This window comes from Monodelphis domestica, chromosome 2 (assembly GCF_027887165.1).
Source record: "Monodelphis domestica isolate mMonDom1 chromosome 2, mMonDom1.pri, whole genome shotgun sequence".
NCBI classification, from domain to species: Eukaryota; Metazoa; Chordata; class Mammalia; order Didelphimorphia; family Didelphidae; genus Monodelphis; species Monodelphis domestica.
In genome coordinates, this window is record NC_077228.1 from 252505917 (window position 1) to 252578005 (window position 72089).

At 37.2% G+C, this 72089-nt stretch overlaps 1 protein-coding gene across 2 annotated transcripts; it reads right to left on the bottom strand.

Moving 5' to 3' along the window:
• Positions 1–1949: 1949 nt before the first annotated feature.
• On the bottom strand, positions 1950–58393 carry LOC100020750 (ketosamine-3-kinase). 2 transcript variants are annotated; one of them, XM_007483425.3, is made up of 7 exons: positions 58196–58312; positions 40943–41079; positions 39755–39906; positions 39005–39096; positions 37331–37413; positions 4686–4808; positions 1950–4183 (listed from the first exon to the last, which is right to left on the bottom strand). In XM_007483425.3, the coding sequence occupies exons 3-7, from the start codon at positions 39895–39897 to the stop codon at positions 3845–3847; spliced, it is 780 nt and encodes a 259-aa protein (XP_007483487.1). In that variant the 5' UTR covers positions 39898–39906; positions 40943–41079; positions 58196–58312; the 3' UTR covers positions 1950–3844. The 2 variants fall into 2 exon arrangements, with proteins under 2 accessions (XP_007483487.1, XP_001368078.1); XM_001368041.4 differs by lacking the exon at positions 40943–41079 and having other exon boundaries at positions 58196–58393.
• Between the last annotated feature and the right edge of the window lie 13696 nt (positions 58394–72089).

Consider the following 72089-nt stretch of genomic DNA (forward strand, 5'->3'; position numbering starts at 1 on the left):
TAGGAAAGTGGGAAGGGTTTATAAAGCTTTAATATATATAAATAATAAAATAAACATAACACCTGCTTCTTCGCAGATTTTCACATATTGCAGGGGTCTTTGGTCTCCCATGACAGATGAAGGATCACTGTACTTCAAGTATTATTATGCATATTTTATAGAAAGCAACTGACGCTCAGAAGGTTAAATGAATTGTCATGTTCAGTGTTAATAGATATCAGGAGGGATTCAAATTTGGATCTTCCTGACTCTAAATCAAGAATTCTTATGTATTATGTTGAACTTGCTCTCTAATGCAAATACATTAAAAAGCCCAATTTCTTTTCTAAGCAAATCAGTAATCAACAAGCTCCTTCTTCTCAAAAGATCACAAGTACTTTCGTTAATGTTCACCAAATATCAGAAAAGAAGGAAGTGCAGTGGTCATACTGCATTTCTACTAAAAAAAAACAACAAAAAAAAAGACATTGCATCTAGAGTCTTCCAAGGGCTGGAACTGTTTGAAGTTTATCCTCCATTAGCAGGAAATCTTGCCCATGCAGGCTCTTGTTAACCTAGCAATTTTCTCACTCTGTCTAGTAGGGATTTAATCTATTTTAGTGGCTATTAACTTTATCACAACAATTATTAACATGAAACCACCAGCAATATCTCAGTACTAAATGCCACTATTTGTTTGATCAGTAATAATTACAGCAGTACTTCTACTGGCTTTACCAATTCTAGCCATAGGAATTACTATACTTCTCACAGATTGTAATCTAAATACTAATTTCTTTATCAAGCTGGAGGGGGCAATCTTATCCTATATCAACACTTATTTTGATTTTTTGGACAACCAGAAATCTATATTTTAATTCTACCGGGATTCAAAATTATCTCACACACTGTAACATGTTATTCAGGTAAAAAAAGAGCCACTCATTTATAAAGGAATAGTTTGAGCTATAATGTCTATTGGATTCCTAGGTTTTATTGTATGTATGTTTTATTGTATGTATATATTCACAGTAGGCTTAGATGTTGATACTCGAGTTTACATCCACAACAATAATTATTGCTATTCCCATTCGATTTAAAGTATTCAGTTGACTAGCTACTCTACACAGAGATAACAGTAAATGATCCCCTGCAATACTATGAACCCTAGGCTTCATTTTCCTATTTACAGTTGGGGGCTTAACAAGTATTGTTTTAGCCAATTTATCCTTAGATATTGTTTTACATGACACATATTATGTAGTAGCCCATTTTCACTATTTCCTATCTATAGGAGCTATATTCACAATCATGGGTGGCTTTCTCCATTGATTTCCTTTATTTATAGGTTATATATACTTAATGATATATGAGCAAAATTTCACTTCTTCATTATATTTGTAGGAGTAAATTTAACATTCTTCCCACAACACTTTCTAGGATTATCTGGTATACCATGACGATACTCAGATTTCCCAGATGCCTATACTATAAGAAATGTTTTGTCATCAGTCGGCTCATTTATCTCATTAACACACATTATTTTAATGGTTTTTTTTTATCTGATCTGAGAAGACTTCGTATCCAAATGAGAAGTTCTTAACATTGAACTCACAACAACTAATATTGAATGACTTTATGGTTGTCCACCACCATACCACAGGGGCTGGATATGTCCAAATTAGGAGACTTCTTGCTTTTGTCATTATCAATTACAAATATAAACATACATATATAGAAAAGCAAAGAATGGCAACAACAAAAAAGCAAAACTGTGACCTGAAGGGAATGACAAAATGCCCCTCCTTCCTTCTTTGCAAAGGTGGGAACACTGTCAAATTAATGTTATTTGGTGGTTTTGATAAACTCTTATCTCTCTTTTTAACAAGGAAGGGGAAGAAAGGATATATTTCATTGAGAAGGGGGTAGAGAGATACATTTGGAAATGAAAGTGATATAAAAACAAAAGATTTCAATTAAAATTTTAATAAAAGAATCAATCATAAGCAATACAAACAAGGAAACAACAAGGTCAAAATGGAACTTTTTTTTTTTAAAACCCTTACTGTGTATTGGTTCCAAGGCAGAAGTGGTAAGGGCTAGGCAATGGGGGTTAAGGGACTTGCCCAGGGTCACACAGCTAGGATGTGTCTGAGGTCACATTTGAACCCAGAACCTCCCATCTCTGGGCCTGACTCTCAATCCACTGAGTTATCTAGGTGCCCCCAAAATGGAGCTTTTAAGAAACAAGCTTTGGAGGGCAGCTGGGTGGCTTAGTGGATTGAGAGCCAGGCCTAGAGATGGGTTCAAATCTGGCCTCAGATACTCCCCAGCTGTGTGACCCTAGACAAGTCACTTAACCCCCATTGCCTAGCCCTTACCACTCTTCTGCCTTGGAACCAAAACACAGTATTGATTCCAAGACAGAAGGCAAGGGTTTAAAAAACAAAAACAAAAAAACAAACTTTGTCTATTTTATTGATATACAAGGATGTCAGAGCTGTCATTTAATTAAATAGCAAAAGTAAATACATTGTCAGATATCACTCACTGAAACAGCTTAGATCATTGAAATCCTCATGGCAAAAGGGTGATAAGCATCAATACAATCATTAAATTTACCCTATCACTAAAATACTAAGTAAAGAAAGGAAGTTTACAATTCAGTTCAAGACTCTCATGCTTAGGAAAACAAGAAGACAACATGGAATAAATTTAAAAAGTATAATACATTAAGCACTGAAAAGCCCATTTTTTCATGTGATAACAGTAGTCTATACAGCAAAGGAGGCAAGAGAAAAATGGTATCTGTCTAGCTAATCTGGAAGCCTCAATTTGCATGGTAAAATCGAGACTCAACTCAGCAACTCCATTATGATGACATTTCTGATCTGCAAATCTTGGGGGGAAAGAGTACAAATTAATAGATTCCTTCAAAAGTATTCAAAAAAACCCTTCAGATTTGAAGGTATCCTGAGAAACATAGTTCCATCTCCCAAATCCCAAATCCTGTCAAAATAGAAACACTTGACCTCTTATATTTGAAAAATAGCTATTGGATAAGTAAAGAGATTCTAGACTCTTTTGCAGGGGGAAAAAACCCAGAACACCATTATTAGAAAACACAAGAAGCTGCTGCATCTGTTTTTACTAAATTCAACAGTCTTAAATGTTCTAAAATTTCTAATTAGTGACTTTCATTTCCAGATTTAAGCCATTCTAGTTAAAAAAAGGAGAACTGACAAATTCTTATATTCTGCAATAAGGAAGATAGCTGGCAAGGTGAGGAAAACCTGTTTCACATTTCAAGAAAAGCTTCTAGAACTACAAAAGCTGAAAGGAATGTCTTTAAATAATCAAGAAAGAAATGAGGGCATTTATATATTATCAAACTTTCATGTCCATACTTCAAATAAATTCAATTACTATACTTTCTTTTTCTATCTTGGTAACATGATGGCTAAATGCTGCCGGCCATCCATTACTTCACAGTATCATTATCCTGGAGCATAGTTTAATCATACCTTCCTTTATCTGGCAAAAAGCAAAATATTTCAACCTTAAAATAAAAATATCTCTAAGCTATGGGAGTATTTTTCATGGTTTATAAATAAGCTACTGTATGTGTCTGTAGGTTCTGGATTAAGAAGCATCTTTATTGAGCCACTCTAGTTATAGGAAAAAATTAAAAGCAAAATATGAAACCCAATCCTTTTGGGGAAATGGTGGTGTTCAGGGAAAGAGAGGGCAGAAACAAGAGAAATCCTAGACTTTAGATGTTTGACTGTAATGTTACATTAGAGAAAGAGTACTATGTTTAAATCACCAAAGATGGTAGAGGCCAGAACACTAAAAGAGACAGTACTCATTTTATGAGGTTTCTCATTACATTCAGAGAAGATCCTCTATACCCTGATCCAAAATGATTCCAATGATTCAAGTAGTGAAAGAGCTGATAGAGTTTAAGTCGCTTCTCAAAACCTGAAACCTTAGGAATTTTGTTGTGGTAAGCTGAGTAAAAAGAGCTGCCAAAGCCCCCAAACATTCCAGCTATGGCAAGCTCAAACTCTGAGTGGCCATAAAAAGAAGCTGGATCAAAGATAATTGGCCCCGATGCATCCTCTGCTACATTTCCTCCCCAGAGATCTCCATGTAGTAGGGCAGGTACAATTTCCAGATCTTGGAACATGCCAGGTATCTTCAACTATAGAAAGTGAGGGGAAAAAAAGATGTTAGTGATGCTATCTTTTCCAGTTTCACTAATTAAGGTAATAATGGAATCTCAGAGTTGGAAGGAAGCTTGAAGATCCAGTCCAATCTTTGTCTGATGCATAAATTCCATTCTATCCCTAAAAGGAGGTCATTTAGCCTCTGTTTGAACACTTACAGAGATGGGAAACTAAATGGTAACAAAAGTCTTCTTTCTATTAAGTTGAACTTTTTCCAAAGGAGATTAAGAATGAAATGAAGGGGTGACATGGAACCAGTTAGCTTGGGATTCTAGCAGAGAACTATCAGATTTAACTAATTTAACTAGATTTAACTAATCACGTACTCTGGAGAACCACAGCCACAAAAGATAACCTTGATTTAACCCTTACTCTCTATAAAGGAGACAATTAAAAAGAGATCTTCTCTCAACTTCAGGCACTGTTGGAGAATACGTTTATCTAAAATGGCACACATAGTTTGTGTATAACTCTTACCTGCAGCTGAGACCAAAGTTCTCTTGTTTCTCTATCTCCAGACTCCTTCTCCACCATGTCTATCTGGGGTTGAAGTCGGTGCCTGGTATAGAATATTACCCAGTCCTTCTGCCAATCATTTACCTATTGGCATAAAATAAGAAAGGAAAAAAATCCAATTGAAAATGAGCTTTAACAGTGAATAGCAGAACCAAAGTAGAGAGTATACAGGACATCTGGCACTACTGAAAAAAGTAATATATTTTATAATCTACTCTCTCCAGGGAGTTCCAACTTTATATAGCAGATATCAGAGCCTCAGAATATCACAAGTGGGAGAGCCCTCAGAGTTCATCTAGTATAATCTGATTATTTTTTATAGATGAAAAACCAAGGGTTCAGAGACACTTCATCCAGGAAGTCTTCTCTAATACTATCAATTATGTAATCTTTCCTTTCTTACTTTATATAGCACTTTGTCCCTTATATTCTAAAATAATCATAATACAGTATTGCCCATTTATATATTTATCATACATTCCTAAGTTGTAAGTCTGACATGTGCTTTGGATTTTAGAAAATCTGATTTCAAAGAATTTAGAGGAAGGATAGTTTGCACTTCATTGGTATCAGTGTCCCAAAAACAAGAAAACAACTAAGAAAGAAATTCTGAAGATAGAATGGGAAATAATTCCAGTGAGGAGAAAAGATGGGAATTATTTGAAAGGAACACTATAGATACCGAGAGAACTCATTAACCAACTTAGATATTAAAAGAGGTATAAAACATAGCAGAAAAAAAAACCCAAAATAAAACATAGTGACAGTTTTATAATTACAAAAATTAGAAAAGTGGATGCCTATCAATTTGGGAATGGCTAAACCTTCTCTACATTGTGGAGGTGAGAGGCCTACAAATAAAGCACATTACAAGTTCTTGGATAATGTATTAATTGGTTGTATTGATTTTTGTCTTCTTTTTTCTCTGCCTTAAAAAATACTATTTGTTATATGATGGTTCTCTGGGAAGGGGGAATCTGGAGAAAACTATAATGATGTAAAAAAAGGCAGCAAAACCATGATTAATAGAGGAGTGCATGATGGGTCTTTAAAAGTAATGTCAAATAGAAGTGCTAAAGCTAAGAACGCATATAGATTGGTAAAGGATGCTAAGGTTAAATTTTTAAAGTGATATTTGGGGAAAGAGAAGAATTAAGAGATAAGGTAACTGCCTGAAAGTAGGTAGAATGATGATAGCAACAGAAAGAAAGCAGAGCCTCTCAGTCTCAATTCGCTTGTTTTCTCTGTTAAGAGGAATGCCTTTGTACTTGAAATGTCAGAATAAAAATGACTAATAAGGAGCTGATGCTCCAAGTAAATAAAGAGATAGTGATAGTGTAAGATTTAAATTAACATCCAACACTCCAAGTATTATACTTTATAAAGTTTATTAATAATCACTTAAAGTAGAGGAATAAAAAGGTAATTATCTAACAAAATATAAGGCCACATGAGTAGATTCTCCTGTCACTCACCAGAAAGTGCGAGAGGCGGGGCTACACCAAATTTATATCCTCCCTACATCAGGATGTAATGTGAAAAGGAACATGGGATGCTGGGAATTGGAGTTCTAGGGTATAGAAATTAATTACACAACAGAGCACCTGTTTGGCCTTTATAAATTCAATTCACCAGATAAACTCTATTCTCAGTTATTTCTCTCAACTGCAGTAGATGTGATTGCTAAGTCCCTGCTAGGGATATATGAAAATTCGTGGAAACAGTGAAAGGAAGTACATGATTATTATGATTTTCATAAAAGAGAAGAGAAACAACTGTGAAAACTAAAGCATAAGCAAGTGAGCTTGATCTTGATTCCTAGTAAAACTCCCAAAATACCTCATTAAAGATATAATGAAGTCAGCATGATTTTATCAAAAATATCATGCCAGATATTGGCAACAGATCATTTTCTTTATTAATTATTAAACATTGTATAGACTGATTTAGAAAAGGTTTGGATTTTAGCAAAACATTTGAGAAAGTACCTTATGCTATTCCTAGCCCTATAGAAAAAGCTGGAGAGATATGAACTGGACAATGATAGAATTAGATGGATTTAAAACTAGTTGCAGCATATGACTCAGAGAATAGATGATTCAAATTCATGTTGGAAAGAACTGTGCTTATCACTGACCTTCTCTGGGTACTGCACAGTAGTAGGGTTACAAGGGAAAAGAGGATGTATATTCTACTTATCTTATTGGTATAGTTCCAAATTATCTTCCATAATATTGAGATCAAGTCATAGTTCCATTAAATAAGAGTCTTAGTCTATGCCTATCTTTCCACAACTCCTCCAATACTGTAAAGCTATTTTTACGGTTGTGACTTAAAGATCTAGAGTTAATTGGTCACTGGGGAAAATCCCAAATAAAAAACCCAAGTCAGTCTAGAAATTTATGATAATTTAATTAATATAGAGGGAGGGAATTTAAGGAGAAGGAGGGAAGAGCATATAGGATTCTCCTGCCTGGCTTGTGCCAGGGGGAGTTTTAAAATTCCTGCCTCTAGGTCTCTGAAGAATATTAGAGGCTTCTAAGGGGATAAAGTTGGAAAAGTAAATGAGGGAAATTCAGCCAGAAACTCATCACTGAACCGGACAAAAGCTTGTAGCCATGCTAAGATGCTGAAAGGCCAGCACACTGCTATCAGCCAATTCTCCACCTCAAAGGTGCCAGAGAGAGGAAGTGATCCAAATATATAGAACTTTCACCCTTGTGTCTCCTCCTCTAAATTTTCACGTCTACCAATCACATCAAAAGCTTTTCTCCAGGACTGCCCATACTTTTAGTTCTCATCTTCTTTTGATTAGATTATATGTTTAGAGTTCATTAACACTTCTTTGTTAAGTTTACCTTTTGTGAGTTACTTGACCTTTTTGTGATTAATTTAACCTTTATGGTTACTTAACACCTTTTTGTATTATGATCTTAAAATAGACTTAACTTAAAGTTCTAGCTTTACTATAAGGTAAGAGTTAAGTACCCTTCATTGTTTAATCAGGAGATTACAACTTTATCTTCCCATAAGGTATGGTCCCAAGACATTCCTGACTTTGTTAAACTAAGTAACTTCATTGTTACAAATCAGGAAATAGCTAAATCCAATCTTCACAATACTATATATTTCTAGTTTTCTTCAAGTTCCTGGATATGAGGTGACTCCTTAAAAACTTTTCTAACTTCTATTTTTCTCACTAGTGATTTGAAACTCATTCTATGGCTTCCAAATCTTCTTTTAAGAACTAGTTATTCATATATTTTTATTCATTATAGAGGCTAACATTTTTTATTAATGACTTGAATAAAGACATGGATATGCTCTTCAAGTTTACAGATGACACAAAGTTGTGAAGGAGAGTTAATATCCTGGATAACAGAAAGAAACTTTGAAAAGTTCTTCATGGACTAGAAAACTGAGTTGAATCTAACAAGGTCTGACTCTCTATCCATTAAGCCAGCTAGCTGCCCCTAAATATATCATTTTTTAAAAATCATGATTTTGATGCACTATGAACAAAAACAAACAAAAAAAACACTATAAAAAAATTGCCTGCAATATAAGTGCCAAAACTCCCAGTTTCAAATTTAATGATGAAGTCAAGCAAGGAATAATTAACTTAAATCAGAATTTTCTGTCAACAGATGCATTTTTATTATCATAATAACCTTAACGCATACTCTTCCCAATTTAGGGACAAATAAGAGGCAGCTGTTGCACAAAAGAAAGATCACCAGAGCAAAATGACTCTCTAGAGCTTCAGAGGACTAGGGGAGATACCCTTCCTCAAACTGTGTTGCTCTTAAGCACAGGGTATCTACGCAAGCCTGTACTTGAGATGGGGCTACCTCTCTTTTTTTTTTTTTCCTCTTAGGCATCAGTGCCTTTTTAGACCTTGAAAGGCAACTGGTATTTTTCCCCCTTCTGGAGTACTAAGCAACAGGATGTTAGCATCTGGTCCATTCAGGAGCAGACTGAGAGGGAGTCACCCATGAAAAGAGAAAATGACCAAAAAGAAGCAGCTAGTGGCATAGTGCTGTTAAAGAGCTGGACCTGGAATCAGGAAGACTCATCTTCTCGAATTCAAATCTATCTTCACACACTTACCATCTGTGTGACCCTGGCAAGTCACTTAACCCTGTCTACCTTAGTTTCCTCATCTGGAAAAGGAGCTAGAAAAGGAAATAGCAAACCACTCCAATTACCTTTACCATTACCAAGAAAACCCTAAATAAGGCCACCAAGAGTCAGACATGATTGAACAAATAACTACCATAAAGAAAATAGCTCACTTGGCATTGGGAGGTGAAATGTAAAATAGCTACATACCAAAAATGAAGCGTATACACTAGACTCTCAAATGATTGTAATCATTAGTGTTCTCTTTCTATATGGGATTAAAACTTTCAAATGGATCAATTTCTTTTTAAAAAGCACTGGACTTAGGACATAGATCTAGCTTTTAATTCTCATTCTGCCACATAGTATCTATCTGTATGAGCTTGGGCAAAGAGTAATTCTACTATTAGGTGTAATATAATTAGTAATTTTACTATAGTAGTGGTCTCTCAGTGACCGAGAATGACAATTGTCTTTGTTTGTTTTCATCTACGGTGTACCCTCATATGGCTTTGAAGTCCAAAGACTGAGGCACAAAGTTTGTGGCACATGGGGCATGGGACGCCAGTTGTTACGGGAGGTGTGGTTGTGGCCTGGTGTCGGCGTTCACGCGCAGCGGCAAGACATCAACGTCGCTCATCTTCAAAGGTGGTGGCGGCATGGTTAATGTGGGTTTGCCAGTTGCTTCTGACAGAGGCAGCGAGTTCTAGTTGCTTTGGTGTAATGCCAGCCCACTTCAAGTTTGACTTTAGCTAATCCTTGAATCTTTTCTTTGGTCGACCTTGTTTCCTGAGTCCAGCTGACAGTTCACCATAGAATACCTGTCTTGGTATTCGCTGTGGGTCCATGCGGATGACGTGTCCAGACCATCGTAGCTGGGTTTTGAGGACCATTACTTCGATGCTGGTGGAGTTGGCTCTGTCGAGGACTTCCTGGTTGGTGATACGGTCCTGCCATCGGATCCTCATGATTGACTGGAGAGAGCGTTGGTGGAATTGCTCCAACTGTTTCATGTGCTTCCGGTATAGTGTCCATGTCTCACAACCATACAGGAGCGAGTTGAGGACCATTGCGTTATATACTTTGAGCTTCATCGCAGTGCTTATACCGCTCTGTTGGAGGACTTTTTGCTCAATAGGTCCTCAATAGCAGTGTTGTTCTCATCGAACCAGTCCTGGTGGTTGCATTGTATGGGGCCTAGGACTGCCTTTGATATTTCCTTCACTGGGTCTCTGAACTGGTTCAATTTCTCGGTTGAACTTCCAGTGAGTGGTCCCTTGACAGACATCTTGTTGTCCAGGCAGGACTGGAATGTTTGCAAATAAGATGGATCTCTAAGAAGACTCATGTTGTAAAATGCGTGAACTATCTGGGCACGTTTTGGATGGCGAGGCAAATTCGCATTTGAAGAATTGTACTAATAAATCAGTGGCCTATCCAGCATTCAGCTCCTCTCATGGCTCTGGTGATCTGTACATACTAGATGTCTCGCCGGCGTACAATGATGTCGTCAATGAGATGCCCCTGTTTTGATCGTGGGTGCATCCACATTGTTTTATATTTGTTTGCCATTCTGAACACAGTGTTCGTGATGGTGAGTTCGAACTCTGAGCACTTGCTGAGTAGCTGTAGGCCGTTGTTGTTCATTTTGCCCACGCCGTGTTTGCCAAGCCCTCCTTTCCATCTTTCATGGTCCTGGCCAACGCGGGCGTTGAAGTCTCCTAGTAGTATCAGCTTGTCATTTGTGGGCACTGAGTGTAGGACGGCACTCAGGTCAGAGTAGAACTGCTCGATGGTCTCCTCTGTGTGTAGGGGCATATGAGCTGATGATTGTGGCATACCAGTCTTTGCTGAGAGGCAAATAGATCTTCATGAGCCTCTCGCTGATGCCCACAGGCAAGTCTGGCAACTGTTTGAGCAAACTGGTCTTGATGGCCAGGCCAACACCATGGATTCTGTCTTCATTTGAGGCTCTACCTTTCCAGAAGAAGGTGTATCCAGTGGTGGGTTCGCTGAGTGATCCCTCTTCTAGTAAGCATGTTTCGCTTAAGGCTGTGATGTCGATGTTATATTGCACCAGTTCTTTACCAATTAGAGCTGTTCTTCTCTCAGGTCTTGGGGTATTCTCTCTATCAAGTAATGTTCTGATGTTCCATGCTCCTAGTAGGAGTTTCTTTGTATTTTGTTTTCTTTGATTTGGACCACTTAAAGGAATGACCCACCAGCCGCGGCGTGCTGACTGGGTGTTTGTAGGGCAGGAAATGTTTGGGACACCTTTTCTAGTCCCCTCCCTTGATTAGGGTGAGCAGTGCTGTCCTAGAGAGGGCTGCTCAGTCTCCCAGGATGCTGCCGAATGTCTCTGCTGCCCTACAGGGCCGAGCGACCACTGGTCTGTGGGCCGCCTACAGGCAGCATCGTGACTACAACTGCCAGTGGTCACCTCCACCTGTTGCGTTGCCATTCCCCTATCGCCGCAGGTCTTGAAGAGGGTGGATGGGGTTAGGATAGATGAGTGTGCACAAAGATACTTGTGCATGAAGGAGATTTAAGTGGAAAAGTCGGGGTGGGGTGTATGGGGTGTTCAGGGAGGGGGTAGTATCTCTGGTATAGAGGGCTTGTCGTGCCCTCCTAGGGCAACTCTCCAGCCTCTGACCCTCACCTGACACCCAGCTCTCACTTGTGGCTCCTAGTAGCTGCTAGCATGCGGCAGTGGCCACACCCCGGGCAACGGCTTCGACAGGCCGGCTAAACCTTGTGAGGGTAGCCATTGGGTCATCGACCCCTGGTGAACCAGGGCTTTGCTCACTCAGCATGTGAAGACTATTTCGGCAGAACAGGCGGAAGAAACCAACAAGAAGGTTCAACAGCTGAGATGGCGGCGCAGCAAAGCACTGTGGAGTGCTTCGGGCATGTTGGAGCACAAAAGACAACACGGCCACCCAATGCAGCTGAGGAAGTCTCCAGGTGTAACAACTTTTCATGCCACTAAGACCCAGGCTTCCAATGCCGAGAGAGTGGGACTGTCTCTGTGCAATTTTACTATAGTAATAACTAAAAGCAATTTTTCTTGAGCCTCAGTTTTTTCATTTGTTAAAAATGGATAGTTTAGACTACATCATCTCTACAATTTTCTCCAGTTCAAAAATCTATGAAAGAATGACTATGATCTCTAAGGTTGCTTTCAACCTTAAATCTATAAACTGTTCAATTAGATCTTCACCTGAAAATAGGGATAATATTTGTACTAATTCTTTCATAAGAATGTTAGGAGGATAAATGAGATAATGTATATAAAAGCTTTGTAAACTTTAAAAACACTACAAAAATGCCAGATATTTTTTCTTTGATCACAACTCTAAAAGCAGACTGGTTTTATTATCATCACTATCTTACTGATGACAAAACTTGAAGCTCTGAGAATTTAAGTGATTTGCTCAAGGTCATGCAGTTGGGAAATCTTATTGCTAAGATTAGAACCAATCTTTTGATTCCTAATACAAATTCTCCTTTAGAATATCAAAGCACTTGAAAGGTAATTTTTGAAGGAAATACTTTTTAAAAATCATATGTATCCCTGTCACTTGCTATAGTCCAGAAAAAAGATATGAAACATTGAGAATATTTAATGTATTTTATCTAAGTAATATACAAAATAATATAAGAATCAAATTAATATCCAACACTCCAAGAATTATATTTTATAGAGTTTATTAATAATCACTTGAAGTAGAAGGAATAAAAAGGCAATAAAAGTAAACAAAGACAAATTATCTAACAAAATTAAAACTACAAGAGCAAGTTCTCCTGCCTCTCACTCACCTCCACAGCACCCAAAGAGAATGAGAGGCAGAGTTACACCAAATTTATATCCTCCTTACATCAACCTGTAATATCAGGACAGTGGGGTGCTGGGGATTATAGTTTTAGGGTTCAGATTCCAATTACACAGTAAGAATAAAACAAGCTCTAAGAGTGACTAAGATGCAAGAACTTTAGTACAAGTTTTAAGGAACAGATTTAAAAATCATTTTGTCTAAGTAGAGGGCTTCTCTTTTGAAAAAATTACTATTAGTTGAGATCAATGTGACCTTCGAATCAGTGTGTTATGCGTTACTATTGCAGTATGTCAAATCAAATCTGTCAGCAGATAGGAAAGATTCCAGAACAGAATATTTAAACAACTACTGGCAAAACAACTACTTTGAGGATTGCATTTGTTCCATTCTTTTTTTAATAGTCAATAAGTTAATTGGAATTACAAATGTCTCTTTTTGATGTTTAATATCTTATTCTATTCCTTACATATTCAAAATAAAATAAAACTGACATTTCTGACTTCTAGTGGAGAAAACATTGGATTGACTTGTACCACCCATGTAAAGAATTTCCTGAATTGCTTTATTTATAAAAGTATAGAGAAAGTAGAACAATAGTCATTATTCTCAATTATTATATATAGGAGGGTTATCCACTTCTCTGTCCCCTTTTCTGGATCCTCTTCCATATCATGCCTAGGGAAAAAACCAAGAGAGAATGTGGTCCTAAATCGTGAGAAGAAAATCTTAAGGAGGAATGATGAATAGTGTTAAAGATTGCAGAGTGGTCAAGGAGATGAAGATTGAAAAAAGGCTATTGGATTTGGCAACTAACCATTAGTAATTGGAGAAATCCACTTCAATAGAATGATAAAGTCAAAAGCCAGATTATAGGGAATTAAGAAGAGAATGAGAAGAGAGAAAATAGAAGCACCCATTTTAGAGAGCCTTTTCAAGGAGTTTAATTACAAAAAGCAGAAAGGGATGGAGCAGGGGGGCAGCTGGGCAACTCAGTTACCCAGTTAACTGGATTAAGAGCCAGGCCTAGAGATGCAAAGTCCTAGGTTCAAATCTGGCCTCAGATACTTCTAAGCTGTGTGACCCTGGGCAAGTCACTTAACCCCCATTTCCTGGCCCTTACCACTCTTCTGCCTTGGAACCAATATTGTATCCAAGGGAGAAGGTAAGGGTTTAAAAAAAAAAAGCAGAAGGAATATAGGACAATATAAAGAATGGAAGTATCAAGTAAAGGTTTTCTCAGGATGGGGAGACATTGGCATGAGCCAGTCCATAGGGAGAGATTTAACATAAGTGAAAGACTGGGGATGGCAAAGGAAGCAATCTGTGGGAGATAATGGTATGGAATGGTATATAATATGACAAGTGGCTGTGTAAGGAGAAGGCCACCTCAATGTGTGTAACAGGGATGAAAGAAGAGGTAGTGGTAGAAGGCATCAAAATGGTAAGGGAAGAGAAGGAATTCATGGCAAATGGCCTCAATTTTTCATGCAAAATATGAGGTAAGGTTCTCAGTGGACTGAGTAGGTGTGGGGGAGCTATTGTAAGTTTGAGGAGGGATAAAAAATTTTGGAAGACTTACTGGTATCCAGCCTTAGCTATACTACCTGTGGCAATTCACTTAATTCTGTTTGCTTAAAAAAAAAAAGGAAGATTCACTGAGGAGAAAGTGAGATAGTAGGATTGTCTAGCAGCAGTGAGGGCTCAGTTGAGGTCACGTAAGAAATTTGTAGTGGATCATAAAGTTATTAAAGTTGGATGACTTTATTCATTTTTATTCAGTAGCACATGTGTAGCAATAATGGTGGCAAGTGGTGGGAGTGATGCAAGGCTGAGGCTTGGGGAGAATAATCAAGAGTTATGAGAATTCAAGAAAGGACAGGATAGCACTGAATTGGTTAACCAAGAGGTCAAGAAATTTGTTTTTAAGGATGATTTTCCCCATGGGAATTGCTTTGATTGAATCCTAGAAATATTGTTGTTTTTGTATGTTGTTTCATGACCATAATTTTCTTTTAAATAGTTATGATTTCTATAATTTATTCTTCAACCTACTCATTCTTCATGATTTTGTTGTTACATCTCAATTTGGGTCTATATCTTTTGATTATGATCTTTGAACCAATTTCCTTTTTCTTTCTTTCTTTTTTTTTGCATTATAGTCTACAAAGGATATTGATTTCATTGCCTAGTACACGGTCAATTTTTGTAAAAGTGCTGTATGGTAGAGAAATACATATATTCTTTTGCTAACCCATTTAGAAAACAGCTGAAATCTTTTAAATCTAGTTTCTTCAACAATTTGTTCAGTTCCAAATTTTTTCTTTTGATTATCTTCCTGTTACACTTATTAAAAAATGAGAGACAGTTAGAAGTGGAAGATGACAACTAAGTCACAAACCTGACAGTCTAAAAGGATGGTGTTGCCCTCTATAATAACAGGGATGGTGGTGGTAGTAGTCTCTCGGTAACCGAGGATGACGATTGTCTTTGTGTGTTTTTGTGCACAAAGACACTTGTGCATGAAGATTTAAGTGGAAAAGTCGATGCACAGAGACAGTCCCACTCTCTCGGCGTTGGAAGCCTGGGTCCATTGGCACGAAAAGTCGTTACACTTGGAGACTTCCTCAGCTGCATTGGGTGGCCGTGTTGTCTTTTGTGCTCCAACATGCCCGAAGCACTCCACAGTGCTTTGCTGCGCCGCCATCGCAGCCATTGAACCTTCTTGTTGGTTTCTTCCGCCTGTTCTGCCGAAATAGTCTTCACATGCTGAGTGAGCAAAGCCCTGGTTCACCAGGGGTCGATGACCCAATGGCTACCCTCACAAGGTTTGGCCAGCCTGTCGAAGCCGTTGCCCGGGGTGTGGCCACTGCCGCATGCTAGCAGCTACTAGGAGCCACAAGTGAGAGCTGGGTGTCAGATGAGGGTCAGAGGCTGGAGAGTTGCCCTAGGAGGGCACGACAAGCCCTCCATACCAAAGATATTACTCCTCCCTGAGCACCCCATACACCCCATAACATAACAGGGATGATAGATGGGTAAAAGGGATGGGGGGCGGGGAATGAGTTATTTTATAGAACTAGAAAAATGATAACAAAATCAAAAAGGTCAAAAATATCAAGGAAACTAATGAAGAAAAATGAAGGAAGGTGGCTTAGCAGTACCAGATCTCAAACTGTACAATAAAGCAACAATCATCAAAAAAATCTGGTCCTGGCTAAGAAATAGAATGGAAGATCAATGGAATGAATTAGATACACAATATAAAGGGGGGTAAGTGGCCTTAGCAACCTAGTGTTTGATAAACCCAAAGATCTCAGCTCTTGGAAAAATAACTCACTATTTTAACAAAAATTTTTGAGAAAATTAGAAAAAAACTATGGCAGAATCTAGGTATAGGTCATGATCTCACACCTTATTGGATATATGATTTAGATATAAAAAGTGATACCATAACTAAATTAGGGGAAGAAAGAATAGTTTACCTGACAGATCTGTGACGAAGGGAAGAATTTATGGCCAAAGAAGAGATAATAATGTAAGGTACAAAATGGATGATTTTGTTTATATTAAAAACCTTTTATACAAACAAAACTAATATAATCAAGATTAGATGGGAAACAACTGGGAAAAAATTTTATAACCAAATTCTCTGTTAAGGATTTAATTTCTCAAATTTATAGACAACTAAGCCAAATTTATAATAATACAAGTCATTCTCTAATTGACAAATGGTTAAAGGATATAAAAAAGTAATTTTCAGATGAAGAAATCAAACGCATCAATAATCATATGAAAAGATGTTCTAAATCACTAGATTAGAGAAATGCAAATTAAAACAGTGCTGAGGTACCACCTCATACCAATCAGATTAGCCAAATATGCCAATAAAGGAAAGTGGTAAATGTTGGAAGGAATGTGGCAAAATTGGGACACTAATGCATTGTTGGTGGAATTGTGAACTGATCCAAACATTCTGGAACTCTGCCCAAAGGGCTATAAATCTGTGCATATCCTCTGATCTAATAATAACCACCACTGGGGCTCTATTCCAAAAAGATAATAAAAAAGAGAAAAGGCCCTACTTTTACAAAAATATTCATAGCAACTCTTTCTGTAGTGGCAAAGAATTGGAAATTAAGGGTATGTCCATCAACTGGGGAATGGCTAAAGAAATTATGGTACATGTTGGTGATGGAATACTATTATATTATAAGAAATGATAAGCAAGATGATTTCAGAAGGCTGGAAAGATCTGCAGGAACTGATGCAGAGCAAAATAAGCAGAATTGGGAGAACATACATAATACATAATAATAGCAATATTGTACAATGATTATCTGTAAAAACTTGGCTACTCTCAGCAGAGTATCAAGGAGAAAGTGATCTACAATAACAAAGATTCTGTCACTACTATATTATTGCTTTTGTTTATTTCTTAAACCTTAACCTTCCACCTTAGAATCAATACTAGATTTTGGTTCCAGGGCAAAGGCTAGGCAATAGGGATTTAATCCTTGCCCAGGGTCACACAGGTAGGAAGTGTCTGATGCTGGATTTGAACCCAGGTTCTCCTGTTTCTAGGCCTGGCTCTCAATCTGCTGAGCAAATTTTTATCCTTTATGAATTTGAATATTATGGAATTTGGAGTATAGAAGGTCGTTACTGATATTGGTTTGCTATTTCTGACTCTTTAAAGCATATTATAATTTCTTTTTAATTTTTTGAATGTTTATTTTTGCTTTATCAGATTAACTGTAATTCCTGTTTTGGATTCATTTAATGCATAAATAAACTTTCTCCATTCCTTCAGCTTTATTTTGTCTGTATCTTTGTGTTTTAAATGTTTCTTATAAAAGCAACATATTGTAGGGTTTTTTCTTATCCAATCTGTCCCTTTTTGTTTATTTGTTTTAATGGATTATTTATGTAATAAGTTCACATTTAAAATTATAAGAAATAAGTACAGTTTATATTTTTTCTATCTTTAACATAAAGCAATTTGGTTCCCCTTACCCCTGCAAGTGATGAATTTTCCCCTCTTCTTCTGAAAATAGTATTTTCCTTCAGTTTTTTAAAATCTTTTCTTAAGGTATTTCTGTTCCCTCTGTCTTTCTTCTCTTTTACCTCTCATCCCTCTTCTCATGTTATTCCTGTCCCATTAGGGTTTTGTTTGTTAAATCCTCTTCTTTCTCATTTTTATCTAGATATATAACCATTGTGAACTGATCTCTCTGCCTTTCTTCCCTGCCTTTTCTTCTTCCCAGTCAAGTATATTAACACTTCCATCCCTCCACTTTACCTAATCCTGTTGATTTTTTAAAAATTGTATTTAGAATATTTTTACATGGTTACATGATTCATGATCCCCCACCCAGCTTTCTCCTCTCTGCTCCCAAAGCTGATAAGCAGCGTTCCAATGGGTTATACCTGTATCATTCTTCAAAATTTCCATGTTATTCATATTTGCAATAGCACAATTCTGCTGATAAGTTTTTTTATTTCATTTTGTGTCCCTTTCCAAAAAGGATTTCTTTTATTATCCATCCTTTCTGTCAATTCTAGACCCTTGTTCTCCAATTCATGACCTTTATAATGATCTGGGCTTTCTCTGTATTCCTTATGCAATTAAAGCTTCCAATGTGCTCCCCTCTGGGTGCTTTCTGCTACTGCCTTGTAGAATTTGTTCTATCGATTCCTTCCCCTTTTCCATTATGCTACAATCCCAGAACAATTCCAATTCTTGCAGGGCGTCACGTGCTAATTTATGCAATCTACTTTTATGCTATATCCTCCCCTGGTTGCCTTTTTATTCCCACATTTGCCTCAAATGTGCCCAAATTCTCTCACTACCCCATATACAAGTTACCCTTACATATACAACTCTTCTCCCTCCCAATATAGGGCAAATAGACTTTTCAAGCATCAAATCACCTAGATCACACTCAGTTTAAGTTCCTCTAGGCCACACCTAGTTTAAGATCCAATCTCCCTTTAGAGACAATATCTCTTCACCTATAAGGACATTCAACAGCAGAACTCACACCCACTGCCAAAGGAAGATATCCTTCTTTCAATCCTTTCCTCTTCCTCCTTGACCATTGTATAGGCTCCTCTCCTTTTGAGACCACAGTGGTGACCTCTTTGCTAACCCTTGATTTGACATCACACACTCCTCTCCCTATCCCCCTGGTTTTCCTTTCCCCTTTTATGTACTTTCTTATAATGTAACATGAAAAACATTAATTTACCTGTAGGCAGGTCACCAAGTTCTGTCCATAATACCCTCTATCCATCTCTTTATATTTTCCAGATTTCAACTCTGTTCCTTTGTATACATTTAGAAAGAAGCGTCTTACTGGTCTCTCTTTGTCACTTTGTTACTACTGCTGATCTTGCCTGCTATATATATTTATTCCTCTCACATTCCTGTTGTTTGGAGAATTCTGCTCTTCTTGTAAAAATGTTTCAAAATCTTCATTATTAAACATCCATCTTTTTTCCTATTAGATTAAACTCAGATTAGTAGAGTAGATCACCCTGTGCTTTGAAACATATTATTCCATTCCCTATATGTTTTTAGTAGGTATAGAATTATCTTGCAGTATTTAAATGTCTTTTCCTGTATAAGTGAAAGTCTTTCTCCTGATGGCTTGCAAAACTTTTGGTTTCCCTGTCAGAATTATGGGAAAGGAAGGAATTTAAGACCAAGCAAAAGATGGAGAACATTACAAAATATAAAATGAAGAATTTTGATTATTTTAAATTTAAAAATTTTGTACAAATAAAACCAGTATAACTAAAATTAGAAGGGAAGCAAAAAACTGGGAAAAACTTTTATAATAAAACTCTATGATAGGGGTCTAATTTCCCAAACATATAAGGAACTAAGTCAAATGTATGAGAAATCAAGCCATTGCCCAATTGATAAATGGCCAAAGGATATGAAGAGGCAGTTTTCAGATGAAGAAATCAAAACTATCAATAATCACATGAAAAAGTGTTCTAAATAACTCCTAATTAGAGAAATGTAAATCAGAACAACTCTGAGGTACCACTTCACACCTAGCATATTGGCCAATATGAAAGTAAAGGAAAATAATGAATGTCAGAGGGATGTGGCAAAATTGGGACACTAATATACTGCTGGTAGAGTTGTGAATGGATCTAACCATTCTGGAAGGCAATTTGGAATTATGCACAAAGGGCATACCCCCTTTAATGCAGCAATAATATCACTACTAGGTTTGTACCCCAAAGAGATAAGGAAAAATACTTGTACAAAAATATCCATAGCTGCGCTCTTTTTGGTAGCAAAAAAATTGGAAAACGAGGGAGTGTCCTTCGATTTGGGAATAGCTGAACAAACTGTGGTATATGACAGTGATGGAATATTATTATGCTATAAGGAACAATAAACTTCTTGATTTCCATATGAGCTGGAAAGACCACCACAAACTCATGCAGAGTGAAATGAGCAGAACCAGGAGAACATTGTACATAGAGACTGAAATACTATGGGACAGATCATGTAGGAATATAAGTTAGGGATAGAGTAATTTAAGGGAGAAGAAAGGAATTTGGATACAAGCCCTGGGAGGGAATTCTGAGGAGAGAAGGATTGTGGAAGATTCACTGTCAATTAACTGTAATTTGCACACTCTGCCTGGATCTTCATCAAGCTGGAAAGAGGTGTTTTTGCTCTGACAGAGTTTCCCTTGGAAACCTTAAATCTCATGGAGAAATTTGGAACTCCTTGGTTGATAGTCTGCTTTGGAGTAAACTGTTTCCCTTGAGTACAGAGACCATCTGCCAGTGATCCATCTCTAGACATCCTCTTGGCCAAGGTAATCCAAAAATTGTCATCTGGGACTTTGGGTTACTTAGTGCAGCCAACCCCAGGCTTTCCTTTTCCTCTTGTGTTAACCACTAGTGGGTGGCTAGTGGGGAGTCAGTTAGCTTTTGGGGTTTTTTAGATAAGAACAAGGAGCTGTAGGCAAGGCCCAGAGAAGAAAAAGAAGACTCTCCTATACAGGAGACGTAGAAGCTGGGTGTAGCTTAGTTTTAAGAGTGTTAGAATCTTACCTACCAGTTTTCCTTACTCTCACAAAATAAATTTTGTTCTCTTATAAGCCAAGGGTTTGTGCTTTACTGGCCCTAGGGAGTTCCTAGGTGGGTTGTATCATCTCATTGTGTAACTGGAAATCTGTTATCCTAAAAACTGCATTTCCCAGGATCCCATTGACTTCTTGTCGTTACATGGTGATATAGATATGGAGATATATTGGGTGGAGTTCCTGGTCTCACTCTCTTTGCTTCCTGGGTTGCAACTGTGATGGTAAGCTGGGTTTTTTAACAGGTAGATTAGCCATGGGCACCTGGTATTTTTTATTTTGTTACCTTTTTATTCCTTTATTTCTAGTGATCATTTATAAATCTTTTAAAATATATTTTAATTTTGTACATTAATTTAAATTTTTACAATGATAGCAACCACTGAAGTTGGAGAAAGAATTCTCAAAATTTTAAGCCTCGTTTCTTGATCCTTCTCCTCCTGCTCCTGCTCCAGCTCTTCTAACACCACCACCACTCAAGTGCAGATCCCTAATCACCTCACACCTGGATTACTAAAAAGATAACTGGTTGGTCAATTTATTGTCCCCTCAGTCTTCTTTCTAAATACAGGCCCAATCATGTCACCTCCCTAAAGTCCTGTGGCTATTACATCTAGGATCAAATATGAAATCCTCTATTAGACTTCTAAAACACTTCGTAATCTAGCCCCCTCCTACCTTTCCAATCTTCTTAGGCCTTATTCTCCTCCATATACTCTATGATCCAGTGACTGAGGCCTCCTTACTGATCTCCCCACAAAACACTCTATTACCCAATTCTACATTTTTAGTAGGTATCCTTGATGGCTGAGGGGGAGGGCGGAGGCACCTTCCATTTAAGATGATATCCAATGATGAGGGATTTGTATCTTGCATTTAGCACACCTGGAACATAGTGGGCATTTAATGCTTGTTAACTTGCAATCTTTGTTGTTGAGAGGAGTTCCAAATCCAAATTCTAGTTAAATCTCAAATCACTGACGTACTAATAAAAGATATGAGATGTGCAGCTACATTTTTACACTATACTGCTTTTCCCAAGTAGATATATTAGTGATTATTGTTCTCTACTTTTTCCTTCCTCTAGGTTTATGAAACCTGAAAGGATGATATTAAAAAATAAGTATTGTTTTAATTAGTTTAGGGATAAGAAATAAAGTGGCTGGCTTGAGTTTGAAGCAGAGCTGAGAGACTGTGTTAATTTCAGATGTGACAGTTATAGCCTAACATTGTATATATTTTTAATTCAATGTCTGGAATCTATTCTGTACTACTGATTTCTTTTCCTCCTTTGTATATCTGGGTTGTTTTAAAATATGTTTTCTGGTCTTTTGTTTTTATATCACTTCATTCCCTAATATATTCCTCCTCCTTCCTCACCCATTGACATCCATTTTAACAATGAATAAAGAAGAAGGCAGTGGAGAAAAACAGTTTGGCAAAACTAACCAACACATCAATGAAGTTCAACAGTAATATGTAGAGTTCCATTTCCACAGTATCCTCTTTACAAAAAGGAGAGATACATTTTCATATCTTTTCTTTAGGGCCAATCTTGGTCTTGGACATTTGGTTTTCTATATAATGCACTAATAGAGTGATGGAGAACCTTTTACAAACAAAGTGCCCAAAATGCAACCCTCAGGCCACGTGTGAGCCCCCTGCCTAACCCCAAAAAAGGGAGGGAGAAAGCGCTCCCATTGGGCTGCTGGGGAGAGGGGCAGGTGATGAGAAAAATATCCTCAGATGCATGGAGATAGGGAGGGGGAATAGCTCCCTCCAGCATGCGTGCTATAGGTTTCACCAACAGGGCACTAGTATTTTCATCAGCATTACAGTAAATGAGACAAGAAGTTAAGAATAGAATCAGGAAAACCTAGATTCTATTACTACTTCTGTTACATACCAGCTGTGTGACCATGGGAAAAAATCTTCTAATGGTCAAATGTATAAATCTATTTAAAATAGTAATTTTTGTTGCTGAAAACATTAGAAACAAAGTAATCACCCATTAAGTATGGAATAGCAGCAAAATTGTGGAATATGAATTAACAGAATATAAATGACTCCTAAATAATGTTCAATATGAAGAATTCAGAGAAACCTGAATGAATAGAACCAGGTGAATAATTTTCACAGTGATCACAATGATGTAAAGGAAAATAACTCAAAAAGACATCAGAACATCTATGTAATTGCCAACTTTAGAAGGATGAATATGAAGCATGCCCTTGGGACAGACAAGGTAATAGATTAGAAGTACATAAGGAGATACATTTTTATACATGGCCAATGTGCTGACTTGTTTAGTTCATTTGCATTTTTGTTACAACAGAGGAGGGATTTATTGGGTGGAGAGTGATTTGGTAGGTATTTAAAAAGATGTCCAAAAAAAAAGAGAACATCAATGAAACACTTTATAACTGATGAGGCAGATAAAAAGACTCAGAAAGGGATGTAATTTTGTTATTATGAGCAGGGTACTTTAAACACAGTAGTGGTGGTTTTATTTTTAACATAATAAACTGAATAAGCATTAAAAAAATGAACTGTAAGCACTGTTACTTCACAGAATAACTCACAATAATTTTTTGTTCTTTGTACACTGAAATATTTGTTTGTTGATTGTTAAGTTCATAATAAAAAAAAAGAAAAGCTACCTAATTTCTCTAAATTTGCAGTGGAAAAAATTCTAAAACCAAGAATTCCTTACAATGACAATAGTCACAATTGCTTTTCTTGCTTCTCTGTAGTTCCTCTCTACAAGTTATGTTATTTAAAATTTCAAAGTACCCTAATTTCTAAAATATTAATTTAAGCTCTTTCAGCAAAATGGAATCGTCCTCCAATAACTTAGATCTTCCTTAATGTCTGTCATCAGAACTGTATAATTGTCTTTATTAATAGTTATTTTTATGTCTACTAAGCTATTATATATTTTAATGTTTTGAAGCTCTAATAAATATGGCTTCTCTTTTTTTATGCTATTTTCTTGATCTTTATCATTGGCATATGAGAATCAGAATGATTTTTGAGGCTGTATCCTGAAATCTTGCCAAACTTATTTATAGTCATAATTTTGGAGTTCAACCAACTGGATTTTCTATATATATCAGCATCTCTTCTACAAATAATATTTTGACTTCCTGATTTCTAATGCTAATGTCTCTAATCTTTCCCCTGACTAATTGCAAATGACAATCTTTAAAAAAAATATACAAATGGAGATAGTACATTGTACCTGTTTTTAGTAGGAATACCTCTCATTTTGACTCTTGGTCATAGGTAGATACTTTTTATTATGTTGAAAACAAATCTATATTCACATTTGAATTTTTTTAAAATCATGAATACAAGTTTCAGTAAAACTTTTTTAATCTGTGAAAATAACTATAGCTCAGCAACTGTTGAGAAAATGAGTTGGTAAAGAGAAGTTCTATAAAGAACTTGCTAAGACCCTCCAAATTAAATCAGCTTCTCTTTTGATAACTTCCAATGCACAGTTGAAAACTGGGAAGCCTGGTCAAAAAATATCTGAAAAATATGGCTTATAAGTAAGAAAAGAAAAAGATCAAAGGTTTTTATTCCACACAAATACATTATAACTGCATAGCATAAATTTTTCTTCATGTAGAGTTAGAAGATGCTGGTCAAGTACACATCACAAAAAACAAAATAGAATCTTAATGGACAGGAAATAAATGATTAATAATTTGGGAGTCATTTACAAATGACATGTTCATATATAGTCATGTGGCTAACTTGTTAAAACAAAGATCGAACTCAAAACCAAATTAGAAGGATAAAATGAGGAAATATAGTAAACTAGAGTAAAACAACTCCAGCCTAACCAATTTGCAGACAACTAAGGTGAAATTGAATAAAAAAAAGAGACAGAGTATTACCACTGCCTATAGAAGCCTAAATATTACAAATATCTTATTCCTAGCCAACCAAGGGAAATGCCAATGTACATACAAAATAATGGAAAGAAAAAAAAGTAAAAACAAGTTTATGGAATGCTTGGCAAGAAACCTGTCTGATGTAGATCATGGGAAAAATATTTAAAGCAGATACTATAAAGACAAAAAACATGAAAATATCTGTCAAGATAATTTCAAACTTTTTTCTCAATCAAAGACAAAGAAGTCATTATAACGGGCTCTCTTCAACATGAGGTAATAGATATAACACATAAGAAAATAAAGAGAAGGGTAGCTGGACAAGAAGAAGTATACACAAATGCTATGCCAGAGGCAACAAAATTTACTAAGTTGCTAAAAGATCCAATCCTAAGGTAACTAAAAGAGAGAGAAGATACCAAAAACGTGGAAAAATCTGTAGAAGTTATAAAAGCAATTGAGGAAACATCAATAACTGTCCACCCATACTTATTTTCCCACTAAATAATCTTTATGAAAATAATTTACATACACATTAAAAGTATTAGTGATGGAGGGCGGAGTCAATATGGCAGTGTAGAGGCAGCGAAAGTTCAGACCTCTGAAAACCCTTCCTTACCGATTACAAATTAAATGATCCTAGGGGACTAAAAATCAAACCTAACAATAAGACAGAGCCAAGGAACCCCCCTGCTAGACTCAAATTAAAAGGTACACCCCCGAAAGCCTGGATTCAAGAACACTCAGGTCTCAGGGGAAGGAAGAAGCAAGGTCCCAAGACTTCTCCCCCACCTAGACTCTAAGCCTCCAGCCTCAGCTGGAAACTCTGGGTGGGCAAAGGCACTTGTGTGGAGGGAGTACCTTGCGGGCAAAGCTGTGCCAGGCTCAGAGCATCAAACAGGTGACGGAAAAACAGTTAGACAAGAAGCGCAGAGCGCAGAGCGGGCAACCTGGTTGCAGCAGTGGAGACACTCCATATTACCCCTGCCCCAAGGTTTTGGCCTCAGGGCACATCCAGCTCTGCAACTCAGCTGGGCTTAATCTCCTCAAAGCTTTCAGAGGACAGGGAAGCTCAAGCCCCAACACCCCTTCCCGATAGACTGCTGAACTTAATCCCATCAAAGCTTCCAGAGCACAAGGAAGCTCAAACTCCAACACCCCTCCCCCAGAGACAGCACTGAGAGATTTGCTGACAAAAGTCCATGGGAAAAGCCCAAACACACACACACACACACACACAAACACACACACACACACACACACACACAAATGAGAAGAGCAAAAGTGCAAGCAATGACAGGGAGTAAAGAAGGGGTAAATATGAACAAACAACAGAAAAAGAAAAAAGAAATTACAATCAACAGCTTCTATACAGACAATGAAAAAAGAGCAAACAGAATCAAGAAGGATGAAAGAACACGAAGCAAAAACACAAATTCCAGCGAACTGGATACAGGCTTTGGAAGAACTCAAAATACAATTCAAAACACAATTAAGAGAGTCTGAAGACAAATGGGAAAAGAATTTAAAAAGTAAGATAAGTCATCTGGAAACAGAAAACAGTGTCTTGAAAATGAAAATTAATCAGCTTGAAAATTAGGCAAGGGAGACAAAAGATGAGGCAAAGAAGATGAAAAATGAGGCAGAGAAGATGAAAGATGATCTCCAAAGAAAATCAAACAAGAAGAAGGATGACCAAAAAGCCAGGAAAGAAATCCAGTCTTTAATATCCAGAATACAATAACTAGAAGCAAGTGACATCACAAAGCAGCAGGACACTATAAAAGAAGGAAAAATTTGAGGAAAATATGAAGCACCTCATTCACAAAACAGAAGATTTAGAAAATCGTTCAAGGAGAGACAACTTAAGAATCATTGGTCTACTGGAAGACCATGACAAAAGAAAAATCCTGGACATAATACTAGAGGAAATTATCCAAGAAAACTGCCCCGATATTCTAGAACAAGAGGGAAAAGTGGAGATTGAAAGAATCCACAGATCATCTCCTGTACTTAATCCCCAACTGACAATACTCAGGAATGTTATAGCCAAATTCAACAACTATCAGAGCAAAGAAAAGATATTACAAGCTGACAAGAAGAAGTCATTCAGACACCATGGAACCAAAATGAGGATAACACAGGATCTGGCTGCATCTACACTGAAGGACCAAAAGGCATGGAACATGATATTCCAGAAGGCAAGGGAACTAGGTCTATAACCAAGAATCAATTACCCAGAAAAACTGACCATATTCTTAAAGGGGAAAGTATGGTCATTCAACAAAATAGAAGAATTCCAAGCATTTATAAAGAAAAGACCAGACCTGAACAGAAAATTTGATGCCCAAGCACAGAACTCAAGAGAATCACCAAAAGGTAATTAAGAAAGAGGGAAAAAAGAAAAATAAAAACAACAACAAAAAAAGAGGTCATTGGTAACTCCTTTAAAATGTTATTATCACCTGGGCAGCTGGAAGAATTACATTTAGAGGGAACAGTGACAAGCTATATAGGATAAAATGCAAAGATATAAATATGTATATGGATATGCATATGGTATGCATAAATGCATATACATATATATATTATATATATCCATAACTAGAGCTAAAAAAAGAAGTTAATACTAAAAGAAATGGAAAAAGAAACAAAATGGGGTAAATTTATATGTCACAAAGAAGCTCATGGCAGGAAGGGGGAGAACATCATATACCAGAAGGGTAAAGAGGCTGGAGATAGTAAATACTAAATTCTTGCTGAATTTAGTACATTGAAATTGACTCAAAGAAGGAATAACAAACAAATACATTGTTGCAGAGAATTGATTTGCGCCCTATTGGGAAGTAGAAGGATAACAAACAGTCTGGTGGGGAGGGAAGCAGTACAAGGGAGGGAGAGGGTGGGGGGGGAGTTTAAAAAGACTGTAAAGAAAATAAGGGGGGGATAAAAAGGGAGGGGGATAGAAAGGGAAGTAAAATAAAGATGGGAATTATGGGAGATTGATGAAAAACAAAACACTGGTGTAGCAGGAAACAGTGAAAGAAGAAAAGGCAGGACTAGGAGCAGAAATCAAAATGTTCAAAAACACACAGCTGGCAATCATAACTCTGAATAAGAATGGAATGAACTCACCCATAAAACGCAAGTGAATATCAGAGTGGATTAGAATCCAAAACCTTGCCATATGCTGTCTACAAGAAACACACATAAGGAAGGTAGATACACATAGGATAAAAGTAAGAGGGTGGAGCCAAATTTACTGGGCATCAACTGATAAAAAGAAGGCAGGAGTTGTAATCATGATATCGGATAAAGCCAAAGTAAAAATACATCTAGTTAAAAGAGATAGGGAAGGTAATTACATCCTGATAAAAGACAGTATAGACAATGAGGAAATATCAGTAATCAACATGTATGCACCAAATGGCATAGCATCCAAATTTCTAAAGGAGAAACTAGAGGAACTCAAGGACGAAATAGAAAAACTATACTAGTGGGAGATCTGAACCTTCCTCTATCAGAACTAGATAAATCAAACCAAAAAATAAAAAAGAAGTAAGAAAAGTGAATGAAATCTTAGAAAAATTAGAGTTAGCAGATATGTGGAGAAAAATAAATAGGGACAAAAAGGAATACACCTTCTTTTCAGCAGCGCATGATACATTCACATAGATTGACCAAGTATTAAGGCATGAAAACAAGACAAACAAGTGAAAAAGAGAAGAAATAATAAATGCAACCTTTACAGATCACAATGCATTGAAAATAATAATTAGTAAGGGTACATGGAGAGGTAAATAAAAAATTAATTGGAAATTAAACAATACGATTCTCCAAAATCAGTTAAAGAACAAATCATAGAAACAATTAATAACTTAATTGAAGAAAACAACAATGAGGAGACATTCTTTCATAATCTATGGGATGCAGCCAAAGCAGTACTCAAGGGGAAATTCATATGCTTGAGAGTTCATATATTAACAAATTAGAGAGGGCAGAGGTCAATGAATTGGGCATGCAAATTAAAAAACTAGAAAGTGAAGAAATTAAAAATCCTCATATGTAAACTAAATTAGAGATCCTAAAAGTCAAAGGAGAAATTAATAAAATTGGAGATCAAAGAACTATTGATTTAATGAATAAGATTAGAAGCTGGTATTTTGAAAAAACAAATAAAATAGACAAAGTACTAGTCAGTCTAATAAAAAAAGGAAAGAAATAAACCAAATTGACAGTATCCAAGATGAAAAAGAACACATCACCTCAAATGAAGAGGAAATTAAGGCAATCATTAAAAACTACTAGGCCTAACTATATGACAAAAAATATGGCAATCTAGGTGCTATGGATGAATACTTACAAAAATATAAATTGCCTAGACTAACAGAAAAAGAAATAATTTACCTAAACAACCCCGTATCAGAAAAAGAAATTGAACAAGCCATCAAAGAACTCCCTAAGAAAAACCCCCCAGGTCCAGATGGATTCACAAATGAATTCTATCAAACATTCAAAGAACAACTAATCCCAATATTATACAAACTATTTAAGAGAATAAGAAAAGAAGGAGTTCTACCAAATTCTTTTTACGACACAAATATGGTACTAATTCCAAAACCAGGCAGGTCAAAAACAGAGAAAGAAAACTATAGACCAATCTCCTTATTGAATATAGATGCAAAAATCTTAAATAGGATACTAGCAAAAAGACTCCAGAAAGTCATCATGAGGGTTATTCACTATGACCAGGTAGGATTTATACCAGAAAGGCAAGGATGGATCAATATTAGGATAACCATCCACATAATTCACCATATTAATAAGCAAACCAACAAAAATCACATGATTGTTGAGACGCAGGATAGATGCAGAAAAAGGCTTTAACAAAATACAACACTCATTCCTATTGAAAAGACTAGAAAGCAAAGGAATAGAAGGGCCCTTCCTAAAAATAATGAACAGTATATATCTAAAACCATCAGCAAACATCATCTGCAATGGGGACAAACTAGAAGCCTTCCCAATAAGATCAGGAGTGAAACAAGGATGCCCATTATCACCATTATTATTTAACATTGTACTAGAAACACTAGCTGTAGCAATTAGTGAAGAAAAAGAAATTGAAGGTATTAAAACAGGCAATGAGGAGACCAAACTATCACTCTTTGCAGATGATATGATGGTCTACTTAAAGAACCCTAGAGAATCAATCAAAAAGCTGGCGAAATAATCAACAACTTTAGCAAAGTTTTAGGATAGCAAATAAATCCCCATAAGTCATCAGAATTTCTATATGTCTCCAATACATCTCAGCAGCAAGAATTAGAAAGAGAAATTCTATTTAAAATCACCCTAGACAATATAAAATACTTAGGAATCTATCTGCCAAGACAAACACAGGAACTATATGAACACAACTACAAAACACTCTCCACACAATTAAAACTAGATTCAAACAATTGGAAAAACATTGACTGCTCATGAGTAGGACGAGCTAACATAAGGAAAATGACCATCCTACCCAAATTAATTTACTTATTTAGTGCCACATCCACTGAACTACCAATAAACATTTTTACTGAATTAGAAAAAACCATAACAAAGTTCATTTGGAAGAACAAAAGATCAAGGATATCCAGGGAAATAATGAAAAAAAAATGCAAAGGAAGGAAGCCTTGCAGTCCCAGATCTCCAGCAGTGGTCATCAAAACAATTTATTACTGGCTAAGAGACAGAAAGGAGGATCAGTGGAACAGACTTGGGTTAAGTGACCCCAGCCAAGACAGTCTATGACAAGCCCAAAGATCCCAGCTTTTGGGACCAAAACACACTATTTGATAAAAACTGCTGGGAAAATTAGAAGACAGTATGGGAGAGATTAGGTTTGGATCAACATCTCACAACCTACACCAAGATAAACTCAGAATGGGTGAACGACTTGAATATAAAGAAGGAAACTATAAGCAAATTAGGTGAACACAGAATAGTATACATGTCAGATCTTTGGGAAAGGAAAGACTTTAAAACCAAGCAAGAGCTAGGAAAAAAAATCACAAAATGTAAAATCAATAATTTTGATTACATCAAATTTAAAAGGTTTTTTTACAAACAAAACTAATGCAACCAAGCTTAGAAGGGAAGCAACCAATTGGGAAACAATCTTCATAACAAAAACCTCTGACAAAGGTCTAGTTACTCAAATTTATAAAGAGCTAAACCAATTGTGCAAAAAAAAAAAAATCAAGCTATTCTCCAATTGAAAAATTTCAATTGGGACATGAAGAAGCAATTTTCAGTTAAAGAAATCTAAACTATTAATAAGCACAAGAAAAAGTGTTCTAAATCTCTTATAATCAGAGAAATGCAAATCAAAACAACTCTGAGGTATCACCTCACACCTAGCAGATTGGCTAACATGACAGCAACGGAAAGTAATGAATGCTGGATGGGATGTGGCAAAGTTGGGACATTAATGCATTGCTGGTGGAGTTGTGAATTGATCCAACCATTCTGGAGGGCAATTTGTGACTATGCCCAAAGGGGGCTAAAAGACCATCTGCCCTTTGATCCAGCCATAGCATTGCTGGGTTTGTACCCCAAAGAGATAATAAGGAAAAAGATAGGTACAAAAATATTCATAGCTGCGTTCTCTGTGGTGGCCAAAAATTGAAAAATGAGGGTATGCCCTTCAATTGGGAAATGGCTGAACAAATTGTGGTATATGTTGGTGATGGAATACTATTGTGCTCAAAGGAATAATAAAGTGGAGGAATTCCATGGGGACTGGAACAACCTCCAGGAATTGATGCAGAGCGAAAGGAGCAGAAACAGAAGAACATTGTACACAAAGACTGATACACTGTGGTACCACCTAATGTAATGGACTTCTCCATTAGTGGCAATGCAGTGATCCTGAACAACTTGGAGTGATCTATGTGAAAAAACACTATCCATATTCAGAGGAAAAACTGTGGAAGTAGAAACACCGAAGAAAAACAACTGCTTGAATACATGGGTCGAGGGGATATGGCTGGGGATGTAGACTCTAAATGAACACCCTAATGCAAATACCAACAACATGGAAATGGGTTCTGATCAAGGACACATGTGAAATTGTGCAATGGCTGTGGGAAGGGTAGAGGGAGAGGAGGGAAGGAAATAATATGATTGTTCATAATGTGATGATGTCTTAAATTGACTAAATAAAATAATTTTTTTAAAAAAGCCTTAGTGATGAAGGCATGGTAAGTGAAAGCAACAGGCTATCACAAAGCTTTTCTAGCATAGACTCATTTATAGTCATACAACTGAGTAAAAGAGATTCAGAGGGTACAAGATCTCATTGTTTATTATTTGCTAATTTTAAAAAAATTCTGAAAAACTTGAGTATTCTAATGAATGCAAAGATCAAAACAATAACAGAGCACCGAAAGAGAGGTGATCAATGCGATATACATTCCTCAAATATGACCAATATGGAAAATTGTTTTACTTGATTACAAAGATTAGTTGTTTATTAGTTTTTTAAATTCAATTTGGAAAGAGTATGTTCTGGGCTCAGTTTCACTAAGCCAAGGGGCTGAGACAACTTGTCCCAAGACAATCCCCTACTTGATGTTCAATATTGGAGTGAAATGAGACACTCATATGTTATTTAATTGTTCAGAAAAGAAAATTTATTTAGCTTCAGTAGGCGAACGATAGTCAATTTTTACATCAAGGACACTGTAAGTTGATTTAGCTGAGTGAAGCACCGCTGTCTCTGAATTTCCCATAATAGTCCATCAGCCAATCATCCAAGACTTCTTTGTTGCTTCTGTTTTGTACTAAAGAATTATGTCAATAGCCTGAGCTTCAAGTTCCCAATGTCACTCAATTTTCCTGGATAGTGTCAATATCTGTTAAGAGAAAATTAGCCTAACTAGAATAATGCAAGGGGCAAAGAGAAGGAATGGTGAAACTATTGCTTTCACAACAGTAAGACTGGCATTAGGGTTAAAAGAAAAAGAAACCATATCTGACAAAGCCAAAGCAAAAAGAGATCTGATTAAGAGAGATGAGGAAGGTAATTACAGCCTGATAAAACGTAGTACTGACAATGAAGAAATATCAGTTCTCACCATGTATGCACTAAATAGTATAGCATCCAGATTTCTAAAGGAGAAACAATTGGAGCTTAAGGAGGAAATAGTAAAACTATACTAGTGGGAGACCTCAACCTTCCTCTATCAGATCAAGATGAATCAAACCAAAAAGTAAGTAAGAAAGAATTAAGAGATGTGAATGAAATCTTAGAAAAATTAGAGTTAATAGATATATGGAGGAAAGTAAATAGGGATAAAAAGGAATATACATTCTTTTCAGCATCACATGATACATTCACAAAGACTGACTCCATACTAGGGCATAAAAACATTGCAAACATGCAGAAAAGCAGAAATAATAAATGCAACATTTTCAGATCATAATGCAATAAAAATTATAATTAGTAAAGGTATGTGGAGAGGTAAATAAAAAATTAATTGGAAATTAAATAATCTGATTGTCTAAAACTAGTTGAGTAAAGAACAAATCACAGAGACAATGATTTCATTGAAGAGAATGACAACGAGGAAATAACATATCAATATTTTTGGAACACTGTAAAAGTACTACTCAGGGGAAAATTCATATGCCTGAATCCCCATATTAACAAAAAAGAGAAAGAGGAGATTAATGAATGGAGGCTTGCAACAACAACAACTAAAAAGAAAAAGAACAAATTAAAAATCCTCAGATAAAGACCAAATTGGAAATCCTAAATATCAAAGGAGAAATTAATAAAATTGAAAGTAAAGGAATTATGGAACTAATAAATAAGACTAGAGTTGGTATTTAAAAAAAACAAATAAAATAGATAAAGTATTGGTTAATTTACTTAAGAAAAAGAGAACCAAATTAACAGGATCATGAATGAAAAGAGTGATCTCATCTCTAATGAAGAGGAAATTAAGTTAATTATTAAGAACTATTTTGCACAATTATATGGCTTGTTGCCATATAATTGGTAATCTAAGTGAAACAGGTGAATATTTAGAAAAATATAAATTGCCTAGATTAACAGAAAAGGAAATAGAATACTTAAATAATCCCATTTCAGAGAAAGAAATTGAACCAGCCATCAAAGAACTCCCTAAAAACAAATCATTAGGGCTAGATGGATTCACAAGTGAATTCTATCAAACATTTAAAGAACAACTAATCCCAATATTGTACAAACTATTTGTAAAAATAGGTAAAGAAGGAGTTGTACTAAATTCTTTTTATGATACAAATATGGTACTGATTCCCAAGACAGGAAGACCAAAAATGTACAAGGAAAACTATAGACAAATATTCTTAATGAACATAGATGCAAAAATATTAAATAAAATACTAGCTAGAAGACTACAAGAAGTCATCACAAGGATTATTCACTATGACTAGGTGGAATTTATACCAGGAATGCAAGGATGGTTTAATATAAGGAAAACTGCCCACATAATTGACTATATCAACAACCAAACTAATAGAAATCACATGATTCTCTCAATAGACACAGAAAAAATCTCTGACAAAATACAATACCTATTCCTATTGAAAACTCTAGAAAGTATAGGAATAGAATGGCCTTTCCGCAAAATAACAAACAGTATATATTTAAAACCATCAGCAAATATCATCTGTAATTGGGACAAGTTAGAAGCCTTCCCAATAAGATCTGGAGTGAAGATCTGAAGTGCCCACTATCACCACTACTATTTAATATTGTACTAGAAATGCTAGCAGTAGCAATTAGAGAAGAAAAAGAAATTGAAGGGATCAAAATAGGCAATGAGGAAACTAAACTAACACTCTTTGCAGATGACATGATGGTATATACCTAGAGAATTCAAGAGAATCAACTAAAACACAAGAAGAAACAATCAATAATTTTAGCAAAGTTGCAGGATACAAAATAAACCTACATAAATCATAACCATTTCTATATATTTCCAACAAAATTCAGCAGCAGGATTTAGAAAGAGAAACTCCATCTAAAATCATTCTAGACAATATAAAATATTTAGGAATTTATCTACAAACACAGGAATTCAAAACACTTTTTACACAATTAAAACTAGATCTAAATAACTGGAAAAACATTAATTGCTCATGGGTAGACAAAAATAATGTAAAACACTGACAATCCTACCTAAATTAATTTACTTATTCAATACTATACCTATCAAACTACCAAAAAACCTTTTTTATAGAATTAGAGAAAAATTATTGGGGGCAGGTGGGTAGCTCAGTGGATTGAGAGCCAGGCCTAGAGACAGGAGGTCCTAGGTTCAAATCTGGTGTCAGATACTTTCAAGCTGTGTGACCCTGGGCAAGTCACTTGACCCCCCATTGCCTAGTCCTTATCAGTCTTCTGCCTTAGTACGAATACAGAGTACTGATTCTAAGATGGAAGATAATGGTTTTGAAGAAAAAAGAAAAAATTATTACAAAGTTCATCTGGAAGAACAAAAGATGAAGAATATCAAGGGAAATAATGAAAAAAAGTGAAGAATGGAGGCCTAGCTTTACCAGATCTCAAACTACACTATAAAGCAGTGATCATCAAAACTATATGGTACTGGCTTAGAGACAGAAGGGTGGATCAATGGAATAGACTTGGGACAAATGACAGTAGCAAGATAATGTTCAAAAAACCCAAAGATCTCAGCTTTTGGGACAAGAATTCACTATCTGACAAAAACTGCTGGGAGAATTAGAAAACATTATGGGAGAAATTGGGTTTAGAGCAACATCTTACACCCTATTCCAAGATTAACTCACAGTCAGTAAATGACTTAAATATAAAAAGGGAAATCATAAACAAATTAAGTGAGCATAGAATAGTACATCTGTGAGATCTATGGGAAAGGAAAAAATTTAAGACCAAGCAGGAGATAGAAAACACTACAAAATGTAAAATGAATAATTTTGATTATATTAAAGGGTTTCTATACAAACAAAACCAATGTAACAAAAATTAGAAGGGAAGCAACAAATTGGGAAAAAAATTTGATAACAAAAACCTCTGAAAAAGGTCTCATTTCTCAAATGTATAAGGAGCTAAGTCAATTATACAAAAAATCAAGTCTTTCCCCAATTGACAAATGGTCAAGGGAGATAGGCAGTTTTCAGATAAAGACATCAAAATTATCAATAAGCACAAGAGAAAGTGTTCTAAATCCCTCATAATTAAAGAAATGCAAATCAAAACAATAATGAGGTACCACCTCACACCTAGCAGACTGACCAATATGACAGTAAAGGAAAATAATAAATGTTGAAGAGGATGTGGCAAAATTGGGACCCTAATGCATTGCTAGTGGAGTTGTGAATTAATTCAGCCATTCTAGAAGGCAATTTGGAATTATGCACAAAGAGCTTTAAAAGAATGCATACACTTTGATCTAGCAATACCACTGCTGGGTTTGTACCCCAAAGAGATAATAAGGAAATATACTTGTATAAAAATGTTCATAGCCTCGCTCTTTGTGGTGGCAAAAAATTGGAAAATGAAGGGATATCCCTCCATTGGGGAATAGCTGAGCAAATTGAGGTACATGATGGTGATAGAATACTATTGTGCTCTAAGGATTGATGATTTGGAGATTTTTCCATATGAACTGGGAGAACCTCAAGAACTGATGCTGAGTGAAATGAGCAGAACCAGAACATTGAAAGTACCAGAACAAGAAAGTAAAACATTGTGGAACAATTCAACCTAATGGACTTTGCTACTAGTAGCCATGCAACAAGCCAGGACACTCCTGAAGGACTTATGGGAATGAATGCTAACCACATTGAAAGAAAGAACTATGGGAGTTGAAATGCAAAAGAAGAACAGATGACATCACTTATCGCATGTATATGTGTATGTGATTTGGGATTTAGGCGTTACAAAATCACTCTATAGCAAAAATGAATAATATGGAAATAGATATCAAATTACAACATTTGTACAACCTAGTGGAATTACTTGTTTGCTCTAGAGGTCGGGGAGGGAAAAGAAGAGGGAAAGAAAATGAATCATGTAAACATGGAAAAATATTCTTAAAAAATAAATTTTAAAAAATAGTCACTGAAGCTATTTTTTAAAGAATTAGTGGAAAAAGACAAAAGAAAGGCCAGAGGGAAAGATAGAAAGACAGCTTTGAAAGACAAATGTTCAATTTATTATAAAATTAAAAGGAATAGCAAGTTGTATATAATATTCACAATTTCACATACAATTCTTTTCCTGTTTTACTTTGTATGTGAAAATACTAATTTTATTTGATGTTTAAGTTCAAAATTAAGAAAAACTTGGAAGGGAAAAAAATCCAGGTTAAATTTTTGAATCTTTTTAAAAAAAGGTCTAATTCTTTACAATCCTGAAGTGAAATATCACTGTGAAACACATTAGTTCTTACAGTGAGTTGGTCTGTGAATGTAAAGCATGTAAACATAGTATAATTTTTTTTCTTACCATTTGACAAATAATTTTGCATTTAAAGTTTTGTGGAAAAAGTAGCTTTTTCCATCTAAATTTCATACTGATCAATTAAACTGAGAAAACTTTCCATGTCACTTACCTGAGGGAGGTATCCACAGCAGGTTACCACATCAAACCCAAATTGGTCCACAAACTGAAGTTCTGACTGCCCTCCTCCTTTCCCTTTGCAAGCAAAAGAACAAAAACCATCAATTACCTTCCACAAAGAGGCCCTGGTTCTTACCCATTGGAATAAACAGCTTCTAGTTGCTTAGTCATTTTCAGAAATTATTTGAATGTCTTCTTCTTCACCTTGTTTTTCCTCATCTGGAGATAAATAAGGGATCTGGTTTCAACCAATACCAATAGTTAAAGGGAATTTCACCAAGAGAAAATCAGGAAAATAATTGTTGTTCCAAAAGGAGTAAATCAAAATATCATTTACTTAAGGTAGCAAAAGAAGAAATTCAGAAAGATGGGGGAAAAAGAGAAAGGAAATCAATTAATTAAGAAACTAAAATGAACTTCATGATCAATCTAAAAAGAAAAAGACATTTGCTCATGACCAGCTCAGCATACTTGCTTGTTTTTTTCTTTTTTTAAAGGCAATGGGGGTTCCCCATCTTTCTGAATTTCTTCAGGGATGGGAATTTCACCAAATAGACTTATTTCTGAGAGAACCAAAATAGCACATTTCAGTTACAGCTTCTAATGCCTTGGAACTTGTAATTAAATCTTTAAAGACAAAAGTATAGTAAAGGCAGAGCCAAAAGAATAGGGCCTATTAATATCTACTTTATATAATTTGTTTGGCCTTTTAGTATATACTCTTTGTTATAGTGCACAGTCAAGGTAATAAAGTATTTTGATTAATGCTATATCCTGCTTAATAGACAATTATCCCTTGGGCCTACAAATGTAATTCAATTCAATCCCAAATTTCAAAATATAGAATTATATGAAAATACATCATAGTATATAATATAAATTTATGCCAATGTAAATTAAAATTTAAACTATTAATGCACTTCAGAATCTTACTTCATAAAGGATAACCATAATAAACTTCAATTATCACTATATTATACTAATAAGAAGGAATGTAATAGGCTTTCCTTTAAGGCTTACAAAGAGATCCTTAACTGATATAATACCAACATGAATTTTCATCATATTCACTTCTAGATACCAAGAAGTTCTACAGGTTGTGGATTATCTTAGATAACCTTAGAACTAAGATTAGGTTCATGTCCCCCCCCAAACCCCCCCACCCCCAAAGAGATCCTGGATAGATTTCAGTTCTGTGAACTTGGATAGGGAAAAAAATTACATCTTTATTTATGATAAGCATTTCCTTCAATTATGAAAGTAGGTACCAAATATTATTCTGAGAAGGGATCCCATTGGCTTTACCAGACTTGTCAAAGAGGTCAGGAGAACAAAAATGTTTAAAACTCCTGCCTTTAACATTCCCTCCACTCAGGCATTAAACAAACATTATTAAATGACCACATGTCTGTGGCAAATAAGTTTATACAACTTATTCCTAATAGAAGTTTATTTACCAATTCTAAATGTGTTTAAGTTCTTGTTTTGGAATTCTTTTGAATGTTATGACCTCACTTTGTCCAGGTTTGTTGCTTTTCAAAATTTAGTAGGAATTCCAAGTTTTGCCAAATTGTTTTAGGGCTTGAGTTATTTTCAAAGTATATACGTATGTATGTATGTGTGTGTGTGTGTATATATCATATATATAAATCCCATATAACCATACCAACAGTTTTCTCTTCCTTCCTGAGAGTCTCACCACGCTTCTTGTTATGAAGGTGTAGATCAGCTAACTGTGATCCAAGTTTTGCAGCATGACTACAAAATCAAAAGAAATCAATTTATATACCAATAAAAGATGAGAGAATACCAAAATTACACCCAGAAAAAAAAATCTACCCTTAATATACAAACATGGCAGATTAAGTATGATTTAACACAGAATATGAAAACCAACTTAGTGTAGAAAAACCATAACTTTTTGATATTTGCATACTCCCATTGAGATTATTAATCTTGGATCATTCTCAAAAATCTTACCTTGAAATATTCCACTTCTATTTACCCTCTGATTTGGTATTCCACAATATACAAGAGTACAAGAGGTTCTATAGATTAAAGCACATTGTGCTGTGCCACCATGTTTTTTTAATGTGCTACCCAATAAAAGTGCAAAAATTTCCAGCAATCAGGGAAGTGAGGTGGCTCAGTGGATTGAAAGCCAGGCCTAGAGAAGAGAGGTCCTGGCTTCAAATCTGGCCTCGGATACTTCACAACTGTATAACGCTGGACACGTCACTTTAACCTTCATTGCCTAGCCCTTACCTCTTCTTCTGCCTTGGAACCAATACATAGTATTGATTCCAAGATCCAACGTAAGGGTTTAAAAAAATTTCTTTTTTTTTCAGGAATAAACAAGCCATTACAACAAGGAAAAATTAAATAAACTTTAGGAGAAAGTTTGTTCAAGACTTACCTGTTTAAATATCTCATGTCCAAATGCTCCATCACTAGTAAACTCCCACCCCCTGACACATCTATCACTTTAATGGGTCTGGGTACTCTCACTGTGCTTGTTTGCAGGATAGCAGATAAACTTGCCATTTCACCTTCAAACATTCTTCTGGCCTGTCAAGAAAGTAATAAGAGAAAGAAATAAGAAAGGTCAATACTGGAGATTAATTTAAAAAAAAAAAAGACCACACACATATAGGAGAAATCCCTTGAGGGGAAAAAAATTCAAACACAAAACTTCCTGATTCAAAACTGATTTCATAAAGACAAATTGCCCCAAATAAGACTTCAAATATAGTAGAATTATGTGTTCATGCAATTATGCCAAATAGTCTAAATTCTTTTTAGTATAATAATGTTATTTACTTCTTTTGAAAGATAGGATGCTTAAAGTGCTGAAGGCAAATTGTGAAGATGGGATTAACTCTCCCCTGCCTACTTTTATATTTAATAACCAGAAGTATATACATCCCCACATTTCCTTAAGTGAGGGGAGGTCTGTAACCCATGTGCTAAAGTGGGTGACAATTCAGAAAAGACTAATTGCTCTCTAGGCAGTCCTAAGGAAATTCTAAAAACTGTGATTGGTCCAGGTAAAGTGGAAGGAAGGCACAGGAAGTAGTGCAAAGAAAGGTCTTTAAAAGTAGCTGCAACTTTCCTGTGACCACCTCTTTCTCCTTCAAACTTGGCCTTGGGAGGAGTTCAGGTTTGGGACCTCGGACTGCTTCTGGTAAGACTGTTCTTGGATCTTCTCTTTGGACTACCACATGGGTGAGTGAAAAGGCTGACTCCTTTCCTGGCTCCTGAATGGACTACCTTTCAGAGAGGCCCCCTGTCTTAGAAGAGGCCTCATGGCTGGAACTCTTGCTTTACCACTGGCCCCTCCAACCCAAAGTCCTCCAGTGGAGAGTTAATGAGCCCTGCCTGGTTCAAACCAGGCCAGAGTAATTATCTAGTGTGATAGGATAGATATCTTCTTTACCCTCTCTCTCATTTCTCTACTTTCCCTCTTTCCCTCTATTTTATAAATAAATACTGCTAAGAAGTCATTTGAGATATATTAATTTTGACAACCACATTTTAACCCTTACTACATATACATCTAAACTAATATAAAACATATATACTAGTGAACATTTAATTTTATTACCTTGTGAGCACATTAATGTATTGCCTTGTGAATCCAATTTGTTTTTATATGTATATAGAAGTTAGATTCACCAAACAACTTTTTATTATTCTTCAGTATTCTGGGCTGGGCCCAAGTCAGGCAAATCCCTATAAACACTAGATTCAATATGGAAATAAAATTAGATACTAGTAAGTCATTCAACAGTTAATAAAAGGAAATTTAGTCATAACAAAAGAAAACCATTTGACAAGAAGGATAGACACTGAGAACTAAGAACTGATTTAGTTTAGCAAAGCCCATTTTCCTGTGTTTTCCACTGCAACGTATCAACAAAACCTCCAAGAGTTCCTTTAGCTCTTTTTAGCTGCTTTGCATCCAAAGAATGAAAAAGTGATGTTGACAATCTGAGCCATTAGTCTCCTAAGTCAGACATGTTTCAAAGAGTGTTCCAATACTTTTTAAGGGGAAAAAAATAGCCTGATCTGCAGGGAGAGAAAGATTAGGACACTGTTCCTACCACATTCTCCTATTTGATAATAAGGTACTTAAGATTTCATCATTTAAATGACTTTAAGGCCCTATTATTCAATAAGTCTACTAATGCCAGTACTGAAGGGGAAAGGAAAAAACTAAAACATAAATACAACAAACACAAAACAAGTTCCCCAAAGGATTAAGGAGTAGCTAATCAGGGAAGACAAAGACCCTAGTCTAAATAATCAGGGTCTTGAGGTAAATAATATCAAATTTTTGCGATTCGTAATGTTAAAAAGTGGGAATGGAGTCAAGATGGTGGCCTAGAAGGAGCAGTAGTTCAGACCTCTGAATACCCTTCTTTACCGATCACAAACTGAATGCTCTTAGGGGACTGAAAATCAAACCTAACAACAAGACAGAGGCAAGGAACTCTCCTGCTAGACTCAATTCAAAAGGTACACCCCCCCCCAAAGCTGGAATCCGAGAACCCTCGGGTTTAAGGGGAAAGCTTAGAAGGAAGGTCCCAGGACCCCTCCCCCCACCCACCTAGAGTGCTGAGACTCCAGCAGCAGTGGGAACCTCTGGGCGGGCAAAAACCCTGGTCTGGAAGATGTACCTTGCGGGCAGGGCTGTGCCAAGCTCAGAGCATCGAACACAGATAGTGGGAAAGGAGCTAGAGAGGGAGCATAGAGCTGGCAGCCTGGCCAGAGCTGTGGAGATCCCCCATATTTGCTCCAGCCTTCCAGGAGATTACGGCCTCAGTACACAGGAGCCCAACCCAGCTGAACTTAATTCCATCAAGTCTTCAGAACTCAGGGAAGCCCAGGCTCCACACCCCTCCCTCACTGACTGCTGGATCCAATCAAAAGTCTCCAGAGGATAGGGACACTCAGACCCCCAACAACCCTCCCCCAGAGGCTGCACTGAGAGATCTTATGTTAAAGCTTCAAGAGGGGAGACTGACAGAAGCCCCCAAAACCAAAAAAATGAGACGAGCAAGAGCACAGACAAATACGGGGTGCAAAGAAGGGGTGAATATGAGCAAACAACAGAAAAAGAAGAAAGAAATTACAATAGACAGCTTCTATATAGTGAACGGAACAGAGGGGGAGGGATCAGCAAACGATAAATCAGAAATCCCAGAGAATTGGATACAGGCTGTGGAAGAACTCAAAATGTAATTCAAAACACAATTAAGAGAGGCTGAAGACAATTGGGAAAAGAACTTAAAAACTAAGATAAATCATCTGGAAACAGAAAATAGTGTCTTGAAAGCCAAAATCAACCAGCTTGAAAATGAGGCAAAGGAGATGAAAGATGAGGCAAAGGAGATGAAAGATGAGGCAAAGAAGATAAAAGATGAGGTAAAGAGGATGAAAGATGACCTCCAAAATAAAATAAAATAAAAAGTGGGAACATCAGCAAAAATAATGACACTTCTTGCATAGTCATTAATCCTCACCACAGGTCAGAATTGATGGTCTTAATGGCACCACATGTAATGTTCAATAGAAAACCAGCCAGGACCTTTCCCTCCTTACTTTGGAGCCTCATTAGGATTGGGGAAGAGAATATAAATTCTTTACATTATGAGAGCCAAGAATGCTACCCCATATTCCTCCAAGACCTCCTTGGCAAAAAATTGTACAATAAGCACTGAATGCATCATACTGGCAGCAATATGGAGGGGGTCAATCAATTTCACATTATAGTATGCAGTGAGGTACAGTGGAGCTATGTTTTACCATTATATATGCCAGTACCCACTTTTCTAACACTGGGCAGCTAATGATTCCAGGAACCAATGCACTGAGGTCTTCTTATACTAAAAACCTGAGTCTCTTTCCAGTACTATCTACAGCCATTGAGGCCCATGTCTTTCTTTGCTCATTGCCCACCAGCCAGCTTGGCTACAGTTTGCATCTGTCCTCCTATTCACTCTGCTAGGATCAACTGCTACATCCTTTGCCAGGGCAGGACAACAAATGACTTGGACAATGTTGTTATAGGGTCTGAGCACTATTGTTCTGCAACTACGAAGGCCCAACTCCAGCCCAACACACACACACATACACACACACACACACACACACACACACACACACACACACACAGAGTATTGACTCCAAGATGGAAGGTAAGGGTTTAAAAAAAATCAATACTGTGTATTGGTTCTAAAGCAGAAGAGTAGTAAGAGCTAGGTAATAAGGATTAAGGTGATTTACCAAAGGTCACGCAACTAGGAAGTATCTGAGGCCACATTTGAACCTAGGACCTTCTGTCTCTAGGCCTGGCTCTCAATTCACTGAGCTATCCAGCTGCCCCCTAAATTTATCTTTTTAAACATCTCTTGAAACTGGTTTTGCATTTCAAGTTACCTAAACTCAGTTATTCAGTAACATTTTTAAATCCTCTACACACTAAAATATCATTCCTATCCTGAGGGTTATCCTCAGCTTTGCAGGATAAGTTATTCTTAGTTGTAAGACTATATTTTGCCTTTTAGAACACTGAATTCTAAACTTTCTTCTCTTTTGTAGTTAAAGCTGTCAAGTCTCATATGATTTTATTTTGCTTAAGCTGCTTCTTCCTGGATACTTGCACTAATTTTTCATTGACAAAGAAGTTCTGGATTTGGGTTATAACATATCTGGCTTTTTTCTGGCTAAGGAAGGTTGCTTTTAGGATTCTTTCTATTTTCAGTTTGCTTTCTGATCCTAATACAACTTTCAATTCAATTTGATAAACATTTATTATGCACCTTCTACGCATGGCACTATGATGAGCTGGGAAATAAGAATAGGAAAAAAGTCTCTGCCCTCAAGGATCTTACAATCTAATGTGAATGAACTACACACAAAAGTTAGCTGTAAAACAGCAGCATGTGTGTGGGGCAGGGAGCAACAAAGGGGTGTCATGTTTCATTAAGTTCAAAACATGAAGTCTCAAAACAAACAGAGCTACAGATGGAAAGTGGAAAATTAGTTGGAACACTCCAGATCTCCCCCCTCCCCCAAAAGAAAGCTTTGAGAAGAATTTAGTACTCTGCCTACCAGCCCTCGAATTAGATGGGAGAGAAGGATAAAGGAGTTGTGAAGGTGTTATGCATCCAAAGCCAGGTTCACAGCATGAGGATGATATCTGAGTGGTTTGCATTTCATATAATTAGACTTTAGTGTGAATAATAAATTGCACAAAATGGTCAAATTATTTGAATTTGTACTATCTGAAATTATATTTAAATGTAAAATATGGCATGTATTCCAGATCAATGTAAATGTGATAATAATGTTTAAAAATAAGGTTTTTTGATTATTAACCTAAAATATCAAAGGATTAGAAAAATGTGTTTGATCCAAAAATATTGCAAAGTAATAAAAGAAAGAAAAATTTAACAATCACTGAACAGCATGCTGAAGGATGCTTATCTTCAGGTGTACTTTTTAAATAATTTTGTAATTTAATATGACAAAAATATAATTGCTATTTAAAATATCTTAACAGCACAGACTGAATTGTCTTCTTAAATATTCACACAGGTACAGAGAGCTTTTTCTCAATAAATTTATATGTTCATATTCTTACCCAATGAACTAAGTATACTTGGTTGACATGGAACATTATCAAAAATCAATAAAGCTGGGGCAGCTGGGTGGCTCAGTGGATTGAAAGCCAGGCCTAGAGACAGGAGGTCCTAGGTTCAAATCTGGTCTCAGCCACTTCTTAGCTGTGTGATCTTGGGCAAGTCACTTGACCCTCCATTGCCTAGCCCTTACCACTCTTCTGCCTTGGAACCAATACACAGTATTGATGTCCAAGACGGAAGGTAAGGGTTTAAAAAAAAAATCAGTAATGTTTTAAACTTGACATTACTGTCATGTTGTTTTTCAGCACCTGGCTAAAATATACTTTAAATCTAAAGCCTTCAAAAACAGCTTTGGTCATCCATACTTTGTTATTTGACCACCAAAGAATTGTAAGCAAATGACCAGTAGACTGAGTATAAGGATTTTGCAATCAACAAATAAACATTGATTTTTACTTAAAATCTCCTCTAATATTATATCCCAATAAAAAATATTAGGCTATCCCCATCTTGACCCCTTGGTGAATCAGTTCACTTCTACACTGAACTTTTCTGAAATCCCTTGTTCCCTTATCATATCATTCATTGATTATGCCCTGCCAAGCTTCAGACTCAGATTATTCCCACCTTCCACTTTGTTCCTCTACACGTAGTTGAATAAAACTACTCATTCTCCTTTGCAAGATCTTCATCAACATCCACCAATCATTGGTTCCCACAGAGGGCTCTGTCTTGGGCCCTCTTCTCGCCTCCCTCTATACCTGTGTTGGTAAACCTATAGCAACATGCCAGAGGAAGCTGTTCCCCTCTCTCTCACCACATGTGCCTGACAACATCTCGTATCAGTTGCCCCTCTGCCCAGTAGCCCAATGGGAGCACTTCCTCCCTCCCTTATCTGGGGTAAGGGAGTGGCTCACATGTAGCATGGAGATTGCAGTTTGGATACTCAGTCTTTAAAAGGCTCACCATCACTATTCTATACTATTTACTTGGTCATCTCATCATCATTTACCCAGCCCTAACCTCTTTGCTGACCTCCAAGCTCTCATCTCAAATTACCTACTAGATGTCCCAAAATGGATGTCCTATAGAAATCATAAGTTCAAAATGTAAGAAACTGAGCTCACCATCATTCCTCCGAAACACTCATCACTTCCTAGCATACCAATTACTGTCAAGGATATAACTATTTTCTCCCTATATCCCTATATCCTATATCCAAGCTATTTTAAAAATCTGTCAATTTTACCTTCTCAGGGTTTCCTTATATACTGTGGAAAAGAAACTAAAATAAGTTCTGGACTTTCTGCCACTGTGTTGGAACAAGCAACAGTGGGAGTATTAGAGAGAGAAGAAATTGACTAGACTGACAATTGGGGGGGAAGGGGCAACTGGGAGTGGCAGTTGGTCTTGTGACTAGCATTTCCTTCCTGGTGGGGGAAGTAGGAGGGGCTGGTCTTCCAAGTCTCTGGCTAGAGGTGCCTCTATTTTCTTCAGCCTGAAGAGAATGGCCCAACCAGCTCCGAAAGTCAGAACTTTCTTGTTGCTTGCTGTCTACTGCTAAAAATTTGAAATTAAGAAAACTAGCACAGATATAGCATAGACAGGAATAAAAGAAACCCTCCACCAGCCTGTGAGGCCTGGACTCAGCTCCAAAGCTGAGAAAGACTCCAACCCTATTTAGGAATATCCCTCTTCCCTTTTCCCTGATACTTTTACAATCTGAACTGGTTATTAAAATTTATCTTATTTGAATATCGCAGTCAGATAAGTGGACTATCTTTTCAGGGGGCATAGAGGGAGCTGAACCTCAGTTCAGTCATTCAACTACAAATGGTCCTTATAGGACCCCTGCTGGGCAACTACATTCTGGGAAAGGCTTGTCCCTCAGGAGGGTCCGTTTTTACCTGCTCTGGGGCATCTTCAGCATCAATCCATAGAGAAGACATGCTCCCAGGCTATCTCAAGTGGTTCATCTCTCGGACACCCCATTTGGTTCAACTAGCCTCTTGGCAGGGGGCATTTCTCTCCTTTGCCTCACTGGCAGTTATATTCCCTCTCTCCCTTCAACTCTTCCATTTCCTACTACAAACCTTCTGTATCTCCTGTTCTTCATATCCACCCATCTTTCCCTAGAAATATTACAATACATATATCCCCTTTTCTCCTGACACTGCCACCATTGTAGTACAGGTCCACATCTGCTTCATAGTTGGTCTCCTCTGCCATAAGTTTTTCCTCATTACCAATTATTCAGCTACTAAAGTGATTTTCCTAAAGTACATATCTGGCCATGTCATTCCCATACTCATTAAATATAAAATATTAAAATTCCCAGGTAAAATTCCATCTTCTTTGAAAAGTCCTTTTCAATCCCTTTCCCATCTAGTGCCTTCCTTCTGTTGATTATTCCAAATATATCTTGTATATAACTTGTACAAACATGGCTAAATAACATATTTTCTCGATTTTGAGCTTCTTGAGGCCAAGGAACTATCTTGTGCTTTTCTTTGTAACCTTAGCACTTACTACAGTGCCTGGCACGTGGTAAGACCTCAATAAATGTTTGATGATTGACTGACTCAGGAGGGTACTAGATTCTTTATATTTTGACCTTTCTTTCTTTTAGTCTAATAGCATTGAGCTACTTTCTTTCCTAAAGTTTCTTTCTGCTTTCTTTGTCAAAAAGGATGATCTTTAGACTTGAAGGACCCATATTCAAGCAAAACTAGTATCTCTGGTCTGAAGGGTAGCTAAGTCCTTTTCAGGGCTGCTTTCCTCCTTCTACCTGCCACCTAGCTCTCACTAGTAGTTTCAAGAAACTGTTGCATGCTCAATGACCACATTCTGGTAAAACCATCTCAGCAAATGGGCTAAAACAGGTTGAGAGTAGCCAACAAGGCTCACACATATGACTTGAGGGAGGGAGAGGGGTGATGTCTACCCCAGGCATGTGAAGACTTCCCCTGGAGGAACATTACAATAGTAATGAAAGCAGTGGAAGCAGCACTGCCGAGTACTTAGAGGTTAGAAATCAAAGAACTCAAGCTGATCCACAACATCATGCATCATCACCAGTCACCTTGATTTTTATCCTGTCACTAGACTTAGATGACTCTGGAACATAGAGCAAGGCAGATGGCTTTATCCAACTCTGCCTCAGTTAAATCTAATTTAGCAGTAGTCTCTTGGTGACTGAGAATGACAATTGTCTTTGTGCGTTTTCATCTATGGTGTACCCTCATATGGCTTTGAAGTCCAAAGACTGAGGCACAAAGTTTGTGGCACATGGGGCATGGGACACCAGTTGTTACGGGAGGTGCGGTTGTGGCCTGGTGTCAGCGTTCACGTGCAGCGGCAAGACATCAACATCGTTCATCTTCAAAGGTGGTGGCGGCAGGGTTAATGTGGGTTCGCCAGCTGCTTCTTCAAAGGCAGCGAGTTCTAGTTGCTTTGGTGTAATGCCAGCCCACTTCAAGTTTGACTTTAGCTGATCCTTGAATCTTTTCTTTGGTCGGCCTTGTTTTCTGAGTCCAGCTGACAGTTCACCATAGAATACCTATCTTGGGATTTGCTGTGGGTCCATGCGGATGACGTGTCCAGACCATCGTAGCTGGGTTTTGAGGACCATTACTTCGATGCTGGTGGAGTTGGCTCTGTCGAGGACTTCCTGATTGATAATTCGGTCCTGCCATCGGATCCTCATGATTGACCGGAGGGAATGTTGGTGGAATTGCTCCAGCTGTTTCATGTGCTTCCGGTACAGTGTTCATGTCCCACAACCGTACAGGAGCGAGCTGAGGACCACTGCGTTATACACTTTGAGCTTCGTCGCAGTGCTTACACCACTGTGTAGGAGGATTTTGCAGCGCAGCCGCCCGAGTGCCTAGATGGCCTTTTGGATCCTGGCATTGATCTCATGGTCTAGGGACCTGTCATTGGCAATGGTGCTGTCCAGGTACCTGAAAGTGCTGACGTTAGAAAGCTGCGTGCTGTCGATTGTAATGCACGGCTAGTTCGTTGGCCTCCCTGGTGCAGGTTGGAACAGCACCTGTTTTGCTGAGGCTGATAGTCAGGCCAAACAGTTTTGTTGCAGTGGAGAACCTGTCCACAATGGTTTGGAGATGATTTTCTTGGTGGGCCATGAGAGCACAGTCATCTGCAAAGAGAGCTTCCAGGATGAGTCTCTCTGTTGTCTTTGTTTTTGCAGTCAGGCAGCTAAGGTCAAATAGTGAGCCATCCAGTCGGTATTTGACGTAGATGTCCAGATTTAGATCCATCACAGCATGTCATAATACTTGGGTGAAGTATAGGTTGAATAGTACCGGAGCAAAGACGCAACCTTGTTTCATGCCATTGGAGATGTTGAAGCGATTGGAAGTCTCTCCACCAGATAGGACTTCCCCTGTCATGTCGACATAAAAGAGCTGGATCAGTTTGACGAATTTTGCTGGGCAACCGAGCTTGCTGAGGATCACCCACAATGTGTCCCTGTTCACTGTGTCGAACGCCTTTGTCAGGTCTATGAAGACAATGTAGAGACTTAGGTTCTGCTCAAGGTATTTTTCCTGCATTTGCCTCACCGTGAAGACCATGTCGATGATGCTGCGATCTGGTCGGAAGCCACATTGTGATTCAGGCAGGTTCTGCTCTGAAACAGATGGCAGGAGTCTGTTGAGTATAACACGGGCAAGGATCTTTCCAGAAGTGGAGAGTAGTGAGATGCCTCTGTAGTTGTCACAGGCTGCTCATGAGCCTTTGTTCTTGTATAGGGTTACGATGGAGGCATCTCTGAGTTCTGGGGGCATGTCTTCCTCTTCCCATATGCTGGTCAGCACTATGTGGAATGCCTGGAGCGCCTTTCCATTTAAGGCCTTGTCCACCTCGGTTGGGATCCCGTCTTTACTGGGTGCCTTGCCTGCACTCATTTGTTTAATGGCTTTTTGACTTCCTCTATTGAAGGAGGGACGTCAAGTTGTTCAATGGTGAGATTTTGGGGGATCTGGTCAAGGGAGCTTTGGTCGACTTAAGAAGGTCGATTGAGAAGCTGAGTGAAGTGTTCTTTTCACTTGTTGCTAATGCCTTTTTTATCTTTTATGAGAGTGTCACCGTCAGAGGATAGCAAGGGAGTGGTGGTGGGTTTTAATGGCCCATAGACAGTCTTGAAGGCACTGAAAAATTGTTTGTAGTTTTTCATATCAGCAAAGCGCTGGATTTCTTCTGCCTTTTTTTCCCACCATCAGTCTTGCATTTTCCTGATCTCACACTGAGCCGTGGCTTGGGGAGACTTAAATCTGTTCTTTTTAGGAGCAGAATTTGGGTTATTTTGCCACTCCATAAAGGCTTTGTTTTTTTTGCTCAATAGGTCTTCAATAGCAGTGTTGTTCTCATCAAACCAGTCCTGGTGGCTTCATTGCTTGGGGCCTAGGGCTGCCTTTGATGTTTCCTTCACTGTGTTTCTGAACTGGTTCCATTTCTCGGTTGAGCTTCCAGTGAGTGGTCCCTTGACAGACAGCTTGTCATCCAGGCAGGACTGGAATGTTTGCAAATAAGATGGATCTCTAAGAAGACTCATGTTGTAAAATATGCAAACTGTCTGGGCGCGTTTTGGATGGCGAGGCACAATGTGCATTTGAAGAATTGCTCTCATCAATCAGTGGTCTGTCCAGCATTCAGCTCCTCTCATGGCTCTGGTGATCTGTACATCCTAGATGTCTTGCCGGCGTACAATGATGTAGTCAATGAGATGCCACTGCTTTGATCGTGGGTGCATCCATGTTGTTTTATATTTGTTCACCATTCTGAACACAGTGTTCATGATGGTGAGTTCAAACTCTGAGCATTTGGTGAGTAGCAGTAGGCCGTTGTTGTTCATTTTGCCCATGCCGTGTTTGCCGAGCACCCCTTTCCATCTTTCATGGTCCTGGCCAATGTGGGCGTTAAAGTCTCCCAGGAGTATCAGCTTGTTATTTGTGGGCACTGAGTGCAGGACGGCACTCAGGTCAGAGTAGAACTGCTCAATGGTCTCCTCTGTGCTGGTCAGTGTTGGGGCATATGCACTGATGATTGTGGCATACTAATTTATGTGAGGCAAAAGACCTCATCAATGCCACCATTATGGTCCTCTTCAAGTACAAAGGATAACAAATGTTATGATTAAAAATATGAGACTGGCAGTGGATTCTATTATTTTATTAATCAGAAAAGAAAGAATGAGCTTCCATTTTGTTGACTAACACCTCCTTATCTCAGACACCCTCTCCTGCATTTCCTCTCTCTCTGTTCTGGAAGCTACCCTTCCTCCTTCCATATGTTGCCATTTAAGTTCAACTAGCTCCTCCCTCCCTAGCAACACTGTACACTGACATTCAGATTGACATCAGGATGATGGAGTCATTTGGGATGATGCTAGACACTTAGGCTAGCCAGGGAATGCCAGGCAGTGGGGGATGCCAGGGAAGGTGGGTGGAGCCATTTTTCCTCACAACCAACCAACCAACTACTACTTCTACTAATAATATTAACAAAATAATAAAACTGCCATTTATATAGTGCCAACTAAGTCCTAGACACTGTGAAAAACACTTTAAAAATATTATGTCTTTTGATCCTCAAAACTAGCGTGAGGAAGTTGATGCAACTACAGTTTAGGCAATTTGTCCAAGTTCACAAAGCTAGTATGTGTCTGAGGTCACATTTTAACTCTGATCTCCAGGCCCAGCTTTCTATCTACTACCTCAACAGAACACAAATAGCTTTTAAGCAAATGGAACCCAAAATAGGTATGAAGTTTATAAGAGTATACCTAATTGCCCTTTGATGAATTCCAAATCCCCAGATCTGGATAAATTATATCCAAAGGTATTGAGAGAACCAGCATGTGTGATTGCTTAGCAATAGCTGACATGATCACAGGTCTAGAACTTAAAGGGACTTTAGAATTCATCTATTCTAACCTCCATATTAATGAGGAAATTGAGACCTAGGGAAGTTAAATGACTTCTTCTTTATCATATATATAGTAAGCATGGCTAGATATGAACTTTGGTTTTTCTTTCCACTGTACTGTCTGCTTCCTTTGAAAAACTGAGGGAGGAGAATGGGAAAAGTGCTGTGGAGAAGGGCAGACAGCCTAATTTTCAAAAAAGGGAAGCAACAAGTAAGCTTGACTTATTCTTGAAGATATTATTCAAAGGATGGCTAGTGAATATATAGAAAAAGAAGCTGTGGTCTCCATGAGAAAACATGACTTCCTCAACTACCATGGAATTTGAACAGCTTTTTGTTTTGTTTTAAAGAATGGCAGACGAGAAAATCTAAGTAGACATTGCTTATTTATCGAAACATTCAAAAAAATTTTTCATGTAATTCTTGAAAAGAATTTCATGGAGGCAGCTGGGCAGCTCAGTAGATTAAGAGCCAGACCTAAAGATGGGAGATGCTAGTTTAAATCTGGTCTCAGACACTTCCTAGCTGTGTGACTGGACAAGTCAATTAACCCTCATTGCCTAGTCCTTACCACTCTTCTACCTTGGGACCAATACACAGTATTGATTCTAAGATGGAAGGTACGGGTTTAAAAAGAAAAAAAAAGGAAAAAAGAGTTCATGCAAGTCTTAAAGAGATACAGGTAAGCTACTATAATTAGAGGGAACTGGTTGACTGGCATGATTCAAAGAGCAAAGAGATCCTATCAGATTAGCTAATATGACAAAAAAAAAAGGAAAAAGATAAATGTTGGAGGGGATGTGGGAAAACTGGGACACTAATATACTGATGTCAGTATATTATATCAGCTCTGAACTGATGCACCTATACTGGAGAGCAATTTGGAACCCTGCCTAAAGAGCTATAAAATTGTACGTGCCATTTGACCCAGCAATACCACTACTAGGTCTGTATCTCAAAGAGATTAAAAAAAAAGAAAAGGCCTACTTTTTTTTTTTTAATTAAACCCTTACCTTCTGTTTTGGATTAGTTCCAAGGCAGAAGAGTGGTAAGGGCTAGGCAATGGGGTGTTAAGTAACTTGCTCAGGGTCACACAGCTGGGAAGTTTCTGGGGCCAAATTTGAACCTAGGACCTCCTATCTCTAGGGCTGGCTCTCAATCCACTACCCAGCTACCCAGCTGCCCCCCCTACTTTTACAAAAATATTTGTAGCATCTCTTTTTGTGGTGGCAAAGAATTGGAAACCAAGGGGATGACCATCAACTGGGGAATGCTGAACAAGCTGTGGGATATGATTGTAATGGAATGCCATAAAGAATGACAAACAGGACAATCTCAGAGAAACCTGGAAAGATTTATATGAACTGACACAAAGTGAAGTAAGCAGAACCAGGAGACCACTGTACACAATTACATCAATATTGCACAATGATCAACTGTGAATAACTTAAATTTTATTATCAACAATGTAAGGATCTAAAATAACCTCAAGAGACTCATGATGAAAAGAGTTATCCACTGACATAGAAGGAACTGATGGAGTCCAAATGCAGATTAAATCATACTACTTTTCACTTCATTTCCTACCTGAGTTTTTTCAAGAACATGCAAAATGTGTCTTCTTTCACATGAAGAATATAGAAATATGTATCATATAATAGCATATGTATAACACATATATAGTTTTCTGTCTTGGAGAAAGATAGGACTTCAGATCATAAAATGTCAGGAAACAAATGTTAAAAATTGCTACTGAATGTAATTGGGGAAAAAAATACAATAAAAAAATCTCCAGTTAAAAAAACAAAGTGGTCTCTTTAAATTTGGAAAGGTCTTTACCAGAAGACTATGCTTCCTATTGTGCAAACTGTATCAATGATGTGACTAAAGCTTATATATAGTATTTATAAATATACAAATATCCTCCTCTCCCATAGTTGACCCAGTAATATCCACACTTAATGTCTATTCTATAACTATTCTAATATCTATTAATATCTCTGAACCTCTGCTTAACCCCAATATAATTTTGAAATGTATATATTTGAATTTGAAATATAAATTTGAAAGCAAGAAAAACAAAAAAAATTTCTTATTAAAATATGACTCTTTTAAGTATCTGCAAGAAATATAAGAATAATTCACAGAATAGGAACTCATATTACTTGACCTCTACCCAAGATTGAGGAGAAGTAACCAAGTTAAGTTTTAGTTTGAGTTATTTTAAAATCTGCCTCTAATGAAGAATACGACAACCAAAACAACTCGACATCCTCTCTTGCTACAGCCACTGTATTTATCCATTTCAAATTGTGTGCTCCAAAAAAACCAGTATATGATCCAGGCCTGTGTTGGTGAACCTATGGCACACATGTCAGAGGAAGTTGCTCCCCTCTCCCTCCCCACGTACACCTGAAGACATTTACATAACCTGCCCCTCTGCCCAGCAACCTAATGGGAGTGCTTCCTTCCCTGTCTGGGGTAAGCCACTACCCTCATGTGGTGTGAAAGTTGCAGTTTAGGCTTTCAGTCTCTAAAAGGTCATCACTGATCTAGGTCATCTGCTCTACACTTTTTAACACCAGGCATCCTCATCTTCATCCCTTTTATTTTCCAGCCTGCTTTTGTACACATACCTTCTGCCTCCACTAGCTTTCCATCTCTTCCTCAGAGAGGTTAATCCTTTAAATACCAACACAGCATATAGAAAAGATATTAACAGACAACTTGTTTATTGTTCTGTTCACTAGCACTGTTGTTTCCAAACCAAAACTCTATTCCTTGACCATCCTCTCGATGTATATTATCTCTCCTATAAGTTTGTTAAATGGAGATATTATCTCACTTTTGTATTTGTATCCCCAAGACTTAAGTGTCTGACTCATATTAAAGAGCTAATAAATATTTATTATTTATGCATGAATTTACATTAAGTTGGAAAATATTAATCAAGGCATTTTTAGAATGGGCTTATGCTCAAAAAATTAGAATGTTGGGTAAGAAAATTCACATGTTAATGAGGAAGAAAAAACAACAACAGGTGTTCATGAGGCATCACTAACATTCAATTCTAAAATCTTTTCAGCAATCCAGAAACAGTGCCAATATGGGTAAGAAAACAAAAGAACCTTGAAAATAATAATAAAAATAATGGAATCAACCTGGAAGAAAGGCAATATAGGAGAAAAAGAAAAACCACCCAAACAATAATAGAAAAAAATTTTGGTACAATTGTTAAACACAGTAAATCCAAATCAAATTTATAGGATGAGGTTTCTTACACAATGTCAATGTCACAGACAGTTTTTTAAAAAAGCAATAATTTTGTTTCAACAAATGCATTTGGAGAAAGGGCATACTCACTAATATTTCAATGACGTATTAGTAAGAAGTTTATATTTATATCCTATGCAAAAATGGGTTCTGAGGAATAGGTCAAAGAAGTAACCATACCATGCCAACAAAAATTTATTACTTAAGGAATCATCCAGTCATCTCTGTTTCTGACTAGATTGTGACTTCTTAAGTTATCTGGTCCATCCATGTGCCTTTTGAAAATTATAAGATAAAGAGTAACTGAATTTTTTCCCTTAAAGATTAGGAACTCTTAACAGCTGAGTTCTTCTAGAATCTAGATTCTTTGCAAGTGCCTCCAAGAAACAGTAGTTATGAAAATATAAGAGATGCTTGCTAAAATATGGACTTCAATGTCCAACTCTGATTTGTGAAACACAACCTAAGAAGATTTTGCCTTATTTAAGACAGAGGTAGACAGGTTTTAAAATGATGTATTTTATTAAATACACTTTATAAAATCAGAAAATTCTGCTCTCCATGGCACAAAGTTTATAAAACATTTCATGAATGTAAGTTTGCATATGTTGTAATAAAGATTCAAAGCCTACTTTGAACATTAATAAAAAAGTGATACAATTTACAAACGGAGTCTAGCATAATTGTTTGGCCTTGGTTCTTGCAAATAAAAAGAAATGACTCAAAAAGTTTGGTAAAACAATACTGATATTAAACATGGAAAATGCCCTATACCATTCACCATCCAGATTAAGGCCTGGAATTAAATCCTATAGCAGGTGAGGGATTATAAAGCAAATTAAAGGCTTATAGAGCTTCTTGTATTTCAAAAATGGTATAATAATAATTATTATTATTGCAGCTAACATTTATATAGTGCCAGCACTGCACAATATATAATTTCCCATCATCAGGGAAGGATAAGAAAAGATAAACATTTATATAAGATTTCATTTGTTGCTCACAACAACTCCACAAACTAGGTGCTGTTATAATCCCCATTTTATAACTGAGGAAACTGTGACTTGCCCAACTAGTGTCTGAGGTCATATTTGAACTCAGGTTTTCCTAACTCTAGAACTAGGCCTCTGCCCCATCATGAACTTGAAAATTGTGCAAAGAAAAAATACCAAACATCAAGTTATTTATCTGTCTCTTATCTTATAATCAGAGATTCAAATCAAAACAACTCTGAGGTTTCACTTCACTCCTAGCAGATTGGCTAACATGACAGCAACTGAAAGTAATGAATGCTGGAGGTGATGTGGCAAAGTGAGGACATTAATGCATTACTGGTGAAGTTGTGAACTGATCCAACCATTCTGGAGGTCAATTTGGAATTATGCTCAAAGGGCGCTAAAAGACTGTCTGCCTTTTTGTTCCAGCCATAGGACTGCTGGGTTTGTACCCCAAAGAAATAATAAGGAAAAAGACTTGTACAAAAATATTCATAGCTGAGCTCTTTGTGGTGGCAAAAAATTGGAAAATGAGGGGATGCCCTTCAGTTGATGGTTGAACAAATTGTGGTATATGTTGGTGATGGAATACTATTGTGCTCAAAGGAATAATAAAGTGGAGGAATTCCATGGGGCCTGGAACAACCTCCAGGAATTGATGCAGAGCAAAAGGAGCAGAACCAAGAGAACATTGTACACAGAGACTGATATACTGTGGTACAATCGAATGTAATGGACTTCTCCATTAGTGGCAATGCAGCGATCCTGAACAACTTGGAGGGATCTATGAGAAAGAACGCTATCTACATCCAGAGGAAAAACTGTGGGAGTAGAAACACAGAAGAAAAACAATTGCTTGATTACATGGGTTGAGGGGGATATGACTGGGAATATAGACACTGAAGGAACATCCTAGAGCAAACATAAACATCATGGAAATAGGTTCTGATCAAGAACACATGTAATACCCAGTGGAATTGCAACAGGAAGGGCAGGGGGAGGGGAGGGAGGAATAGAATATGATTTTTGCAACCAAGGAATAATATTTGAAATTGACTAAATAAAATAAAAATAAATAAAATATCCGCCTCTTATATTTTTAGAGCTGGCTACTCTTTGTCATAGTTCGTCCTACCAATGTGCATTCTCCCACGAAGTCTTAAAACATACCTTTGAAATGGAGTACTGCGAAATACTTCAAAAAGACAGAAGAGAACAGAAAGAAGCTCAAATGACACAAATAAGCTTGGTTGTTTGTACTAGCATGTTAAAATGAAACTATGCTTGAGAATAAATGTATTATTGAGGAAAAGGATGTTTGCCAAAAACCAAAAAATGTAAGAATTCTAAATGATATTCCCCAATTGAAGAGAGAAAGGAGGAAATTGGAAGGGTGAGGATAAAAAGGGATGAAAGAAGAGAAAAAGGCAGACGAAAGTAAGAAGTTTCTTTATTCCACCTCTTTCCTCTTCCTATCTCCCACTTTCCCCTTTCTCAATGGATCACAGGTTGCAGCACAAAACTGCATTTAGATTGTTCTTGGAAAGGAATAGATTTTTGTTGACAAGGCTTCTTTCCTCTTCCCGAATCTACCAGAGAATCACTAGATAAATTCTCACTATTAGTGGAAGGTGGGGGAAGGAGGAGCAGGACGAAAAGGGGAAGGGGCGAGTTCAAAGAGTCAATAAAAGGTGGGGAAGTCGGATCCCGGAAGTCCCTCGGCCCTGGCAGGTTTCTTCCGGACTCACAGGAGTGGCTACCGTTTCTTGGCGGACGAGGCCCCAGGAGGACTAACACTGAGGCCTCCACGGAGGCCGGAAGGGCTGTGCCACCCCCACTCACCTCGACCAAAGAGCCGGGCACTGCAGAGGCCCCCGTCAGCCCAGGAGCTGACACCCTGCCCTCCTCCCGCTGCCAGGAGTCAGCAGCAACCCCTGCCCTCAGAAGAAGGATAAGAAAGGCGGCAGTGAAAAGTCGCCTGCCGGCCCTGACCTCTGACTTGTGGTTCACTTTCACAAATACCCGGCCTCGGTCGGTGTCGTAACTCTGGCCCTGGCTAATGCACCCGCCCGCTGAGTGGCCCGCGGCTTTGGCTGTGGAACTCTGCAGCTCTCGTTTCAGCAGCTCCTCCATTTTTCTCGCCCCGAGTCCAAGCTCAGCCCACTAGCTTCCCGCTTTGGGAAGGGAGGGGGAAAGGGGCGGAGCACGCAGGCTTAGGAACCGGAGTAGATAAATTTAGGTGGGTTGGTTCAGGAATGAGAAGCAGGGCACGTGCTACTCAGGGCCAGAGGGAAACGGTCATATTTCCTGGCTAGTTTCACCTTCCTCTGGGAGCAGGGGGAGGAATCCTCCCTTTGTTGGGCAAGAGAGTAAGGACATTCCCGTGTGGTTTATTATCATTCCATTCCAGTGTAGCTCCAAGTAGGTGCTAGTCACGTTATGAAGAGAAATTCATTCATTCAATGCAATTGAAAAGACAATTATGATTTTTAAGAAAGTAACTTTATGACTTTAAGAAAAAAATGTTTTATTTATAACGTTTGTTTTTACTTTATCTTAATTTCCAAATAATCTCATCCTAGTAGCCAACCCCTGTAACAAAAAAATAAAAAAGTAAGGGAGAAAATAATTCAGCAGACACATCAATAGTCTGACAGTATAGGGCAGCAAGGTGGCTCAGTACATAGACTGGAGGTTCTGGTGTCATGGGCATTGTACCCCCAGATACTCAGACAAACTATTATCAGGGAAATTCCTTAGCTCCCTTACACCCCCTGGCTCCCAACCCAAAACATCTGACCCTGAGAGGATTATCCTCCTTTGATTGTCCCATAGATCTAAATCAGGATAACCACCCCCATGCCTTCAGGGAAAATTCCTCCCCAACCCCTTGCCCCAGAGTCAAGTCCTTATTGAATATAAAAACCCCAGGACTGAGTCATTGATTGGGGAGCAACCTCCCAGGTTGCTCCACTTAAGCTGTCTTGCTTGCCAAAAATTCTACATTACTATGTCAACTGGAAAAAACATAGAACTATTAAATAGTCAAAATCACTCTTTAATCAAAGGCTAAAGGGGTTTAGCACTAAAAGACCTCAGCTCTAATAGGCCACCCCCCCAACCCCCACCCCCTACTGCAGAGTCCTAGGATTGAACTCTGGTCACTGACCCCTGGGAGTGCCACTGACTCAGGATGAACTCCAAGGAACAAAAGAATTTGGGGAACCTATATACCACTCCAGATGACCTGGGGGCTTAGAGTGAGAGGGACAGTTGATTGACTTTACAATGGTAAGAAAGGAAAATGAGGAATTCTAGACAGGAATGACAGAGGGGCTGATGCCCTACAATAGACACAAAAGGGAAAGACTCAGCCCAGGGCTGGGCCAACTTGGCAATGGATCTTAGGCTAGGGGGAGAAACCCTCAGGACAAAAGAGGTAATTAACATTGGATGAAATTAGCTGCTCCTACCCAATCTACCAGGATGTCCATTGTCTGGTGAAGTTGGACCTTCCCTCGGGGAAACCTCTGTGACTCTCCTGTGACAAGGTCAAAACCTGGGGTTTCTACCCTCAAACTAAATAAACTGGGGACTTCTAGATTTCCATATTGACACTAATAAATCTCTCTTTACTTTTAAGTTATCGCTCCCTCCCCTACCCCAACCCTTCCCATAGCCCACTGGCAATTCCACTGGCTGTTACCTGTGTCCTTGATCAGAACCTATTTCCATGTTGTTGATGTTTGCACTGGTATATTCATTTAGAGTCTATATCTCCAATCATATCCCTCCTCGACCAATGTAGTCAAGCAGTTGTTTTTCTTCAGTGTTTCTACTCGCACAGTTTTTCTTCTGAATGTAGACAGTGTTCTTTCTCATAGATCCCTCTAGGTTATTCAGGATCACTGCATTCTGTAATATTTACTGAGAAAGATGAATGGATAAGAACAGGGGATAAGAAGGTTTGTAGCAGGGAATGGAGGAGTTGTAGGGAGAGAGGGAATATGGCTGCCAGTGAGGCAAAAGGAGAGAGATGCCCCCTGCCAAGAGGATATTTTTGAACCAAATGGGGTGTCCAAGAAATGAGTCACTTATAATAGCCTGCGGGGATGTCTTCTCTATGGATTGATGCCAAAGATACCCCAGAGCAGGTAAACACAGATCCTCCTGAGGGATAAGCCTTTCCTGAGAATGTGGTCCCCCACCAGGGGTCCGATAACAACAGTTTGCAGTTGAATGACTGAACTGAGGTTCAGCACCATCCATGCCCCCTGAAAAGATAGTCCACATATCTGACTGCCATACTCCAATAGGATAAATTTTAATACCCAGTTCAGATTAGAGAGGTATCAGGGAAAAGCGAAGAGGGATTTCCCTAGATACGGTTTGAGTTTTTCACAGCTTTGGTGCTGAGGCCAGGCCTCACAGGCTGGTGGAGAGTTTCTCTTATTCCTGTCTAGGCTATATCTGTGCTGGTTTTCTTAATTTCAAAATCTTAGCAATAGAAAGCAAGCAACAAAAAGTTCTGACTTTCAGAGATGGTTGGGCCTTTCTCTTCAGGCTGAAGAAAATAGAGGTACTACTATCCAGAGGCAAAGAGGAAAAACCTCCTCCCACTTCCAATGCCAGTAAGGTAGAGCTAGTCACAAGACCAACTGCCACTTCCAGTTGCACCTTCTGCCACAAATTGTCAATCTTGTCAATTTCTTCTCTCTATAATGTTACCACAGTTGCTTGTTCCAACACAGTGGCAGAAAGTCCAGAACTTTCTTTAGATTCCTTTCCACAATTGCCACTAATGGAGACATCAATTACATTCTATTGTACCACAGTATATCAGTCTCTATGTACAATGTTCTCCTGGTTCTGCTCCTCTCATTCTGCATCAATTCCTGGAGGTTGTTCCAGTTCCCATAGAATTCTTCCACTTTATTATTCCTTTGAGTACAATAGTATTCCATCACCAACATATACCACAATTTATTTAGGATTCCCCAATTGAAGGGCATACCCTCATTTTCCAATTTTTGGCCACCACAAAGAGCTCAGCTATGAATATTTTTGTACATGTCTTTTTCCTTATTATTTCTTTGGGGTACAAACCCAGCAGTCCTAGGGCTGGAACAAAAAGCAGACAGTCTTTTAGTGCCCTTTGGTTATAGTTCCAAATTGCTCTCCACAATGGTTGGATCAATTCACAACTCCACCAACGATGCATTAATGTCCCAAATTTGCCACACCCCTTCCAGTATTCATTACTTTCCTTTGCTGTCATGTTAGCTAATCTGCTAGGTGTTAGGTGAAACTTCAGAGTTGTTTTGATTTGCATTTCTCTAATTATAAGAGATTTGGAACACTTTTTCATGTGCTTATTAATAGTTTTGATTTCTTTAATTGAAAATTGCCTATTCATGTCCCCTACCCATTTATCAATTGGTGAATGGCTTGATTTTTTGAACAATTGGTTTAGCTCTTTATAAATTTGAGTAATTAGACCTTTGTCAGAGGTTTTTGTAATGAAGATTGTTTCCCAATTGGTTACTTCCCTTCTAATTTTGGTTGCATTAGGTTTCTTTGTACAAAACCTTTTTAATTTGATGTAATCAAAATTATTGATTTTACATTTTGTGTTTTTTTTCTAGCTCTTGCTTGGTTTTAAAGTCTTTCCTTTTCCAAAGATCTGACAAGTATACTATTCTGTGTTCGCCTAATTTGCTTATAGTGTCCTTCTTGATATTCAAGTCATTCACCCATTCTGAGTTTATCTTGGTGTAGGTTGTGAGATGTTGATCCAAAAATAATCTCTTCCATACTGTCTTCCAATTTTCCCAGCAGTTTTTATCAAATAGTGTGTTTTGGTCCCAAAAGCTGGGATCTTTGGGCTTGTCATAAACTGTCTTGCTGAGGCCACTTAACCCAAGTCTGTTCCACTGATGCTCCTTTCTGATTCTTAGACAGTACCAAATTATTTTGATGACCACTGCTTTATAGTATAGCTGGAGATGTGGGACTGCAAATCCTCCTTCCTTTGCAATTTTTTTTTTCATGATTTCCCTGGATATCCTTGATCTTTTGTTCTTCCAAATGAACTTATTTATGTTTTTTTCTAACTCAGTACAAAAGTTTTTTGGTAGTTCAGTGGGTATGGCACTAAATAAGTAAATTAATTTGGGTAGGATTGTCATTTTTATTATATTACCTGTTCCCACCCATGAGCAATCAATGTTTTTCCAATTGTTTAGATCTAGTTTTAATTGTGTGGAGAGTGCTTTGTAGTTGTGTTCATATAGTTCCTGTGTTTTTTTTGGCAGATAGATTCCTAAGTATTTTATGTTGTCTAGGGTGATTTTAAATGGAATTTCTCTTTCTAATTCTTGCTACTGACATGGGTTGGAGATATATAGAAATGCTGATGACTTATGTGGGGTTATTTTATATCTTGAAACTTTGCTAAAGTTATTGATTATTTCGACTAGCTTTTTGGTTGATTTTCTAGGATTTGTTAAGTAGACCATCATATTATCTGCAAAGAGTGATAGCTTGGTCTCCTCATTGCCAATTTTAATACCTTCAATTTCTTTTTCTTCTCTAATTGCTACTTCTAGTGTTTCTAGTACAATGTTAAATAATAGAGGTGATAATGGGCATCCTTGTTTCACTCTTGATCTTATTGGGAAGGCTTCTAGTTTATCCCCATTGCAGATGATGTTTGCTGATGGTTTTAGATATATACTGTTTATTATTTTTAGGAAAGGCCCTTCTATTCCTATACTTTCTAGTGTTTTCAATAGGAATGGGTGTTGTTTTTTGTCAAAGCCTTTTTCTGCATCTATTCTGCATCTCAACAATCATGTGATTTTTGTTGGTTTGCTTGTTAACATGGTCAATTATGTGGATGATTTTCCTAATATTGAACCATCCTTGCATTCTGGGTATGAATCCTACCTGGTCATAGTGGATAATCCCTGTGATGAATTGCTGGAGAATTTTATTAAAGTACTACTTTGGAGTAGTATCCTATTTAAGATTTTTCCATCTATATTAATTGGGGATATTGGTCTACAGTTTTCTTTCTCTGTTTTTGACCTGCCTGGTTTTGGGATCAGTACCATATTTGTATCATAAAAAGAATTTGGTATAACTCCTTCTTTGCTCATTCTCTTAAATAGTTTGTATAATATTGGGATTAGTTGTTCTTTGAATGTTTGATAGAATTCATTTGTGAATCCATTTGGACCTGGGGTTTTTTCTTAGGGAATTCTTTGATGGTTTGTTCAATTTCTTTTTCTGATATGGTGTTGTTTAGGTAATCTATTTCTTCCTCTGTTAGTCTAGGCAGTTTATATTTTTGTAAGTATTCATCCATATCACCTAGATTGCCATATTTGTTGCCATATAATTGGGCATAATAGTTTTTAATGATTTCTTTAATTTCCTCTTCATTAGAGGTGAGGTCTTCCTTTTTATCTTGGATACTGTCAATTTAGTTTTCTTCTTTCCTTTTTTTAAAATTAGACTAGCCAGTACTTTGTCTATTTTATTTGTTTTTTCAAAGTACCAGCTTCTAGTCTTATTTATTAAATCAATAGTTCTTTGACTTTCAATTTTATTAATTTCTCTTTTGATTTTTAGGATCTCTAATTTAGTCTTCATCTGAGGATTTTTAATTTGTTCGCTTTCTAATTTTTAAATTTGCATGCCCAATTCATTGATCTCTGCCCTCCCTAATTTGTTAATATCTGAACTCAAGGTTATAAATTTTCCCCTGAGTCCTGCTTTGGCTGCATCCCATAGGTTTTGAAAGGATGTCTCATCATTGTCATTTTCTTCAATGACATTATTAATTGTTTCTATGATTTGTTCTTGGATTAACTGGTTTTGGAGAATCATATAGTACAATTTCAAATTAATTTTTTTTACCTCTCCATGTACCCTTACTAGTTATTATTTTAATTGCATTGTGATCTGAGAAGGTTGCATTTATTATTTCTGCTCTTTTGCACTTCTTTGCAATGTTTTCATGCCCTAATACATGGTCAATTTTTGTGAATGTACCATGTGCTGCTGAAAAGAAGGTATATTCCTGTTTGTCCCTATTTATTTTTCTCCACATGTCTACTAAGTCTAATTTTTCTAAAATTTCATTTACTTCTATTACCTCTTTCTTATTTATTTTTTAGTTTGATTTATCTAGTTCAGGTAGAGGAAGGTTCAGGTCTCCCACTAGTATAGTTTTTTCTATCTATTTCATCCTTGAGCTCCACTAGTTTCTCCCTTAGGAATTTGGATGCTATGCCATTTGGTGCATACACATTGACGTTGAGTACAGATATTTCCTCGTTGTCTATACTGCCTTTTATCAGGATGTAATTACCTTCCCTATCTCTTTTAACTAGATGTATTTTTACTTTGGCTTTATCAGATATCATGATTGTGACTTCTGCCTTCTTTTTATCAGTTGATGCCTCAGACACTTCCTGGCTGTGTGACCCTGGGCAGGTCACTTGACCCCCATTGCCTACCCCTTGCCAATCTTCTGCCTTCTGACAATAGGCATCTAAATGGATAATAACCCAAGGAACTTTAAAGAGACTGGAGGTTATATTTTTAAGGCTTTTTGGGACTCCAATGTTTTATAAAAAATCTCTGAATTTTGTTGCATTTTACTGATTGTTTTGTTTAAGATTTAATTTTGTTGGTTTTAAGTTCATATATTAATGCATTCAATACTATTCTGTTACACTGAATAATTTTAATGTACTGAGTTTTAACTACTGCTATATTCTGTTGCTTTTCCCCTATAACTTTATTGAACAAATATTATTGAATAAGCCCATATAAAAACAGCTTTTTCCTATTTTTGAATTTGTAAATTGTCACCTAAAGGATGGATAGAGTTCATACAAACTGGTAACAATTGTATAAGAACCTTTGGAAAATTTAATGAGCTCAATATCTCAAATTGGTTTAAGGGATCTTTTAGACATGATTTTTAGATTTTTTTCCAACAATCTCTGATAATTTTTCCTGCCCCTAACAGGAGGTAAGGTCCATTTTAGTAGCTGAAGTAAAATACAATTATAATCCCCACTTCCCACATTTATAAAAATGTGAATGGATGGGTCATCACAGTCTCATACCAAACGAGCTGGGAAGTGAATCCCAGGGCATTGTACCCCTCTGGATGAGTCCCCAAAGAGGAGCATCTGTCATTTATAACTCTTCAGCTCACTTTAACCAACATCAACAGTACAGAGGTTTGGGTTTTTCCTAGACTCCTTTGCCACATTTTTTAATGATATCTATATTTCTTGATGATGTTCTAGACCCAAATAAGTTTTGTTTTAAAACATGTTTACCAAGGTTGAAAGATTTGCTACGTTTGTAAAAACTGTGACAAATATCCATCAGTTTATAGACTTTTAAAAATGCCATGCAACAACTTATGTAAAATATGATAGTGGATTTTTTGCTATTGTAATTAGTTTGTTTTATTATTATATTTTTCTTGCATGTGTAATATACTATTTCAGTCTTTTATTTTTTCTCTCCTTTTTATATTTGAAGTACATACCACCAGTATTAAGATTTTCATTAAGTTTTTTGATTGAGCAGTAATATATGTTTAAAATATAATGCTTAATTCAATGCATGCCTCAAAAGCTTGAGACTATAAAAATGATGCTACTAATTGTTTAAAAAAATTATGGGACCTTGCTTAATGTTTCTGTCTGATTCCAGGACAAGATATACAAAAGAGCCATTGCACAGGGCCAAAGAAGCACAAAGTTAACCTGCACAGTTCCAGTTGAGCACAAGGTCAAACAACCAACCAATCTCAATGGCGTTGATAAATTCTAAACCAATACAAAGGACTTGAACCTAGTGTGAAGACTCGAGGTTGCAACGCTTAATATACATTAAGATGTAGGCCTTCCTTGTATCCACACTCTTTGTGAAAATACAGACAAGTATCTCAAATTTGGCTCCTACCTGGCTCCTATAATCTAGTCCCTTTTCCGTCTCTCATAGTGTGGCAATTTTCTGTAGTCATGGCTACCGACTGTACAAATGCTTAATTGCTTATATCATTTTAATAGGGCCCTGATTCAAGGACTTGTTATAGATTTATTTTTCTTTTACTTAGAAGTTTTACACATAAGACTTTGATAGTCTATATTTCATCCAGAAATTATCTTTTTTACTTGGATTTTTTCTGATGTTTTTTTTATTTCTTTTACCAATTGATTCATATACCTCATAACTCTGCCATGCATCCCTAAGTGATCCCTGTGTTTTTCGATCACCCTCTTCAGGGGAGGGGGGTATATAATTATTATTATTTTAAATTGCACAGTTTAAATTCCTTGAGAGAGAAATTTTAGGTTAAGAAACATGCTACCTCTCCAAATCCAGAAACTGAACTGTTTGGAGAAGACACCATGAAGATGCCTCCATAGACCACAAGCTGCACGAGAAAGATCAAGAATGAACTTTGGGTGTGGAGTTTGAATGCATTTGTTTTGTATGTATACTCTTATGCCAAAGGGGACTGCCTCCTAACTGGCTTTTTGTCAATGTCCCTAGCAATTATTGGTTTTGTTCTCTTTTCCTTTCATCCACAAATTATTGCAATCTTTAAGTTGATTATGTATCCATGATCCTTTGCGGAAACTTTTCCCAATAGGATCAAGGGGAGGTGGTTGTAAAAATGGAGATTTGAACCCTAGACTTCCATCCCCAGAAGACCTTGGTACTTCCCAGAATTCCCTATAATCTCACCTGAGTCTCCACCTGGGCGAGAACACAATTAAGTATTTAAAGGGCTCTCTGACTCCTAAGAGATCTCTCTTCTTCTGCTTCCAAGCACACACACCTCTCTATTCAGCATGCAAGATGTAGTAAGTGAAATGTGAATGGGCTAATCAGCCCTAGGCACGTGCTTTTCTTATTTTGTATTTCTTTATCCTTGATTTCTAATAATCTTTAATAAACCACATAAAACGTAATATTTCTATTATTAGAAACTAAATTTAAGTTTTTAAAGTTTCAAAAAGCAGAAGTGAGGAGGAAAAGTATCTCTGGCATGGACATGCAGCTTTTGAAAGTTATGTATTCTGATAAGATCATTAAGAACAAGCTGTCATACCCATAGAGGATTTTCCTTTCAGCTGAATGTTTCTATGTAACTGTGATATAATATCTCATTTACTAAACCCAAAGTTACAAGATTGTTAGCATTGAGGATAGTGGTCAAAAACACAGAAATGTGGGGGCAGCTGGGTGCCTCAGTGGATTGAGAGTCAGACCTAGAGATGGGAGGTCCTAGGTTCAAATGTGGCTTCAGACACTTCCCAGCTGTGTGACCCTGGGCAAATCACTTAAGTCCTTTGCTTAGCCCTTATTGCTCTTATGCCTTGGAACTAATACACAATATTGATTCTAAAATGGAAGGTAAGGGTTTACAAAAACACAGAAATGTGAAGGCATTTTAGTCTAAAACTAAGAGAATTTGGAAGTAGGTTTTTTTTATTTGAAATGTTTAAAGGAACCCCAAAACAAAAGTCATTTGCTTTTTCTTTCCAACTTTGAAACTTAATGTTGATTTTTTCCCTTAAGAAATCTATTTGTAATAGATTGATAGTTTCTAAAATAGATGCCTTTTCTTTTTTTTTAAGTCTTGAAAATTTTTAAATAATTAATATCAAGTTCAGAATAAAAAATGAAAATTAATTTTAAAAAAATTCCCTTGGTTTCAAACATCTCTATGCTAATGGAACAAATTAAATATCTAACCATTTTGACCATTTGGTTTTGATTGGAGACAGCCAAAGGAGTCGTAGACAGGATGATTAAGGGAAGGCCAGCAGGGCATTTCAGTGACCTTCCTTTTATGATGTCCAGGAGGGCTAGCATTTCTGGTATGAGTGCTTACCAAGCCCTTTTCTAGGGTTATTTATCAATCTTTGGTCTCTCATCTGTGGCTCCAAAGGCATGCTCATTAGCCCTACCCTGGTAAAATAGTCTCAGCAGATGGGCTAAACCAGTATAATACATAAGCCTCAAACCTATTGGTAAGTTAGGGGAATGACTACCTCTAGCCCAGTGATATTGAATCTTTTAGAGATAGAGTGCCAGGGCCACCCCCAGAGACCATATGCCCTATCTTACCCTACATGGAGAGGGAGGAAGTGCTCCCATTGGGCTTATGAGTGAAAAATCCCCTATCCCCTTATATGAAGATTAGATATTAATGTTAGCAATAGTCTTGAGATAATCATATAAGATAGCATAAATCATGATTTTAGAAGTTTTTTGTGATTATTTTAGTATAAGTATTAAAGTTTTTAATTAAGTAAGTAAATAACTGCTTTAGCATAGGCCTTAGTGTCAGCCCCAACCTTCAAAATTGCTGTATCATGCACCTTCAACGATAATTATGATGTTGAACTTGAGGTCCAGTATACATCACTAGGCCTGACACAGGGTTCTGTAAAAATAGACTCGAATACAGGACTATAATCCCCACAAGCCTTTGCTCCACTTCCCCAAAAATGCTTTGTAATCTCACGCAATTCTGAGGTGGGCCGAGATCGAGGAAGGATTTAAGCTGGTGGCAAAGGTTTTTGAGCCTCTTTTTGGACTTTCGTTTTGAAGCAGAGGCATCTCTTCCATGATGTGAGGTTATTTTGTCTAGGCCTCTGGCCTAGGCACATGTTTCTTACTTGTATATTCTTTAATCCTTAATCCTTAATCAACCTCTAAAAAATATAATACTCCTTGCAGAGAGAAACTAATTTCTACCTGCCTCAGTCTCCCCATATTCCTAAATTTTAACTGTTACAGATGGCGACCACTAGATTGGATGAGAACTTCTCAAATTTTTTAGCCTAGATAATGATTTTTTTAAAGCCACATTTCTCCAAGATGCTCTTTAGAAAACCATCTTGATCAGCTCCTGCCTGCGGCCCTCTCTGGCTCCTGCTTCTGCTCCTGGCCTCTCACCTGGTGTCCGGCTCCAGACCCTACCTGTCTGCACTCCGGCTCCAGGCCCTACCCACCCCGGTGGTCTGTCTCTCACCCATCTGGCCTCCGACCCAGACGGCTCATCACCCAGATCCTTGGAGCAGATCGCTCAGGACTCATTTCGACCAGCTGGTAACAGTATTGGCCACGTGGGCAGAGGGGAGAGACGAGAGGGAAAGGAGAATGGGCAATTTTCCCTTAGGCTAAGCCTCCTAGTGGACTGGGGTATTGACTCCACGTGGGCAGCCTGGGCTTCACGTGGACTGGGGCAGGAGGAGGTATCAGAGCAGGGGAGAGAGAAAAGGGAGAGGAGAAGAAACAGATTTTTCAAACAGAAACTTAATAGCAATGGGCTGTTTAAAAGGATACCTTTTGACTCTTCTGGTAATTTCATTGACTTCACCTGCCTGTCGGGGAGCAGAGTCAGCCCAAACATTCAACTTTGGAGGGGCAAATGGGTGGCTCAACGGACTGAGAGCCAGATATAAAGACATGCGGTCCTGGGTTAAAATCTGGCCTCAGATACTCCCCAGCTGTGGGGCCCCGAGCAGATCGCTAGCCCTTACCACTCTGCCTTCAGACAATAGGCATTTAAATGGATAATTAATAATTTAAAAAAAACCCACCCAAGGAACTTTGAAGAGACTAAAGGCTATATTTTGAGGCATTTCAGCCTCCAATGGTTTATAAAAAATCTCTGTATTTCTATTGCATTTCCTGATTGTTCTATTTAAGATATAACTTTGTGATTTTAAGTTCATATATTACTGGATTCGATATTCTCTTACACTGAAGGTTGATTGAATTTATTTTGAATGTACTGAGTTTTGAAATTCTGTTGTTTTTTCCCTATAACTGTGCTGAACAAATATTATTGTCATTAAGCCCATATGAAAAAAACAGCCTTTCTATTTTGACTTTGTAAATTCTCACATAGAGGATGGATGGACTTCAGGACTGGTTATAATTGTATAACCACCATTGGAAAATTTAATATGCTAAATATCTCAAATGATTTTAAGAGTTTTTTAAATATGATTTTTGAAAAAAAATTTTAACAATCTCTGGTTATTTTGCCTGCCCCTACCACGAGGTAAGGCCCATTCTAGTAGCTGAAGTGAAATACATTTTATAACCCCCAACCTTCCCTCATTTCTAAATATGTGAATGGAAGTTGGGGCAGTTAATCTCAGGGTATTTGTATCCCTATAAGCCTCCAAGAAAAAGGAGCATCCCTTTATTTATACCCTTCAGCTCACTACTTTACTTGCACCAGAAAGATATATAGATTTCTTGATTATATTCTAAACCCAAGATGAGTTTTACTTTGTTTAAAAAATATGTTTTATTCACCAAGGTTGAAAGATTGCTATGTTTGTAAAAATTGTGACAAATGTCCATCAATTCATAGGTTTTAAAAATGCCATACAGCAACTTATGTGAAATGTGAAAGTGTGTTTGTTTGCTATTGTAATTGATTGGGCTATTGAGAATTTTGGGGATATTGATAACTACATATTTGTACTACTGTATTTTAACGATGAAAAATCATTAACCTTGTTCAATTCATTTGCCTTCTACTCACAGTGAGCATGGCCAGATATTAAGAGGAAATGGATCTCATTTTTGGTGAGAAAGTCTTGTATTTTATATTTTCTTAGCTGACACAGAGTGTCAATGATTATAAGCTATATTTTTGAATTTTTAAAGACTTTTATTATATTTTTCTTGCATGTGCAATATCCTATTTGTTTTTTTTTTATTATTTTTTTCTCTCCTTTTTATATTTGAAGCACATGTCACCAGCATTAAGATTTTCTTTAACCTTTTGACTTTTCAGTAATACAAGTTTAAGATACATTTGCCAATGCATGCCCTAAAAGGCTAGAGACTATAAAAAAGATGCCACTAATTATTTAAATAAATTATGGGACTTTGCTTAATGATTCTGTCTGTTTCCAGGACAAGATATACACACAAGAGCCATTGAACAGAGCAAAAGAAAACCCAATCCAGGATGGATTGATGCACTTCTAGGCCAATACAAAGGTCTTGAACCTAGTGTGGAGACTTGAGGTTACTATGTTTAACGTGTGTTAAGATATAGGTTTTCCTTGTGTCCACACTCACTCTGAAAATACAGACGAGTATCCCCAAAGCCTTGGTTCCTATAATCTGGTCCCCTTTTCTGTCTCTCATAGTGTGGTACTTTTCTGTAGTCCTGGCTACTGACTGGGTAAATGCATCATTGCTTAGATCATTTTAATTGGGCCCTGATTGAAGGACCTGTTATAGATTTATTTTTCTTCTACTTGGAATTTTTACACATAAGACTTTGATAGTCTATATTTTCATCCAGAAATTTTTTCTTTTCCTTTGGATTTTTTTGATATCTTTTTAATTTCTCTTGCCAATTGATTCATATACCTCATACCTCAGCCATGCATCCCTAAGTGATCCTGTTTTTTTTTTTAATCACCCTCTTAACGGGGGGAATGTAAAAAAAATATCATTATTTAAATTGCAAAGCTTAAATTCCTTTTGAGAAGAATTTTAGGTAAAGAAGATGCTACCTCTCTGAACCCAGAAACTGAACTGTTGGAGAAGCCACCATGAAGAAGCCTCCAGACCACAAGTTGCACAAAATTGAACTTTGGGTGTGGCTGATTGAACATTTATTTGTATGTATACTTTCATGCCAAAGGGGAGTGCCCCTTTACTGGCTTTCTGTCAATGCATCCAGCAATTATTGATTTTGTTCTTTTATTTTCTCTTATCCTCAAATTATTATAATCTTTAAGTTGATTATGTTTTCATGATCCTTTTTGGGGAAACTTGTCTCCTCAATAACGATCAA

Excerpts from the sequence above, each read along its gene's own strand:
- LOC100020750 (XM_001368041.4), bottom strand. The coding sequence starts at position 58,336 with ATGGAGGAGCTGCTGAAACGAGAGCTGCAGAGTTCCACAGCCAAAGCC. Across the intron at positions 39,907-58,195 it reads AAGTGAACCACAAGTCAGAG|GCCAGAAGAATGTTTGAAGG; the intron begins GTCAGGGCCGGC and ends CTTTCTTGACAG. Across the intron at positions 37,414-39,004 it reads GAAGGAAGAGAAAACTGTTG|GGAAAGGAGGAGGGCAGTCA; the intron begins GTATGGTTATAT and ends TTGCTTGCAAAG.